We start from the raw sequence: 72,089 nt of genomic DNA on the forward strand, positions 1-72,089 counted from the left end.
CTTTCCTTTCTCGGAGTTACCTCCCCATACCTACATACCATTTACCCGACACAAATATATCCACTGCTACTTCCACTTTCTGGCACCCAAGGGGATGCCGGTTTAACTGAAAAACCCCGTCTTTGCCATGGAGGAAAGAATAACAGGAGGTGGCACGACTAGCGCGTCCGTTGAGAAAGCATGGGAAATCTGGGTTGCTAGATGAAGCCAGTGATCACTCTATTAAAGGGACCAAGTAAGCCTAAACAAACCGTAGATTCCTATGCTTTCATATAAGAAACACATCTCCGTTTTTAAAAAACATTTACAAATTTAGTGTTCAATTTAGGAACTAGATTTTTTTCCCCTCAAATTCTGTGGACATATTTATACAATTAAACGAGAGCTTTTACAATTTTAGTTGTTATTTGTTTTCAAATATTAACTTAAAAACATGGAACCTTTTGCAAAAATAACCAAAATTTACCCATATCTTGTGCCACAAAATTTCTTTTCAGTATTTTACCACTTTAAAAGCAAAGTAATAGGTACAAAATGAAGAGGAAAAAAAAAACAGCCCAAATGATTGTTCTAAATACTATAGGCCAGAGAGATGACTTATCCTGGCTCGTAAAAAAAGTCTTTTATTTTATTTTTTTTTTCTTAATACTACATCCACATAGCGGAAGATTCGGATGGGCGGCATGTATTTCAGTAATACGTATTCAAGAATATGAGAGTGGAACGGAAGAAGGGTGGCGAAATTTGTACATCCTACAGGCAGCAAAACCATAAATACACAGTGGCGGAGGACGCTCGAGCACTTCCAGTACTTTGAGGCACGGGGGCGGCAAAATGCTGTTTGCCCCGGGTGGCAAAAATCCTATCTACGACCTTGTTAGAAGGTGAATGTCCGAAATGTCCCGGATCTATCAAAATGATGAACGAAACAAAAAGGCAAAATAAACAGTTAAAAGAAAAATTATGAAAATTGCATTTTATTCGAGCTTCATATTATTTTAATTAATCATATTCCACATTAATGGGATACATCGAATTTTTAAAATAAATTGAAGACACTGAACTAAAAACTTATGACGAGTTGAGAGTGAAAAATGATCTCTTCCCCTTTCAAAAATAAATTAAAAATATAACAACCCCTCTTATATATAAGGATAAGATTTTATCTTTCCCCATTATCGGATCATGTAGATTACCTGAAGACGCATTAAACAGTCATGGTGCTTAAATTTATTTGGTTATTAATATTTTAAAAGAATTCGATCCGGCAAAACACATGTTAAGTATAGGAAAAGAGCGGTTTGTTTGGGCTTATTTGTCATCCCATAGGGTTACCACAACGGCTTCAATTTTCGCGCCTGATGTTACCTCCTCACGTCTTTCATATGCTCTTTGGAGAATTCCTTCACTTTAGCCACGGGTGCTTTTTGATGTTATCGGCACCTTTCGCAACTGCTTAGGTCTGGTCTGCTTCAACAAAATGGAAAATGAAAAAACAACGAGATTTCTATCGGTTTGAGAAAGGGGTCCCTTCTTCTGTCCCACGGAACCCTTGTGATGGTCCCATATGCATACCCCTTCAAAGAATAATATTTAGTATATACTAAAAAAATGTAAGAAATGTCGACGAGTCCAGGAGAATCAGAAGTATAAATTTAATTTTTAATTGTATTTAAACAGATTTACTAAATTATAACATGATGAGAATCGTTTCCGAAACACGAGGTGCCAACGTGCCTTGACTCCGGCGTGTGTAGACAACAACTGATAAAACTAAAAGGTGCCGTCGTCGAGTTGTACACTTTGTACAAAAAAAAGGGAAAATATGTGCTGAGTATATATATATGGAAGTACACTATATGTGTGTGTGTGTGGTGACGTCATCTGACGAGTGAAATATGAACTGAGGGTGTGGGCACACCACAGGTACTCCCCCCCCCCCAATGTGTACTGGAGGCACAGAGAAATTATATAGGGTAATTACAATGTTTTTTTAGACACAATCACGATATTTCAAGTTCAACCGGACAGTTCGGCTTGACGGAGTCGCGACACCAGGAGTTATTTTTTTATCACAGTCTTTTTTGTTCTTCACAGTTATGTTCGGAAGATTTGACGCTGTTAGGGTTAATAGTTGGTTTTGGTCGGAGTTGGTTTCTGCAATGTCCATGAAACATGGTTTAACTCTGTCCAGGCTAACAGTTGATCTCTTGCCATTTATATCCAGAGTGATTAGTTTGTCAGTCCGAGACAAAACCGGTTACAGGCCATCATAAGGTGGAGTCAGTGGGGGCTTGATGCACTCAACTCTGAGGAAGACATGAATGCAGGTTGACAGTGCTGGATGTTTTAAACATGTAGTAGAACCTGTAGAGCGAGTTAAAGTTGGTACTGGCTGCAACTTAGCCATAGTGTGGCGCAGTTGTTCAACGAAGCAGCTGGGATCCTCAGCTTGGCACAGTGTCGACGGGCACAACAGTTGACCAGGTAGCCTAAGGGTGGTGCCATACACTAGTTCAGCGATACGAAGATCAGTTTTGTAGGCAGAGCGGAGACCTAGTAACACAATTGGTAGTGTTTCGGTCCAACGTTTGTTGGAGTGGCACATTAAAGACTGTTTTAGTGAACGGTGAAACCGTTCCACTAAGCCATTGGATGCCGGATGGTATGGAGTTGCTCTAATGCGCCGGGTACCAAGAAGAGCTGTAAGTGCCCTGTAAAGGTTGGACTCGAACTGTCTGCTCTGGTCTGTGGTGATGTTAGACGGGATGCCAAATCTTGAGACCCATCCTGAGACCAATGTTCGAGCAACTGTGTCAGCAGATATATCTTGAATAGGGTAGGTTTCTGGCCATCTGGTGTATCTGTCGACACACGTTAAGATATATCTGTAACCGTCTAATGGTGAAAGTGGATCTACTAGGTCTATGTGCACATGATCGAATCTTGCAGAGGGCAGGTTAAACATCTGCGGTGAACTGCGAGTGTGTTTGTTCACTTTACATTTTTGACATTGGGCACATGACCTGCTCCATTCTGCAACATCTTTCAGCATAGAAGGCCAGATGAAACGTTTCTACTCGGCCTTTTGGCTAAGATCAAAGTGTAGATGACACGTTCCTGGATCAGTCGTTTTGAAGCACGGATACCAGGATGAGACAGGTTGTGAAGGAATGTGAAGACTTGACGGCGCAGATTATGTGGCACATACGAGCGGACACTTCCAGTGCTAGTGTCGCAGATAACATGAGTAGAGGATGGCAGTTTGAATGATTTCCAGTGCAACTGGGAGTCTGTCTTCTTCACCAGGTTCCGAAGCTCTTTATCTTCTTCCTGAGTTGTAGCAAGTTCCGTGTGGTTCGGGCATTGGAGGTTGATTTCATTGATGCGGGACAGTGTGCCAGCAACTACATTGCTGGAGCCAGAAATGTGTCGGATGTCAGTGCTGAACTGGCCAATGTAGTCCAGATGTCGAAGTTGGCAAGGAAAGCAGGAATTGGAATTCTTCTGAATTCATACACCAGCGGACGGTGGTCCGTGAAGATTATGAAGTTGGTGCCTTTCAGGTAGTGGCGATTATGAAGTTGGTGCCTTTCAGGTAGTGGCGATTATGAAGTTGGTGCCTTCCAGGTTGTAGCGAAAATGTTGAACCGCTGAATAGATATCCAGGAGCTCTCTGTCATAGGTAGAGTAGTTACATTCGGCAGGCTTCAGTTTGCGAGAAAAGAAGGCTAAGGGCTGTAAACCAGAATTTGTGTGTGACTGAAGGACAGCGCCTATAGCAACGTCAGATACGTCGACTGTAACTGACAGCTTATGATCGGGAGAGTGATATGTTTGTGCGGCAGCATTGGCCAAATCTGATTTCGACTTCTCGAATGCTGCGACAGCAGAGTCTGTCCAAGGAATAGGTCGTTTGTCATTCTTCTTGGAATCTTTAAGGAACTCATGTAGTGGTGCTTGAGTGTGTGCAGCTTGCGAAAGGAAACGTCTGTAGAAATTGAGCATTGCCAGAAAACGCCGAAGTTCGTTGACTACCTTGGGTCTTGGGAACTCTCTAATAACCTGGACCTTCTCTGAAAGGAGTTTCACTCCGGTCGAAGTAATAAGGCATCCTAGGAACTTCACTTCACTTCTTCCGAGTACACCCTTTGATGGGTTGAGTTGAAGACCATAGTGCCTCGATCGGGAGAAGACTCGGTGTAGATGTTGAACGTGTCATCTTCACTGGTTGATGCTATCAAGAGATCGTCAAAGTATGGGATGCAGAAGTCGAGTCCAAAAAGGATTTTTTGGTGCATGAATCGTTGGAAGATTTGGCCAGCATTGCGGAGGCGAAACGGCATGCAAGTGTATTCAAACAGCCCAAAAAGTGTAGTGACTGCTGTTTTTGGGATGTTTTCTGGATTCGCTGGGATTTGATGATACGCGCGGGTGATATCCAGAGTTGAGAAGATCGTTTTGCCATGAAATGCTTACGTGCAGTCTTGCAGATGTGGCACCGGTATCATCTGCTGTTGCCAACAGATATCGATATTTTTTTGAGAGTCGTAACAAATCGCGCCATCTATCAGCTATAGATAGTAACAGTTCTATTCGCGTTCTACAGATACAGATAGATTAACGTCCTCTATGCCTGCTTAGGGCTCTAGGACAGCTTTAGTTCATAACGTCAGAGTGCAATCTTGTACAAAAACAGTTGCGAAGATGATCAGGAACAACAGAACTGTGGGGAACAAATTACAATGAAGAAACAATCTTGGCATAAAAAAAACAAACAAACAAACTGGTAAATAATGCAAAGAAAAAAAAAACCACAAAAATCTCAGCTCCTAGAAAAATGAAAGTAGCCAATGTCAAAAACGATTACATTTTCCCATGAAAATTTCAAATTCCTTGATCAAAGTGCTCGGAGTCACTTCAATGAGTGTGTGCCAGTCAGATATCTGATTATTACCAAGGTCTACATTCTGCAGAAAGCATTCCCTGAAAATTGACCATTTAGGACACGTAAATAAGAAATGATTGTTAGATTCACAATTTTTGCCACAGATACAGTTAGGTGAACTTATTTGATGAATTCTGTGAAGGTAACCATTGGTAAGTGCTCTGTTGGTCATGAGACGATAAAAAAGTGATTCAAACTTGCGGCAAGTAAAGTAGGGCGAAAATTTTTTAACAGCATCGAAGAAACGATCTGCAACTGGATAAAGGGGTTGATTACAAAAATATTGATGAATTGATGATTGCCAATTTTTGTGTGAAAGATTAATCACATCCTCGAAGTAAGCATATGTGGGGAAAACTGGATTTTGGGAATCAACTGCTGTACGTGCTAGATAATCTGCAAGCTCATTGTAGAAGACACCCTTGTGACCGGGACACCAAACTAATGAGATTCTTGTCGCCCGCAATGATGCTAAATATAAGGCATAAAAAGTTGCTAAAACCACGGAATGAGATTTTGGGTTGATGTTGGCGATTGCTTGAATAGCTGATTTGCTATCGGATAAAATTATGTAGTTTTCATTGCTGACAATGAATTTTAGTGCTGCGATCATTATTGCAACACATTCTCCAATGAAGACAGGTGAGCAATCATGGAGCGCTACTTGAAATGAATTACGAGTTTTTGCACAGAAAATTCCAATAGAGGTATGAGCTCCTTTTGAGGCATCTGTAGCTATAATAGTAGAACAAGACCAGAATTTTTGTTCATGTTCATAAAATAGTTGCTTTGTGAGGAGATCATTTGATGATGTTTGAAATGGAAGGGAACTGGTTGTGAAATCAATATTGGTGATAAACCAAGGAGGATTCATATAGAGAGAAACGATGTCACTCTCCGCTTTTCATACGAAGTACGAAAGCCTGGATAACCAAGCGGAGATCGAGATGTTGTTCGGAAAGAAAATTCACATTCCTCTGTGGGGAATCGAACCACCAATCTCTCACTGTCCGGGCGAGTGTTCTAAGAAAATTCACATAATGTGAATTTTCTTTCTGAACAACATCTCGATCTCCGCTTTGTTATCCGGGCTTTCGTACTTCGTATGAAAAGTGGAGAGTGACATCGTTTCTCTCTATATGTCGCCATCTGGGGGCTAACGTCGTAAGGGCTATTAGCTGAGCTTGGAGGCTGTCCATGCGCAGTCCCGTTCAGCATTCATACATATGCTCTAAGGATTGAAAATGTCTGTCCTCTGTAGTTCAATGGTTAGGACACTCGCCCGGACAGTGAGAGATTGGTGGTTCGATTCCCCACAGAGGAATGTGAATTTTCTTTCCGAACAACATCTCGATCTCCGCTTGGTTATCCAGGCTTTCGTACTTCGCAAGGAGGATTCACAAAAAACAGAGGTTGAAGAGGAATAAGTAAATTGTCCTGGATGAATTGAATAATAGAAGGATCCAAAATTTTAGTATGTAAAGCCTTGACGGTCAAAACTGAAATTAGAACAGATATGTTTGAACACAGAGCTGTAATGGGAAGCTCTTGCTTTGATAATATGATTAGTGGCGTTTTTTAACAAAAACAGTGAAAATGGAGGTTTTCCACAGATGCTGAGTAACAGAGGAATCAGTGTTGAAATTGGAAGACCAGTAGCAATGCGAAGAAATTGGTGATAGATAGCAGAACACTTTTGAATATTTTTCTTGGAGCTATTATGCCACAAGAATGAACTGTAATTCATGAAGCTTGAAGTAATGTTAGAACAGATAGCCAAAAGTTTATGCCCTTTAGCTCCACGAAGCCTGCCTGCAATCAACTTCATGATATTACAAATGTTAATGGCTTTTTTGGAAATGTGATTCATCTGGGGGCTCCAACTCAGCTTTTGATCCCAAATAACTCCAAGAATCTTGATATTTTCCTCGTAATTTATCTGAGCACCGTTGATTCGGATGTTTGGGAGAAAAGGAATATTTTTTTTCGTAAAAGTGCTGTAACTGCATTTCTCAGTAGACAGAACAAATCCCCACTGATCCATCCAGTTTGAAACAAGGTTTAAGGCAGAATTCAATTCGTCTGTAACATCATTAAAGTCTGATTTACTGATCCAAAGAAAAATCTCATCAGCATAAATGAAGGGATGAATGGAGTTGGGAAGGTGAGAAAGATTGTCAGAAATATATAGATTAAATAGTCATGGAGAAGTAACACATCCTTGAGGCAATCCCCTTTTTAAGTCAATCCAATCTGACTGATGGTTTCTCCAACTAATGATGCATCTTCTGTCCATCAAAAAATTCTCCATCCATTTAACGAAAGTTCCATGAAACCCAAAAGATTTGAGCTTGTATAAAAGTGCAGAATAGATGACAGAGTCATAGGCGCCTTTAATATCAAGAGAAACAATGACGCCAAATTCTTTGAGCCTGAAAGTATTAGAAATAAAGCATTTTAAGTCATTAAGAAGGTTTTGAGATCCAGAACGTGGTTTAAAGGCATAAATGTTCGCTGGGAAGAGTTTGTATTTTAATGAGATCCAGTTGAGTCTGTACAGAATTATTCGTTCCAAAATCTTCAGTTTTACGTTTGTTAATGTCAGTGGATGATAAGACTTAGGACAACTTGGGTTTTTATTAGGTTTGAGTAAAAAAATTATTTTTCCATACTTCCAATCCACTGGAATGGTTCCAGAGAGCCAAATTTTGTTGTATTCAGCACACAAGAGATGAATTTGATAGTCAGGAATTAAAGAGAATGATTTAGCGTTGATACCATCAGGCCCTGGCGATGTGTTTGGAGTACGACGAATTGCAGATTTGAGCTCTCCAATGGTAATTGGAACATTCATCAAATTAGAGAAGTCTTGATGGGGGCCACTGAAACAGTAAAAGACCTTGTGAGTGTAATTATTTATAAGAGATGACTGGAGAAGATTTAGCTGATCCATAGGGTCCATCACTTCTAAATTGTTGACATGGAACACAAGATGACGATCCACTTGGAGTTTAGACTGGATGAGTTTGAGTTTTCTAAGAATTGTAAAAATCTTGGGATGAGTGGCATGAATAAAAATATTTTCTGACATAAATTCTCTTTTTCGGAGGTTGAGCTCCTTCTTCAATTTTGCATTACTTTTCTTAAAGATGATCCAACACGGAGGACAAGGGCATCTCAGATATTGTCTGAATGAACTTTTCTTGCAGATGAGCAATGATCTTAAGGATGAATCAAAATACTCATTATATTGGTGAGGATGTAATTGCACCTTTTTTGTAGCTGATATGCAGGATTTTTCTACATGATCAGAAAAAGAGCAAGTATTGTCGAACAATGTCAACTTTTCTTTGAAGAAATCCCAGTTTGTGGTGGCTATTTTGCGAGAAAATTTATTTACCCGAAGATTGATGTCGAAACAAATAGGCAGATGATCACTGTCGTAAAGGGAGTCACTGCTGTACCAGTTAATTTTACCCATTAAGTTTGAAGAACAAAAACATAAATCTATTGTGTTAGATGAATTGCTTGAAAAATGAGTAGCACACTTGGGTTGGATCAGACAAACAGGGTTTTGTTGAAGCCACAAAAAAAGATTTCTTCCAGCTGTGTCTGTCCGAGGACTGTTCCAAGAAGAATGGGACGAATTAAAATCACCAACAATGATGAATGGAGATGAGATTTTAGAAAGAATGGTATTCATGACTGTAGGGATTTCGGAAGTGTCAGCCAAATAGATGTTTGCTATATGAATGTACTTGTTATTTAAATGAATCTTGATAATGATTACTTCAATGCCTTGAAGACAGAATTTATGAATACGTGTGAAGGGTATGTAGAGCGAACAGCAGTGAGAACACCACCTCTGCCTGAGCTGTTGTCTCGGTCACATCTGTATATTATAAAGTTTGGTAAATGGAAACGGTCATTACATGTAAGGAATGTCTCCTGGAGACAAAGTACATCATAATCTTTTTGAAAACGAAGAAGATGTAATCTCTTGTTATTGATGCTGCGCAAGTTCCATTGAAGCACCTTCAATGATGTAAACATACAGAAAATTGAATAATCTTGACTAAAGTAGAAAGAGCAAAATTATGAAAACTATGAATAGCTTATTCAATGAAGTAAAAGTGAAAATCAACATATCTGCAAATCTAGCAGTTGAACACAAAAAACAGTACTGACTAGTACTGAAATAAGAGAGGGGAAAAGAAAAAAAAAATTATCATTGATTATGATGGTTTGAACAGTTTCGCTTTGGTGTGACTGTAGAGGACTCTAGCAATGGCTGCTGCGCAGGAGTATCCTTTGAAGGAGGAACTTGTAATTTATTTTTCTTATGAGGCAGCTCACTGGTGAATGCAGATGACAACAGTGGTACAACTTCCTTGATGACTTGAGATATCAGATCTGGAACAATTGACTGAATAGCTTCAGTGATCAGTGCATGCATGGAGATTTTCACATCTTCAATTATTTTTTCACGCATTGTTTCGATTTCTTTACGGACCAAATTTTGGATATCGATTTTTAAGTCTGTGATAGTTGATGGCACACAATTTATACTTGCTATGTCGGCAAAAGCCGGCGATTTATCTTGGAAGAATTTGCGAGCTCGGTGAATTGGAATCCGCTTGATTGTTTTGTACTTGATTATTTCTGCCTCTTTAATAAATGGTGGGCCCTTCTTGTCCATGGGATCATGACCTTGAGTGCAGTTTATACATTTAGGAGCATTTGAACATGATTCTGTATCATGATGATCACAACAGGTTCTACAGATAGTGTTGGTAACTGGACAAAATTTAGTACGATGGGTAAATTTGAAGCAACGAGTGCATTGGCTTGGTTTTTCTATAAACTCTTGAGGATGGAAGATTTGGAACCATAATTTGAGATCAGCAGGAATGGAACAGCCCAAGATGGTAATTAACAAAGTATTTGTGGGTATTTTATTTTTCACAAAACGTCTAAAGCACAATGGAACCAAACCATTGTCCATCAGCTCCAAAGCCACATCACTCAGCTTTTCGGAACATGGGATATCTCTCAGAAGCATTTTTGAAGATAATGTATCAGTAAGTAGAGTCGCTCTGACCCGAATATTTCCAATGGAAGACAGCGAGAGGGCTTCCAATACAACTTCAGGTGATGCCGAAGTGAGAAGTAAGTCACCATTTCTTGCGAATCGGATTTCATCGATGAGGTTTGCATTCAGGAATTTTTTTTCAAGGCACATACGTAATTCCTTGGGCTTTGATTTTGGGATGGTCGTATCTCCAACAATCTTGACGGTGAACTGTAAGTTTGATCCAGATAGATTTTGAATAATGTCCTTGGGGCCGATGTCTGAAACCCAGAGATTATTTTCCGCCGATGTAGAAGGTAAGTTATTCAATGTCTCCATGGGGGAAAACATATTAGAGGATAGAGAATTCAATGATTGATGGTATTCATTTGGAGAAAACAACGCAGTATTAGAAGTATCCACACCTACGTCACTGAAGAAACACCCAGATACTAACTAGTTGACCAAAAAGAGCAAAATAAATATTATATATACGTTTGAACACTAAAAAAAACAACGAAAGCAAAGAATTAAGCGAAACAGAAAAAAAAAACCCCCCCCCGAACACTAAGCAAACAGGAAGAAAAAGCCGACCTCAAACGCGTGACGAATAAGCCGCCATTTTTTCTCTCTAGCGATATCTCAATCAATTTCGCGTTCTAATAAAGTTATTCTTCCGCTTTTCTGAGGCTTAGTTCGTCCTGAGCTGGAGTATGCTGTAAGCTTTTGTAGACCATAACTTACAGAGGGACATAGACTTGGTTGAAGGGGTGCAGAGAAGAGCCACGCATGTCCTTATTGGCATATTGGGCGTGAAATATGCAAACACCAAACATGGCCCCCGCTATGTCCCTTGTGGGATATAAGCAGGCTACCTTGCGGCTGGGCCATGCTAGAAAAAGGCGTGAAATATGAAGCGAGACTTTATTTTTGAATATTTTTACATCGGATGAATGCAGGTGTCGGGGAGATATGATCGAAGTGTTCGAAATTTTCAATGAGATGGTTAGGATGGACCATGAATCAATAATACACCATCAATCGACTGCTTTTACAAGGGTAAACTAGTATCGATTGGTAAGGAACAATTCTAGGTTATGGTGTCGCAGGGAGTTTTTTTTTCTCTAATAGGGTTGTTAATAAATGGAATAGCTTACCCCCGGGGGTAGTAAATTCTAACACAATTGACATGTTCGAAAAGAAATAGGATAAACATGTTGGAGTAAGTTGAGAAGCTATCCATACTTAGAATAAGACAGCCATAAATAGGCTACAATTTATGGGCCTTGTATAGTATTTTATCATTTATATCAGTGATTCCCAACATGGGCGACAACAACGCACCCCTGGGGGGTTATGGATGTTCCAGGGGGTGGTAGAAACTACAGGTATAACATAGGATCCTATTGGTTAGATTACGTTGGGGAGAGGCGATTAGAGGGAAAAAAAAATTCTAAAGAAGGGGCGATGGGGCAAAAAAGGTTGGGAAACTCTGATGTATATATATTGCTTGTAATTGAATTTTTAATTGGGTTGCTGTATCTTTAAAATATACAACATCCATATTTGTTGTGGGCATCTTTTTCTCAGCCACCTCGTTGTGCATTTTGCCTATTTCGGCGTTGTATTTGCATATTTACATATCTTTCTCGCGCGAATATGGTCAGCTAAGACATGTCCTATGGTTTTGGTATATTTTCCTCAAACACGGGATGGCCCTCAGGCATAAAACCCTGTATAATTAAAGAACAAGAAGGAGAAGGGAAAGAAGAAAAAGACCGGGAAAACGAGTGTACGTTTCTTTGACTTGCTGTAGGTAGAAACCCTGGGAAACCAGAATCCTTGATTGATTGATTACAATTAAAGAAGAAGTGTGCTTTTTTCGAAGAGGTATGTATAAATCGTTAATACGATTGATTTAGATCTATTTAATAGCATTGAATATTCATGAATTATTAAGGGACTCTGCGACCTCATAACGTTGCTTGTGGAGGTGGGGGCTTATGTGGCTTGAGCCCTCTAGGTTCCAGTGCCATTGAGGTACTGTATTTAATGAACTTTGAATTAAAATTAAATTTTTTAGTGATTACCTTTTTTATTGTACTATGATTGTGTTGTCCTAGGGGGGGGGGTACCCTCCTATGGCAAAGCTGAACATTCATCACTACTGATAAGCTTTCAGCCAATGTTGGCATGTCTGGTTGAAACATAAAAAATGTTTATTTTCTGTAAGCGGGTAGCACCAATGTGCATTTTCTCATGTTAAAATTGGCAACCTTACTGCATTAGTTTTGCTAACCTTGACCACCACATCAGAATTTGCTAGTTTTGGTTGCCTTTTATCAACTACATTAACTGACCGCAACATTTTGTTTATTACATTTTTTCTTATTATTTGTACATATCCCGCCATATTTCTATTGATTTTTGCATGTTACTGCATATTAGGTTGATTCTTGTAGTCAATTGCATTTGTTATGTTGGCCATCTTGAATTGACTGCTGCGTACGCAGTGATTGCATGGCATAGAAAAAGTTGCCACACCTGTGCTGATCATGTTTATAAAAAATTAACCGAAAATATGACAATAAAACGTTTGACATCGCAGAGAGTATCGAATAGAAACTGCCAATTCTTCCACAGAAACATACATGATTTTTAATTCAGACTACTCAAATACATTTTCCCACACACGGTGCATGATAAATTAGCTTAATACTCAAAATATAAATAACTTTTGATTTGGTTAAGCACGTGTGCATGAAAAACATTTGACTGGAAATTTATGAAAATTACATTCGGTACTTGTTGTTTTCATTCGATCATCCACACTATTTTGAAGTACGTCGAGAATTTAACATCAACGATTCTTGTGACATTTTTGACCTCGCTACCGCTTTTTAACAACAACGAAAACAAGCCTTTCGATAGTCATCTTGAAGCGAAAACAAAATATCTTGAATGTATTTGCTTTCATCGCTTGTAGCAGAGTTCCCGTCCTGCTGCGGTTTCGCACCACTATACACAAGCACATTGGAATCAGTGTGTTTGATTTTGCTGCTTGGATCTTTTCTCCCATCGTTGCTTTGCTCTCCGCCTTAGTATGTGTTCAGCCTTATGGCACTTACACATGCAATAATCAACCTTATAAACCTTTTTGACGTCATGAACTTTAATTTGTATATGAAGTTTTCTTCTTCCGCTTCCTGCTAGGCTTTAAATTATGGATGATTCATTTTATGTTACTTATCGGTATAAATCTTTGCGTAATTTTGTTAAAACCATGTGCTCCCCTAATTGTTTTGAGCAGTGTATATTCTAATTGAGAATAATAAGAATTATTCTCTACCTCTCCGGATATTTATAATAGTCCTTCCATTCCGAATGTTCTCCTCTATGAGAATATTCTCAAGTTATTTATAGAGATTATTTATTATAATGCATGCTATTATGATATTCTCATCAAGAAGAATATTCTCTAGAATGACTATTATAAATAACTTGAAAATAATAATTATTTTTCATGAGAATGATATGCTCATTATTTTTAATAATAGTCCTTCCAGAGAATATTCTCAAGGATAATCTCATATTCTCCTATAGATTATTCTCGGGAATTTTACTATCTCAATATATATATATATACAGGGTGATTATAAAAAAACTATCCCGACATATGTGCCCCTAACTATCTACCATTCACAGAAACTGAATGAAATTTTGACATAAGGTATTTTGATGTATGCGCTCAAGAATGATATGGAAAACAACAGTGTCGCTCTAACAGTTACGGTTACAGTGAGAAAATTTCGAAAATATCAAATGGCAACACCAAGTTTTTTGTATTGGAATGTGATCTCCATTGTGAAAAACCCTAAATAGCGTTCAAACGGCAACTGTAGCATGAAAATCACCGGCGGTAGATAGGCTAAAAGTGAGGGCAACCAATAAGGACAGAGAAGCAGCATAAAATAAAGCATTTTATTGTGTTTCACAAATTTTCCACATGACCTTATACATCCACATGACCATCATACAGAATTTACTAATTTTAAATCAAAATATTTTTACGAATAAATTGATATACTGATTGAAGCTATGCTTATTTTCTTACCTTTTATTTAAGTCTTAACTGGATAATGTAATCAGTGACTTTCAACTCTTGAAAACAAAACAACAATAATGTTAGTTTTTAGGTGACTTTTAGAAACCTTTGATTTTTTTAGAAACGCTGAATTTGTAAAAAAAATTGAAACTGTTTCTCTTTTTATTATTCACGTAGAAAGTGGAATAATCATTAATTAAATTATTTGATTGCATTAATCTGAAATGTATTTGTATTTTATATATATAAACTTCTTATTACTTAGCTGTGAAGGAAATTATGGATGAGGTTGAGCTTAAAGAGTTGACTGACGAGAATGATGCTCGACCACTTGAGGTACAAATTTTTTGTTTAACTTACTAGAACCTTCTTTTTCACCCTTGAACTGCTTCCATTGTAAATAAGATGCATGATATGATAATTGGGCTGCTGACTCACAGTCTATGGCCACATGAGCAATGTTTAAAGGTGGATATCATTCCAGTCCACACATGTATGTTATTGTACGTCACACTGTGAGCTCCAATTAGCTGTACCATTACAATGGCACCTCAGAATACATTAAAATAATGTACATTAAAAAAATTAATAGTGACAAAATTTCATATTAATGGCTTCATCGATTTTGGCTCGGTGATTATTGATACATATATTCTTTGAACATCCCCCCCCCACCACCTTTAGTGGGTCGAATTTTAGAAAATCCCTTGCTAGTGAGTTTCTGTATTGCAAAAAAAAATACTCACTAAATTTCATATTTATAGCATCAGTGATGTTGGCTCAGCGTGCTTTCTCCATATGGCATCCCCCAAGGGGTCGACTTTCAGAAAACCCTTCTTAGTTAGTTTCTACATCATGAAATAAAACTGCTGATAAATGACTGGTTTCGCCTGTAGGCTATTTTAAAATAGGGCCTTTTGATTATGGGGGGCGCCCTGTATATAGATATCTAGTTGCATCCCTGAATAAGGGGTTGTATTCAGAAATTTTAAAATTTCTGAGTTTATATTCCCATGCCAGTTTTTTCCCTTCCGGTAACATATTAAAAATTACGGTACTTTCGCTGCTATCTGCCAGTGTCAATTCACCTCTTTCCTACAAGATAGTGAGTGAACATTAAAAAAAAGTCTTAGAGGATTGGAAGGGCCATTCGAATTGTAAAACATTTTCTAAGATTGTTGAGAGAAAAACCGAATCTGTAAAAACTCTACCTTGAATATCACAATTTCGTTTCCCTTGTATATTCATTTTAAACTGTGAATTCCTCGAATTCAGTTTTTACATTTGTAGCTGCTATGCTGTAATCACTGTTTTGCATCGCAAAAACCCCAGGCGTGTACACAGAATCAGCTGTTGGAGGGCATCTGATGCTTCATAGAATGTTTGGGTCACTAACACTCAAAAACAATTTTAAATTAACAGATAGTACAAGAATGTATGTTTTTCCAATATTTTAATTTTTGATCTCCTTGGGGGTTGGAGACATGGGCCCCATATACCCAGATTTTGCCTTTGCTGAAAATTGGGGTTTGGATCCTGCAATTGTGCAGTGGTAATCGGCTAAAAATATGATTTTCTAAGGTTTTCCAACTTTGAGTTGGCTATTCCTTTGAAAAAAAAGCTCATACAACTTAGAGTTGGGACCACGAAAATAAGTCTTACTGAAACGTTCTAAATGGGAACGGGGTGTAAGCGGTATTGACTATATTGGTTTTAGATTTATTACATTTGTTAAATTCTCAGTGTTAATAGGCTTCTTTGCAAGCTTTTCTATTAGTTAGCAATGAAAGTAAAAACCTAGTTATAAGCTAGTGAATTAATCTTGTTTTTCAATGAACCTTTGGATAGAACATGTTTTTAGAAATGAATTATTTATTTGATTCACACAGAGATACCTTCCCCTTCTACCCAGAACATGGCCTGCCGCTCTGTGTCAATGAAGAGATACAATCAGGTGATCAAAGACGTGGGCCATGCTGGAAAAAATTCACAGAGATACCAGTGAATGATGGGAGAGGGGGAGACTATAATTTTTTTTGAGAAGGACCCATTTTCACTCAAAAAAGACCCAGGTAAATTTGAGTACAGCAGCATCTCTGCTAACGAATTGGTACATGTTGAAATGTATGTGTAGTGAACCTGATGTGAAGTTTGTTTATGTGTAGTGCTGCCACCTGCCATCAATTTTTCTAACTATGAGGGAAGTGTAATAATTGTATAGTTGTAGGCCTGTTGCTCTCTGTGGCAAGACTTTTTATTGGGGAAACTGGCTCACACTTGTGCCTCGCAGTTAAAACCACAGAAAACCAATTTCAGTTGGCCACCAATATGGTGCTAGTGGGGTTTGAACCTGGGTTTTCATGATGCTAGCAGGGACGCCGGAACATATTTGCTCGTGTTGCTAAAGCAATACCAATCACCATTTGAACATAGCTCAAATATTGCACTGAAAGAGCTTTTTTTTTTTAAATTAAAATTTTTTAAGAAATACCTTTCTTTGTGAGGAATTGCATAACTGTAGCTCCTTTTGTTTGCTAGTCATTTCACGTCCAAGGGACTTTCCCATACACCCTGTATATACATTAAGCATGAGAATAAAATGAGCATCATAGAATCTGAATACCACAACGGTAGTCGCAGCAATAGACTTGAGACAGTACGTTTCATCGCTGATTTCAGACGAATCTCAACCCTTTGAGTGGCATTGACAAGCTATATCTCACCTTCTTATTTTAGCATTGACAAGGCCAAATACTTTGTAAAGTTAATCCCTCTCTCAGTGGAACACTTTTCCCTATACCAATGGTTCACAAACTTGAGTCGACCACTGCTCCCTTGCCTCAATATCTCAAGCTTGCTGTGACACCTCACATAAAGGTTGGCAATGCCCCTAGAAACAGCGCGCACACTTTAAAAAAGCTGCTCTATACCATAGGCGGTGATAAACTTGGAAGACTGGGGAGGCACGATAATTATGATGTCGGGGGGGGGGGGGGTTACGTTTTTCCCTGCAAAATAACACTACAATTTTAGCTCAAGGGGGGTTAGAACCCCAACCCCCCCCCCCCTTGCGTACGCCAATGACCATGAAGTTATTGTCGAAAATACCAGGAAACCCCTCCGCTACTACTTCCACAATGCATGTGAATAATCATTTCAGCATTCTATATTTACAGAAGACAAATCTCAATGATGAGTCTTGTGCATGAAAGAAAAAATGATTTGATAAACGAGATCAAACACTGATTGCATGCACCATGAAAATTGAGACAAAAATGCCTGGACATTTTCTGGACATACACGCATACACTAATTATACATCATATTGTACAATGGAAAAGTGAAGGAAATTTTTTTAAGTAATTGAAAAAAAGTATTTTAATTAAATCACTATATTTATTTTAATTTGCGTGTTTTTTTTTTCATTTCTTTTCCACACTGCCAACGGTAAAAGCCACCAACCGTCCCACCCCACTCACGGAGAATCTATGAATTCATTGAACCAGAATCAGAATTTTATGGTGATGCCTACCCCTATTTCGGGCCATAAGTCACCAATGAGTTCATGTTTGAGAAGTCTGCACACTTTTCCAGACGTCTGGCTTGCACATTATCCCCTAGGGTTGACAAAATAGAATTTTGCTTAAGAAAAGGACACCGTTAACCAAATGTCGTCATTTTCTTCCCACATTTCTTGTATTCATATACCCGTGTGATTTGCGTTGTGTTGTTCAAAATCAAAGCTCATTTTAGCTCAACCCCACAAGGGAAGGGCTGACATGGGAATGGGCTTGGAACAATTATAATTTTTTGGGGGTTTTCAAGCTGTAAATTAACTACACAAGAGCCTGTGAAAAGTTTTGCTTGTGGGGGAGGGCAGATGCGGCAAAAGTAAATACTGGACCCCTTAAATTAGAGAAAAGTGTAATGTTTGGATGGATTTTACGCGGCCCAGGGTGTGCGCCCGTCCTTAAATCCACCTCCTACTTGGCTTGGGCCTGCCAGAATTCTCAGCCTACGGTGTGTGAGGGCATAGCCCAGCCAACAAAACTTAAACAACAGATTCAGCTAAACAACGTTCAGACCTTAGTCTCACCCCCCCCCCCACCCCACCCCCCCCGCTCCCCAATTCTTGCTTTGCCCTCAGTAGAGAAAATGGTTGATGCTGCCAAAGAGAAATGAGAAAAAGTGATTTCGCTGTGAAAGTGAGAGTCGCTCTTAGGAGTGTGCGTCAGGAGCGGTCGCACTGAGCACCGTGCTTTGTAGGTCCCCGCACTCACGGTAAACTATTGGAGATTTTCATGTGAATTCTGAAATTACTTGCATTAATTCAGAAGTTTCAACAATTCTTGAAATCCCGCCCCCCCCCCGATAAATTCTGAATTATTTTAATTGATGCTGGAATTATTTCTTTCAATTATTTTTGATTCATCAAGTCCAAAATTTTTAGTGTTAATTTATTGAATTGTGTATCTAACATTTTCTGTATGGATATTTTTTGTATAGTTGAAATAATGGATGCCGATTCCTCCCTCCCCACCCCCACCAAATATATAAAATCTGGCAAATATTTTTCGTGTCTGAAACAGACGCACCGGGCCCCTTAGGTAAGGGCGGGAGTGTCGTCAAAAAGAATGGGCCCACGCAGACACGGCTCAGGGTCCAAAAGAATAGGAGTCTCACAAAAATTAGATGTGGTTGAAACTTTCGATAATTTGCCTAATAGGGCCTCAGAAAAATCACTTGGGCTGGGGCCTATCAAAGATCCTAGAGCAGGCAGCGTATACACTTATATAGGGATTCTCAAACTTTTCCCACCCGCAGCACCTCTTTCTCTAATCAACGCTTATCCGCGGCTCCCCATATAGCAGTTTAACAAAGAGTCTCTTCGAAAAACCTTTGCAGGGTGCCACGGCACACAGTTCGAGAACCTCTGCGTTATGTATTTGTATCACTTTTGTTTTTTGATGTAAGCTTCCCCAATATTCTGATACACTATACTCAAATGTTCCGCAACTTTACTCTGTGGTGATGGTTGTCAATTTAAATTATCGGAGAACTTGGAACACGAATCCAACTAAATCATCGACAATCCAATCCAAAAAACTGTAAAATACACAGGATAGAATTATTCGATTTGAGAATACGCATTAGCACGTAGTGCTGTCTTAACGCATGGGTGAACCCGGGCACCTCAAGAGATGAGGGGCCTCACAAAAATGAGATTTGGTTGAAATTTTCTTACCTTATAGGGCCTCAGAAAAATCACTTATCCCGGGGGCCCATGGTGTTCTTAAGACAGCCCTGTTAGCATGGTTTTTTAAAGAGCTTATGATCGAAACCATCATTGATTGATGATTTTGCCCATTTTCCACCACTTTATCGGTTTATAATAGAATTTCAGTTTTTTGTGAATATTATGGGGGGGGGGGGCACAGACAGTTCCATCTTAAGGCATGGGCCCAACCGGGCGCGGCCTGGTGGCCTCAGGAGGGAAAAAAGCCTCACAAAAATGAGATATGGTTGAAATTTTCGAAAATTTGTTTGGTATGGCCTCAGAAAAATCACTTGCTCCGGGAGCACAGGGGACAGGGCATCTGTCCCAGAGACATTTTAAATTAACAGAAATTGAAAAATATAGCACATAAAGGTATTTTCTTTCAATATTTTAATTTATTGAAAAAATAATTTTAATTTTTGGTTGTCTTGGATATGGCCGTCTCTAGAGCATCATGGGCCCCCGGAGCAAGTAATTTTTCTGAGATCCCACCTGGCAAATTCTTGAAAATTTTAACTGGGTCTCATTTTTGTGAGGCCCGCATTCTCTTGAGGTCCCCGGGCTGTGCCCGGGTGGGCCCATGCGTTAAGACTGCACTGGTCTTGGGGCAGACATGGTACCCTATACCCCTTCCTGCATAGGTTTGTTACATTTTACTGTGGTAAAAATCTTACCACTACTGCAAAAGTAGTTTGAAGAACGGACCATCGCTGAAATCAAATAGATTCGAAACAAAAATACAGGATACTCTACTTCAAAAAAGGACGTATGGTCAGTAAAAAAATGTATGTAAATATCGTGGGCCTGTACAGAGAAATGACTTCTTATACTTTGCACCAACACCAATCATTTTTGACTTCCGGCGTCCCTGGATGCTAGTCTGTCACTATGACCACCACACCGGCAAGGCTAGAATCTGGTGAACGTAACAAGCAAGGTATCACATGAGTATATTATGGGCTTGTTTATACTACAAAGGTATCCTCACATGTGGAAGTGCATTATTCTATTGAAACAATGCGCCATGTTGCTGGATGAATGGTCCCGCTTGTAGTTGTAAAATGCTGGTAACAAATCACTAGGTGTCAATGTTTTGAAAAGAATTAGTTCTGACATCTCGATTTGTAAAACTTATGGCACTATCCACTATGCCAGTGGGTATCAATCTTTGGAAGCCTGTGACCCCTTAAATCTCTTTTTTTGTAAATGTGAAAGGCCCTTAATCTTACACACAATTAACAAGACATTAATGGGGAAAAAAGAAACTGAAGCACTCGTAGCCTGGTCTTGGGCTGAGGCCCGGCAGTTGAGAAACACTGCTTAATGCAGCCATGTGTTATGTTAGTGACTGATTTGCATTGCGATGACCCATGTTCGAACCCCACTGGCAGAACAGTGGTGGTCTGCTGAAGTTGGTTTACTGTGGTTCCCCAATTTTAAGGCATGATTGGTGCATTTCTTTTTCCCAGAAGGCATCGTACAGGTTGTTTAACATCATTTTGGCCAAGGCAAAAGAAATATTAGTTACTCAAAGTAATACCTCTTTATTATTAAATGCTTCAGTTTGCATTAGCTCTGTACTAATTGAGACAATACCATATATGGATCAATCTCAGAAGCAAAGGATGTGTTGAATCATAATATTGTCATATGAGAACTGCAGAAGTCAATTGCATACAGTTTGGGTCATAATAGGTGATAGTGTATTACACTGTCAGCTGAAATGCATAAGCAAATCTGTCACTGAGTTCCATTCATCGGAATTAACAATCTATCCATTCCATGAATTGGCAATCAGCTTGTTCATTTGTCACCTGTGATAAGCCACAACTTTCTTGGTGGGAACTTGTGTCCGAGTGAACATAGTGCTGCCATTATCTGAGTTGTGCTCTCAATTTGGTCACACAAGCAGTCAATTTCTCTAATATATAATAATTTCTCTATAAATCACTAATTAATGATGAAAAGAAATAGAAGCAAATATTAAATACAAAGGCCTACGCGTGCGTGCGCCTCGAAAAAAGCTACATCAATTGTATCTTTCTACCTTACAATTCTTTGAAAATTTAGATCAAAAGCATTACTCCATCAAGGTGTTGCATTTTTAATTTGCTGTAGTGTATACAAAGGGTTCCTAGCAACCTGGAAAGTCAGGGAAATGTAAAATATTTGGCAAAAGTCAGGGAAATTAAGGTTTAATTAACACATAAAGGCAAATACAGACGACAGATACACAAACACATATTACATTCCAATATTAATCTAAGGGATCATACAATCTGTCCAGTGTTCATTAAAAATGCACAAAGTATGACATATTTGTTGGCCCCTAATAAGCATTTTCTTATTTTTTAAGAGCAAAATGTTGTGTTCAAACACACAAAAAATTTCTCCAGGATCTTAGACTGAACGAAGATAATAATGTAAGTTTGACCTGCACTATGAAATGAAACATTATCAGTTGAAGTTGAATTTCATTTTAAGTATTGCCTTTTTTGAAAGTTGATTATTCAAAATCTTTATGGAATAGATTTTCTTTATCATCTCCCTCTTTCTTTCTCTAATCCGTCAATGTGTCTCACCCTTGTTAACTGCACTGCAAAGATTTCATCACCATAAGAATTTTCAAATTTCAAATGCATGGCTACCTGAAGTATTTATAATGAATACCATGCTCTGCATGCATAAGTTTCCATCCTGATGTTTCTTCCTACCACCCAACTACTCCCTAACTGAATGAATGAATGCCAGGGTTTCTGCCACCGGACTTATCCCGTTGCCGAGATCTCTTCCAGCCCAGCTTCGTGGCAGAGTCTGGAAAACAAAGTGAGTGCACCTAACAGTCTGAGTGTGTAGCTAGTGTTGTGTCTGGTATTTCAGTGCTGCCATCTATACTTCAAATTGTGAGTGAAGTGTAATGATTGAATATTTGTAACGTTGTAGGCCTGTTGCTCTCTGTGGCAAGACTTTTTAACGGGGAGATCTGCTCGCATTCGCGCCTTGAAGTTGGGAACCACAGAAAACCAACTTCAGCCGACCACCACTGTGGGGTTCGAACCCGGATCCTCGCATCGCGAGTCCGTCACTATAACCACTCGACCACCACAGCGGCAACTGCTCCCTAACTGTACATCTGTGGTAGAAAATCTGCTACAATTTCCAACGTCCGCTACATTTGTTACAATTTCCAGCCGTTTGCTACGAAAACGCTGAAACTTTTCAATTCTGCACCATCTTACTAAAAAACAAAATTTTCTCTTAAGAAACACTCATTTTCAAATTAATTTTGAAATCTGAAATACCATGTGCTTTGTCTCTACTGGTTTCCCCTTGTCGAACAGTTGATTGGTGTCTATTAATAACACATGGTTCATCCTATATATTCTGTTTAAAATTTTGAACATATCGATCATATAGACACCTGCGCTCTTCCAATGTAAACATATTCAAGAAATCGGGTCTTTCATAACTCAAGCCTTGTGTTGTCAACAAGAGTATGTGTAGCTCTTCTCTGCACCATTTAAGCAAGTCTATGTCTCTCTGTAGGTGTGGTCTCCGAAACCTTGCAGATGAATTAAGTCAAGGAAAAGCAAAAGAATGACTTTCTTAAAAAGTCTTATCACTTTACTTTCTCTTAATGAAATTCTGAGCATTCTATTTGCTTTTCCGACCACAGCTGAACAAAGTTCAGTAAACCTAAGCCACTTGTCAATGAAAATTCCAAAATCGATGACTATAGTTACATCTGGGATAGTGATGCCATTCAACCCATAAAGTGAAACATGGGTTGTTCGAACCAAAATGAGTGACCATGCACTTGTCAATGCTAAACATCATGCTCTATTCAACTGCCAATGCTGCAATCCTTGAGTTGGTCTGGAGCAACTCCATATCACTGATTCCCGGCTATGTCCATTAGCTTCACGTTATCTTTGAATTTGCTAACAATCCCATCGATACCCTGATCAAGTTTATCAATAAGAAGTGAAAACCAACTCTTTTTTTTTTTTTTTTTTTTTGCGAAATTCTTTTTTAATATTCATTATAACTGCAAGATGCTCTCCATCATACAGGCCATATATTAAAATTCACTTGATAAGAGAGATAAGGCGTATACAAAAACTTGGTGCCCTGCTATTTGATTCATAATCACAGCATATTTTATATTAGCATATTTTGATATTCATATTTTTTTTTGGTACAGGAAAAGCAGTCTCTTGTTGCCCTAGATGTTCATTCTTCCTTCAAATCTGAAGAAACAGAACATGGAAATCCCAAGGAAACTGTATCAGACATGAAAGTTTCCACTCTTCCTTCAGACAAAGATGATGAAAGTGATGAATGCCTTGATGATGATCATAGAGACCATTTCAGGTCAGAGCACAGCAATATAATCGCTCTTGAACAGCAACCCAAAAGTGGCATCCCTGATTCTCTGGGTAAATTTTCCTTCAGTGTCAAAAATTTAATTTAATAGCTGTTTGTTCAACTTATATTTTTCACCTTATTTTTCATATAGTCGTATACAGTTGGCCCCGTATTCGCGGGTGTCGCATTCTGGGGGTGGCTGCAAATACGGAAATCTGTGAATAACCGAAACCATAGGGTTTTTTTTGTATATCTTGTTTATTGAACATCAGGAGAAGAGCAGGGTGAGACAGGGATAGAAGGATATGTAAAAGAGGGTGATGTTTTCTGAAAGAACATTCTGATTTCTGTTTGCCGTTTCTTATTCATATCAAAGTATTTTGGAGTATGTTGATAATGTTTCCTCTAATTTTTATACATGTGAAGAACGTACCATAGAAGGATCTATGTCATGAAAATAATCTATTGCTGATTTGAACTTGCGAAGCCCTTCCGCTATGTTATTCATCACGTGAATTTGTCTTCTACATCTTGATCTTCATCTGATACAGCTTCAGTTTCAGGAGCGGTCAGTCCGCTGCATTAATTCCTCTTCGGTTAATGCCTCTGAATTGCTATTAATTTGCTGTTCAATTTCTTCTATATCCATATCCTTCTCCCCTCACCTGTTTCGCTAACGTGACAATGTCTTTTATAATGGAATGGCGTGACAATGTCTTATCTATGGAAATTTTCTAGTTGCATCCTGGTCGGCAGAGGCTTGATCGTCAATGATTTTTTTACATCGTGTAATCGAAACCGTTACTTAAACCTATGAAATCAACTTTTACTTGCATAAAGTTCTGATGAAATAGACGTTTCACCAGCTTTTTCCTTTATAGAAGAGTAAAATTTTTTTGCCTTTTCTTTTATAATACAATCAATTGGAATGCCTTTTCTGTGGCAGTCTTGACTCATAAAAAAATAGCATTTTCTGTACGAGAAACACATGGGTCCCATAGGCAATGCAGTTTTCGCTGCCATAGGTGCATCTACAGCCTCGGCTGATTGAATTTCAGATTCTTTTTCCTTGATATATCTCACCGTAGATTCGTTGATTCCATAATAGCGGGCAACAGCAGCAATTGATTTACTTTCTCCAAGGATATATAGTCAATATATATCAAATTTTTTTGTTAAGTTTTCACTTTTTTTTTGTCTTTCCGAAACATTGTCAGTAGCACTAGAAAAATGACCCATCCTATAGCCACTAGAATAAAGGCTTATAATCCTTATCAAGTCGCCTTAAGCCATCTTAAAATACTCAAATTTTATAAACAAAACGTGAATGACGATTGTTGAGTGTTGGCCAAAAATCCAATGATAAAAAACCGTGAATATGGGGGGTCGACTGTATTTACATTACCGTAAATTGGCACAACTTTGTGCCACTTTTTAAGGTTTTTAAAGAGTATCTCCTTCACTTATTTGTCTGAATGCTTTACTCATTATTCCTACATACCTCATCTATTGAATTATGTGTCTGCAAAAATCTATATTTGATAGGAGATGGAGAATTTGTTTCATGTGGCACAATCTTGTACCCCTATGGGTTACAACTTTCGGCCACCTTTTTTTCTGCTTTTAAAATGCATTATAAACTCTATCTGGCACTGCTTTTATTGTTTCTGCATATCATCTTTAATTAAAACCCTCGAAACATTATTTTGCCTATTTTTTTCATATTTTTTATAAATTGAAAAATAAATGATAGAAAACAATGAAAACAAGTTCAATTGAAATTCTCTTATTGAGGAACTGTTGGTAGGTTAGATACTCATCTACCTTTAACAATTTGAACCCCTTTAAGAAGAAAACTTGTGGTCAGGGTTGTCGTGATTTAAATCAACTGATTTTTTTTAAAAAAATCACTGATTTAAATCCATTTTTTTTAGATATGGAAAATTATCTGTTGTAATTGAATAAAATTATTTATGCAGCTCTAAACTGATTTAAATTTTTATTAAATTATTTTAAATATCAATTAATTTAAATATATTTTCAAATTTTTTTATGGTATTATAATATATATATTAATATGTATATCAAATATCAGACATGCCATAGTCATACCAAGTTAGCTGATAAATGGTTACCCAAGATTTACAATGATGAAGTTAGAGGATGTAAAGTTGACTTAGAAAATCAAATTACATGGCAATGGATGGATATACATAATAAATAAATTCTGTGTATTATCAAACAGTGTGGTAAAGCCATTCATGTTGATACTATTGACACATCCGGCTTATCACATGCTGGAAATTATTTAGCAAATGTGGTTCTTAGTTCAGTGAAGTCAACAGAAGAGAAAACTTCTAATGTAACATATCAAGTTTTGTTACTGCAAGTATGGTTTCTTCCAGAAAAATTCTGGATAAAAAGCCTGGCTTTTCGGGACTTACATATTGGTGCAGTGCCCACATTTTAAACTTGTTAGCCGATGGTTAGGTTAAAATTGATGTAACAAAGTATGTGTCAAGTATATTTAGATACTTCCACAATCATTTTTCAAAAGCATGGTATCATGTGTAAGGTGTAAGTGCATTGGTCTTCCTGCAGAGGTATGATGGAATACTTATTTTGATCCTCCGAATCTTTTGAATCTTATGTTAAAAATTTGTCAGTTGTTACCAGAATTTGTGAAGACCACAGATCTCAGATAGTAACATCTCTAGTGAAATCTTAAATATTGATTCAAAAAGAAATGTCAAGGACATAATTGCAATTCTGAAGCCAATAGCTATAAAATTAACGATTTTGTACAAAGGAACACACACAACTGCTCCATAGCTGAATGTGTATTGGCATGGAAAAAGCTGCAATTGAAGATGAAAGCATCAACATCAAACAATAAAAAGGTTTTGTCATCAGAGTATAAAAATAGATATGAACAATCATTAACAGATGCACACTTTGCTGCATTTATTCTAAGCTCATCAGTGTTAACTTCTAATAGGGAATTAATGTCACAAGAGAGAAATAAGGGTCTTGAATTAATCAAACAAAAATGTGACTGGTTTTTGGAAAAGTTGGAACCATTTACATGCTAAAATTTTTTTTTCACCCTAAGGTTGTTGATACAATGTCTGATTTTGAGTGGTGGAATAGTTTTTATAATGTTTTGGGTAAAGATACAGTTACAGAGAGCAATATGTAATTTGTAAATGCACTAACTACAGCCAAATCATTAATGCCTGTGTTGAAAGGATTTTTTCAAGGTGCAGTTCATTCCAAATAGCGAAACAGATTAAGAGTAGACAAAGCATTCAAACTAGTGTTTCTAATTAAACAAATGGACAATTATTCACTCAGGGTAAAATTATTTAATACTTGATGTAAAATATCTATTCAAGAAGTGTTTTCCTCTGTTTTCTTAATAAAATGTTCTGAAATATTTCACAAGAGTATGATTCTTTATCTTTAGTTTAAAAATATTTTTTAAATAGTCATTATTTTTGTAAGTTAAAATTTCTTTAATTTTATATTCTTTAAAGAAAGCATAGATTAATGACTAGTCTGTAAGTAATATATATATTATATATTTTGTTTAAAAAAAATCAATAAAATCAAAAAATCATGATTTAAATCAAATAAATTGATTTTTTTTTCAAAAAATCAACAACCCTGCTTGTAGTTTCATGTCAACTGGGTACATGCTTTTGCGCTCATGCTTTGGTGGACTTATTTCCCTTACAAATGAATTTTTGCTATACCAGACAATGTCAGCAGGATCTGACCATGTCCACCATACTTTCCTTTCTTCACCATAGCCGAAACTAGCACATCTTTTTGTTGTCTGGCTTGGAAACCCTTAGTCCTGGATAAAACTTTCCACGAAATTCAAAATAATGTAAATATTTTCATCCTTTTGTTGTGCATCACCTTGTATACTCTCCTCTACATCATCAAATAAGTGGACATTCTCTGCTTTCAAACCGATTAGCGAAAAAAACAGATAAAAATTATGGAAATTGGGAAAAAATTGGTGGCACAAAGTTCTGATTATTGATAACAAGTGATACTTAGGGTAAACAAAAACATTTTAGAAACACCCAATGCACCAATTTATAGTAGTAAATAACATAGAAATAAACATATACACTTATCAGACGTTAATGGTCGAACCAAAGGAGACTCTCTTCAATTTTTCATGAACACCAAAAACTTGCAAATCACCAATGATTTTCTGATAAACGCATGGGATAACTGGGAAGGTTATTCTTACCCACCATTGCTTCTACATACGTGTACCTTCCTACCAGTATTTTTTTCAGGATTTCTACTTTCGCAACCATTCATCGCTAGAATGCCTTCACGTTTGGAAATCGTGTCTGGCACAATGCAGGGCTCCCACTCGTTCTACTTTTCCTACTTTTTGGTAAAATGTCCTACTTTTGTCCTACTTTCTCGGTTTTGTATTACTTTCTAGTTTTTGTTTTACTTTTCCTACTTTTTTATCAAATCCTATTGACAAAATTTGTGTAATTCATATATTGCCAAATATTACAAATGTTGAAGAATGCAATTAATGATTCTGCCAAAGCAGAAATTTTATCATTTTTAAGGTTATTGGGGGGGGGGGGAATGTATGTGGACCATTTGGTTGATTAATTTTTCATTTGCTTAGTTTGAGGGTTCAACAAGTATAGTAGTCGTTAAAAACTTCTGTCTGGATGGGAAAAATAATATTGGATTTACTACTTCATGGTCTTGTACAGTGACTAACATTCATCATTCAAAATTATGGTGCAAATAGGTGAAACAACGGTTTGCATTTCAATAAAGTTGTCTTCTGTATTTTTAAGGCATGAAGAGGCATTAACAATATTTAAAATGCTCAGCAAAGAGCTAGAAATGGAAGTGCTTCATTTGTCAAAAATGATTACACTGGCATTGAACAGTAAAATGTGAACAAATCCCTTTAAAAGTTATGGACAACACAGTAAAACTATCTGGTTCACCTTGCCTTATTTATATCGGATCTTGTAATCTACACATTTTGCACACTGTGCTTTTGAAAGTGGTCTCGAAGGAGCGTCATTCTTAAAAAACGCACGTCTTCAAAATTTGCTGTGCATTGTCGAAGAGAGTCAACAAGCTCTGCACTTTGGAAGACTCCAAAAAAGAATGTAATATAATTATATGAGGAGAGACAGCAAAGAATTATCTGTGGTTGCTAGTACACTGTTTTGGCCAAAAATTGGTTTTTTAACTAAGTCATTTCTCATTTTGCTTTGGCTTGAGTCAATCTTATAGGAAACTGAAATAGTGCAATGAAAAAAAAAGTTAATTGAAAAGTCAATTTTTTTTTTAATTTGAATTTTTTTTTTTTTTCAAAAAAAAATTTTTTTATTGATTTTTTTCCATTATGCTATGATTATGTTGTCTAAGGGGGTTACCCTCCCCCATCCTACTTTTTAGTCCTGCGTTTTCCTACTTTTTATCATTTTTTGAGTGGGAGCCCTGACAATGTTGTAACCTTCGCATCAACATCAAACAATAAAAAGGTTTTGTCATCAGAGTATAAAATTAGATATGAACAATCATTAACAGATTCACACTTTGCTGCATTTATTCTAAGCTCATCAGTGTTAACTTCTAATAGGGAATTAATGTCACAAGAGAGAAATAAGAGTCTTGAATTAATCAAACAAAAATGTGACTGGTTTTTGGAAAAGTTGGAACCATTTACACGCTAAAATTTTTTTTTCACCCTAAGGTTGTTGATACAATGTCTGATTTTGAGTGGTGGAATAAGAATTATAAATAAATAAAGAATTATCTGTGGTTGCTAGTACACTGTATTGGCGAAAAATTGGTTTTGTAACTAAGTCATTTCTCATTTTGCTTTGCCTTGAGTCAATCTTATAGGAAACTGAAATAGTGCGATGAAAAAAAAGTTAATTGAAAAGTCTTTTTTTTTTTTTTTTTTTAATTTGAAATTTTTTTTTTCAAAAAAAATAATTTTTTTTAGGGATTTTTTTCCATTATGCTATGATTATGTTGTCTAAGGGGGTTGGTTACCCTACCCCATCCTACTTTTTAGTCCTGCGTTTTCCTACTTTTTCCCATTTTTTGAGTGGGAGCCCTGACAATGTTGTAACCTTGGCGCAAAGTTGTACCATTTTATGGCATTTTTCCAAACTAATGTGTCGCAACTCTTATTTCTTGTGGATTTCTATGATCCTACTGAAAAATCATGCTTTTTTCTTTATAATGTACAGTAATTATTCATTCTAGGTATTCTCAGGGTTGATAAAAATCATGATTAAAAAAATTGGATTTTTTTTATTTAAATCAGATTTTAAAGTTTTTTAAATTTTCTCCTTAAAATATTAACTTATGCAGAACAAAAAGCAATCTAATTTTTATTTTATTAACAGTTAGTAGTTTAAATATTGTCTTTAGAATTTAATATTGCTTAGTCATATTTTTAAAGATACGTTTAAGGATTAAATCAGACCAACACTAATTTTTCAGATAACATTGAACATGATGGATAAAACAATAATTGCATTGTCTCATATATGGAACAGATATTTCTTTATAGGGTTCTGTATCTTTCAGATATTCAATTTCATGAGAGAAGTGTAGGTGTTAATTTTATTAGCCATGTTTTGATTGATTGATCTATCAATTTTTCAAGTATTCTATGTGTAGGTGTGTCAGTTTCTTCAGTTTTCATTTTTGCAAATTGATATATATTCATTCTAGCCTGATCTCAATAGTCTACAGTTACGACCAAATCAATAGCAATAATTTAAGATTCCAAGTATTTTTGTTAATAACAAACACTGTTATAAGAAACATGAAACATGATGTTATAAGAAACACAAATGTTATAAGCAGATGAAATGAACACAACATCTACATGTGTGTGTTGCTTGTCACATCAAACAAAAATGGGTTATTTTGATAATTATGAGGTATTGTACATATAGTTAAAAACATATGTTATATTATTAAAATACAAATTTTATTAGTGTTTCTTGTATTTTCTGATGATGACTCTTCAACTTGTTTTTACTGTTTGAATTAAACCACTTTCCATATTAACTAGATTCTAATGGTGTTTTTAATCATATTAGAATGTTAACTGAATATATTTATATGAATAATAAAGAGTAAAATACACTTTGATTTTATGAGCATGAAATATAACAAAAATTTCTTTGTTTTTCTACCTTCATGCACAAACATTTTGGTTGATTCAGCTCATTTCTAGAAAAACAAACTCTACTGTTTGCTTTTAAATTCTGTGTGAAGAATTCTATACCTAATTTTTTTAACAGATCCTTGTAGAGAATCTTATCTACCTACTTCCAAAGCTGTGGATTTAAATTTCATGAATGTTGAAACGTCAGTTGCTCAATCCGATGGTGGATCAAACATTCAGTCTCTTCCTCAGGTATGGCAGTACTTCTTTGACTGAAATTTAGTTTTAAAATAATGTGTTAAGTAGCAGTGTTTCTATTCTAATATATAGCCCAATTTGCTTGTACCTTGGTGCCCAGGTTGTTGGCAAAACTTGGGTTCTTTGAGAGTAAAAATTGGTCCCTATAAAGAAGAAAATCAAAATTGTTTTTCCCCCATCATTCACTAGTACCCTTGTCAATCAAGCTGAAATAAATTCTAAACCACATTCATTCCAAAGTTTTATTTCAAGAAGCCTAATTTCCAGTTTAATTAGGTTTAGTTGATTACATTGCTAAATACAGTCTATGCTCGTTTATACAAACTCGAGCAAACTTGAACAATTAGCAAAATCAGAAGTTTGTAAATGGGAAAACATTTATTAAATAGTATTCTATATCAGTGGTTCTCAACCTTTTTTTGTCCATGGGCCCCCTTTCAACCATTTCTCATTCAAAAATTGTCTGAAGTATAAATATTTTTGAATTTAATTTGATTAATTTTTAATTTATGAAAATAACGAAAAAGCAAAATAAACATAATAGAATACAGTAAAAATAGAATAAATCCCTTGGGGTCACAAAGTGTCTGTATCATCGTAATGTTACTTTTTGTGAAGTTTATTGTTTTGTGTTTTTGACAGTTTGATTTGTATGTTTTATGTGTTGTGTCAGTCCAATTAAAAAAACTATTTTTAATCAATGTAAACTCTGTGCTTTGAAGACGGCACAATGTCTTCAGTCGTGTTACAATGTCAAGTTACTGTACTGTATAAAATTTTTATTATTTACAAATTAGTTAGCTTTTGTGTGTAAATGATCATGGTTTCATTGAGAAATGTTAGTTGTAGCTTCCAAAATACGCATTCTTATAATGATAAAAATCGCAAAAAGTGGTAGCAAGCAGTTTTATTAATTTTATTCTCTTGATGTGGATAAAAGTAGCAATGAGGGAGTAGCCACACAAATGAATCCCAATTGAAAAGTTCAACCTTCCACATCGTTTTCAACAATAATACATGTATCAAGGATATAGGGTCATGTTGTAGCCTTACTATGAATTTAAAAAGAAATAAAATACATGTGAAAATTTTTTAAATATTTGTTTGAACGATTCATTCCAGAGAAATCATGTATGCAGTGACAAAACTGTTCGTGTGAACATAATAATGATTCATTAACAGGATTTCAAGCCCATCGGATAATATAAATCAGATTTTCAAATAAGAAAATTATCAGTTTGTTGACTTCAATTTCGATACGGTCAAAATCTGATATTTCATTGGATGACAAGCTACCTTCAAGTGGCTTTTTGGTTCATAATGTGACCGCTCTCTAGCAGGCGAACGAAGCAACGTGCGTGTTGGCTTAAACACAACAAAATATTTCATATACAGGGCGCATAGGTAACGGGGCATATGGCATTTTACTGGCGAACCATTGGTCCTAGAGGCATACTTCCAGTTGGAAAAAGTACCCGAATAATGTGTATTACTCAGATATTTGATTCATGTTGCCAGGGGTTACATAGTTATTAAAATAAAAATGTTAACTTTTTATGCGGACACCCTGTGCCCCAAAACCCAATTGGAAAGTTGTTTCCTGGTCTCCGACAAAAAAATTCAACCTGTCTAAGTTCAAATTTTCACTGAGATATTGGAAGAAAGTTGAACAGAAACAGCATTGAATGAGGGGAAACCATTTTACCCGCATTTAATGCGGTTTTTTCCCAAATTTCCTCAATTTTTCGAATTTGCATATCTTTGTGAATATTGCACTTGGAAACGTGAAATTATTTTAGTTGGCATCAAGAAAGACAGAGCAACAACTTCTTAATTGGGTTCTTTGGCACACGGGGACGGTATAAAAAGTTAACTATACAACCCCTTACAAAATGAATTACATATCTTAGTTGGACATGTGATTTGGATACTTTTTCTACTTGGGTATGTCTCTAAGACTAACCAGCTGCCAGTAAAGTGTCATACGCCGTGTTACCCATGCAGCCTGCATATACACGTAAAAAAATAACTTGAGACGAAATACAGTCAACTCTCATTTTAACAAATACCATTATAACGGGAAAAATATCGTTTTAACGAAAACTTTTCTAATCCCTTGGATAGGTTTACATAGGAACAATATAAAAATCTGAAATTCCTTTCTAACGAAATTTCGTTATTGCAAAGTGATTTCTCGGGTCTCTTGGAGTTCCGGTCTAATGGGGTTTGACCAAAGCGTAGTAATAAAGGGTCTTAAATACGCTTTGGGTTTCATTGTATTTCCCCCAAAAAAAATCTGACATTTTTGCAGGGAAGTAATTGAACTTCGGCAATTTGATCTGAAAACAGTCCTTTTTATAATGATCATGTCCTTTTTACTTTTATAAATTTAGGAAGGAAACAAAAGGAAGAAAGGGTGAGGAGAAAGAAAAATGGCCAAGACGGGCTCGGTTGTGCGTAAATGCCTCGAAATTCCACTTGTGCGCAAGGGGATTCGTTCCTCACTCTCAGTTTTATGACAAAATTTCACATTTATGAGACGTTTGACTACGGGCACGATTAATCTCTATATATATATAGCTTTCAATATTAAAATATTTCATTTATACGAAGCACAATTTCAATTATTTGACACATTTTCATTTTGATTCCAACTCCAAATCTTTGGCATTTAGACATCATTTCCAACTATCAAATCCAAGCAATTTTTGCAGATTGTGAAAACGCGTCGCTGAATTGGTTTTGCATGCGTATTATCAACACTAAAAACCATAAATTTTAAGTTGACAGATACAAAGAGACGCATTGAGCGGGTTACGGACATTTCAAAGTGAAGACTTACGTGTGAATTTATTGCACTTTTTTTAGAAATCAGCAGATGCAGTGAGTCTCTAATAAACAGATTTAAATTGCTTTAAATGTAGCAGGGGTGGGAACTCTGCGCCAATTGTGCCGCACAGCGCCAAAACTAATATGTTGCGCCATCCTGCTCCAATAGCGTATTTTCGTATTTTTCTGCGCCAAATTTCGAATTTTGCTTCAGTATGCCTGGAATTTAGGAAAGGACGCCAAAATGTTTTTTGTTCCTGTTAGCCACGAAATGATTCTTTCCGAGAAGAGCGTGTTTTATTCCACTATACCTAAACTATCGGCCCCTCATCGGGCTTTCCATAGTGAAACCCTGATATTGTCTGTGATCGTGAAGATGGTTTGCAATGTTTTTCAGCTTCAAATTGCAAATGCGAGTGTTTCCGTTTAAAAAAAAAAGTCGCCACTGGAAGCAGCAAAAATTACTGTGGTCGATCGTCATTGAAATCCTGATGTTTCGTGACAAAAATTTTCATTCCAGGAGTAAAAACCGCATATCTGCCGAATTACGAATGTTAGTTTAGAAACTTTGCCGGATAACGAGCGTTAAACCGCCAATTTTGCCGAATAACGAGCGTTAAATCGTCAATCTCACCAAATAGCGAGTATCAGATCGCCAATCTCGCCAGATAATGAGTGCTGAATCGCCAAACATCGAGTTGATTCTTCCAAAATTCTCTCCCATTTCGCAACAATTTCTTTCCAAGTATAAAAAAATTTAAAACTTATAAAATTTTTTTAGCTCTTCAAAAGTGCTGCTGTTCAAGGCAGCAAATAGTGCCCTCAGTAAGCAAAAATCATCTTAAATAGACGGGTGCAAAAAATTTTATGACAGCTGCTCTTTCAAACAAGGTGTCAAAAACCTAAAACACCAAAAACAAAAATCAAGCTGACGAAAAGATGTTTGATAACAAAAGACAGTGCAGTTTTATTTTGAAAAGGGTTGAGGGTTAACGAAAATATTCTTGTTAATTTCACTGCTCCAATTTATAAATATCTGCTCCGAATACCATATATTGCTGCTCCGAATCATGAATTTTGCTGCTCCGAAATGGACTTAGTCACTTCCCACCCCTGTTAACGCAATAAAAACACATGTAACATGAAAGTTCAAGCATCTGCCATTTTCACTTCAAAACGTGGAACAGAGATGGCAGCATGGGTACAACAGAACAAGAATAACTCTGACAGCATAAATATGTTACGGCCATGCATTAGTACAACACATTCCTGCATGCAAATAATTTATTATAAATTCCCTAAAGAAAGGTGGTTATGAGGTGCATGCCTGATCAAGTAGCAGTATTTATAAAACTGTATACAGTTTTCTATGAATAGTTTGTAGCCATTACCCACTTTGTTTTAAATGTAACAAAAAATATAATTTATGCCTAGTTTTTTAATTATTTTCATTGGTTTTTATTATAATGAAATACTGGCTCATATGTTTGTAATGTATGCTGAGTAGCATCATCGTACTCGTCTTTCAAATGTTTGTCATCAAATGTTGCAATGAAAAAATGTTTAAATATGTTTTAGTGTTTTCCTTGGTCTTTAGGCTAATCAATAGACATGTGGTTATTTCATGAAATCAAATATCTACTACCTTTCAAGCAACCGTAAGTTTTGTAACCTAATGTAATTTTTCTTCATAGAACAAAATGAAGGATGGACACCATCATCTGAACAACCTTGATGAGGAGTTGGACAATATGGCACCTATTGGTCGTGACATTGATACAGTGAACAGACAGATTGATGAAATCACGGTAATTTTACTTGTATTTTGTTATTTTTTCACAAATTCAAATTTTCTGAGGAATAATGCATTGTTTTAGTGATGTTTGAGTGTCAGGGTTGAAACTTTTCTGCTTGATATTTCACCTGCACATCTGGCAAACATCTTCAAGATGCATTACCATGATGATTATGGAGCATGTATCTGCTTACAGTCAACACTCATTATAATGACTTCCCCCCCCCCCTCTTCATTCCATCGAAAAACTGATGTTATATTGAAAGTAAAACCATAAAAGGTACTCATTATATGTAAAAATTTGGGTCTTATCCTACCAGTCATTGTAATGGAATGGTCGCTCTGATGTGGGGTTGTTGTAACAACTATTGACTGTATTCATACTTTTTACTGTCTGAATGAATGAATGCCAGAACTTTGCCACTGGACTTATCCCATTGCTGAGATCTCTTCCAGCCCAGCTTCATGGCAGAGTTCAGAACACTTTATTTTATGTCAAAAAAAAGGAAGGAAAAACACGATTTTTACAACATATTTTCCCTGGACAATTGGGTACTGTCGTGTTCAACAAATTTTGTGGTGATTATGGACAAGATGGGTTGGGAGTTGGAGAAAATTTCTGGGTTTCGTCAAGATGAATGTACATAACATTTCGCTGGCTGGGCTTACAATATTCTATCAGGCTGTTAAGGTTGAGGCTGAACCAGGGAAAAGTTAAAATATGAGCTCTATCCCTGTGTGTGTAGAAATAATGGTGATAAGTCTTGAAGGTGTTTGACACATGAACAAGTGATACATCAAGGAAGAAAAATATTCAGCTATGATGGTCAAATGATTCTAAATAATGGTGATGGTTTAAAGTCTCATATGATCCATCAAAATCTGTTTCATTATGATAAGGCTTCATTAATGTGTAATGTTCAGAGTTAACTGAATAATTTTCATTAATTTAGAGCTACCTGAGGAAACTGAAAAAATCCAGAGAGGAGTTTGAAGACCTAGAGCACAACTGCCAGGATATCATAAGCCATGGATATTCTCCTGATCCGAAAGGATGCCGCAATCAAGTAACAAAGGCAGAAATTGATAAATCTACTAATAAAGTTTTTTTTTTTAGTATTTGAACTCAAATAATTTTTTGCAAAAATATATATTTGTCAATATCTTTCATTGAAGCTGGATGTATTCCATCGTCAATTGGTGCGCCTTGAAGAACGAGCTAAGACCAGGGATTCAAACCTAGAAAACATGTTGCAGAGACTTGAAAAATTCTACCAGGACTTTAATGAAATATCAGGAGAGTTGAATGACACTGCTCGGGAAGAACACTCTTTCAAACCCATCAGCGGTGAAGTTGATACAATCAGATCTCAACAAGACCAGTTCAAGGTAAGAGAAGAACATATGAAGTGAACCTAGTTGGTAGTTTCTGTACTCTAGTAACCTTTTAGAATTGTATGTCTTGCTTAAATAACACTTCTCAACAATTTTTTTTTAGGTTCCTCAAGGAAATTTGAATGCTTTTAGGGGTATATTGGGGCTGCTGATAATTTTTTGTTTCCTATTATATTCAACATTTTATTATATTTATATAATCAGACATTGGTGGTCTTAATATTTATGGATATTCAGTTTATTATTGATTTACATTTCATTCACTTGGAATGTGATTTGTATGCTGCTTATATATTACCCCATTGTAATTTAATTTCCACTTTATCTCAAAACTAGAGCGAGTCTGTCAAAAACAATGCCATATTCAGAATCAGCACATTTATTTTTAGTTTGTATATAACATTGTGATTGGTCTAATCTCAAATGATCATTTCATACTTTGCTGAAAACCATTGTACTTAGTTGTTAACATGCACAGGTATTAAAGAAAATATTTGCCTGTATTTCTTCATGAAAGCCAAATTTTGTTTATTTCAGCATTATCGCAGGGAACGTCTAGAACCTCTTGCCAAACACATTGAATCCATCAACAAGGTTGGACAAGGTCTCATCCAGTCTGCAGCATCAGGAGTAAATACTAGCATTCTAGAACAAGATTTGGATGCTTTGAATGACAAGTGGAATAATCTTAAGCAAAAGGTTAGTTCAATTTAAGTATAACAATAGCAAAATATAGCAATATTAGTCAGAATAAAATGTTTGTTTTGAAATCTGTCTCTTCCCATAAGGTGAATTATTATATAAATTATTTTCAAATAATCGTCATTTGAATTAGTTACATTCTTGATCTTGCTAGCTGATAAAAAAGAAGATATTTTATTGTCAAAAATCAAATCAAAGCAACAATATAATATTTAGATAAGCGAAAATTGTGTCTCAAAATATTTTTAATATCTTAGCATTGATTAGAAAAAAAACTTTCTAATATTTCTTATCTTTCATCTGAAAATACTTCAGCAGAAATTATATTAAATCAGTTATCTTGGTGTTAAATTCAGTGGCTTCAAAAAAAGCGTATTCTGATATAATCAATATAGGAAAAATTGTGAATCATGGAATTATTTTTGAATTAGGATTTCGTTCGTGGAATCAGAGTTGTTCAAAATGAATTACTTTTTATTTCTGTATCAAAATCAGGAAAATTTTGTTGTACAATCAGACTTCTGTAAGTGGATAATTTCTTTTTGTCCTGTTTCCATATGCTTATGTAAGAAAATAAATTTTTTGCTTTAAAGAATAAAACTCCTTAAATTAATTCTTATTCTCAGTGTGAAATCTCCAAAAAATGTAAATCAACTTCAATTCCTAAACTGGTACTGAATTTTTCTATTTAAATTTTTTTCCTGCCCTAGCGTATGTAGAAAGCATGTTTGGTTTAAATAGTATGCAAAAAAAAATCTATATTGCTACATAATTTGCTCTTTCTGTGCAGAACTTGACCACTCCTGATATAGGCTTTGCTTCTTTTTTTTTTTTCCTGGATAAATGATGTTAATAAAATTTTTCAAGTTAACAATTACATTTTTTCTGCATATGTACTATCTTATTGAAATTTGATTATTTTGTAGATGAATGAAAGAGAGAGGCATTTAGATACAGCATTCCTTCAATCTGGAAAATTCCAAGAAGCCCTTGACGGAGTACAAAAATGGCTTGAAGATACAGAAGAACTTGTAGCCAACCAGAAACCACCATCAGCTGATTACAAGGTTGTAAAAGCCCAACTTCAAGAACAAAAGGTATGTCCATGTATTTCTCGTAACTTGGGGGGGGGGGGGAGAATCAGAAAACTAAGTTCAATTTATTTGTCCCATATAGAATGAAAAAATCATTTAAATATCATACGTTTCATAGGTAAAATCATTGACAAAATTTGTTCGTTTTTGCTTTGTAATCCTGTTTGCATTGATATGTTATTTAATATATATCCTTTAAACTTTTATCCTTTTCAGTTCCTTAACAAGTTATTGATGGACAGACAGTCCAATATGGAATCACTCATGGCGATGGGTCAGGAAATCATGAGTAACATGGAACCTATAGAGCGAAATGAAATCAGTGCTCAGTTGAATGATTTGATGCAAAGGTATGAAGAACTGAAAAGCGCTGCCCAGGACAGAACAGAAGCTTTGGAACATACCATTCCAGTTGCTAAAGATTTCCAGGACAAGATGGCACCGCTTGTGGAGTGGCTGGAGCAAGTTGAAAAGAAATTGACTGTAATGGCTATTATCCCAAGTGATCAAGAAAAGATCAGGCATCGCATGGTTGAGCATGATGTAAGTCTGTTGCATTGAACTTCCCAAGTGTAAAAAAAAAATCTTTTCTCTATCATTCAATCTTTTATCAAACCTTTTTTTTTTTAAAGTTTTTAATTTTTTACCCTTCACAAAATTATGGACTTGTATGTGTGTGGTTGATTATATTCTAGTTATAAATAATTTGTTCTGGTTCTTTCAGACTCTACATGAAGACATAATGGATCACAAGGAAGCATTTGAAGAACTAACAGAAATCGCACAAACACTTATGAGTCTCGTGGGTGATGATGAAGCCCAGGTGGTTGTTGACAAGTTGCAAGAGGTGACCAACCATTATGCCAAAGTAGTCGAAGACAGTGAGCACATCGGTCAAGTGCTTGCAGAGGCTTTCCAGGGTGTTGGGTCTTTTACTGTGAACTATGAAGATCTCATGGCTTGGTTCAATGAAATGGCTTTTCGTCTTTATCGTTTCCATACCCTCAGTGTCTATGTTGAAAAATTACAGGAACAACTGGATGAGCTTGTGGTAAGAATTTCAATTAAGAAGTTTCAATTACATTCATATTTTTGATGATTCATCTTATTAATAAATACTTGAGTTAGTTATTTACAGGTTAGGCCAAAAGTTTGTAAAAACTTTAAAAATTTATTTTAAAAAAATGGGAAACAATTGCATTGAGATGCAGTTTGGCTAACGAGCCTGGAATACTAAGCGGACTCATAGTTCTCCATCTTAGAGCAGCAAAACCAGTTTTTTTGTTTAAAGTGATATCTAATCGTTAGAAAAAAGTGGCATTAAAACAGCTGTTGCTTGTAGCAATAATACTGGCGTCACACATTGCACAAATATGGTGGAAGAGCTCTATGTTTAGCTGTATTCACGGGAGATTTTTATTTTTTTGTTAAAAGAAAAGCTCTAGAAATGACCAATAGGTAATAACTAGAAATGACAAATACCAAAAATATAGACTGGAGGATGCAAATAAGATGGTTATTAAATGTTGAGTGCCGAATAAATTTGAAATTTATCTGAACAATGTTTTCTGGAAAAGAAAAAGTTTTGTTGGGCATAAGCACTTTTGGCATGATGATGTAACGTGAACTTCAGGCTATCGGCCCAGCTAGCTGCTGCTATATTGAATAAATATGGTGAATATTTTCATTGTCTGCTGCATACTTTTTTCCTTTTCTTCGCCTACATCATCTATTGATAATTTTCATAACTTTTTTTTCCTGTCAAAGAAATCCCTGATACAGTCAACCTGTTCAGCCAACTATCTCAATTCAATTTTTTTTTTTTTTTTCATTTCATACAAGTGTTTAGACTTTTCGCTCACCCCTGTATGGCTATTCAGAAATAATATTGTCTTTCAGAATTCCGAGACATCATAATTAATATAATTTTTACTAGGTTATGTAATAAAACTTTCATTTGATAGGAATTGAGTGAAGCAATCTCCGATCACCAGAAACAGGTTGATGATGTTACTGCAGCAGGACAAGAAATCATGAAACATGCTTCAGGTAAAACTGATTCTTCCGTTTAATTTATGCTTTATTAAGTATGTTTTTTTTAAATAAGCAACATGCTAGCAAGATTAATGTAAAACAGTTTATACCTTACCTGAGGGTTATTTCCATTATAAATGGGACTTTTCTATAAGCTAGTAGAAAATATTGGTCTGTCAAGGATAGTGTGATTTATGTAGTGTTATTTTTTCAGGCGATGACGTAATCTGGATGAAAGAGAAATTGGACACCCTAAGTGTCAGATTCACTGATCTCACAAGTCATGTTGCTGTTAGATTGAGGCAAGCACAAGATTCACTGCCTCTTGCTCAAAATTTCCACTCTTCTCACAAACAAATCTGTGTGTGGATGGAGTCAGCTGAGAGGCAACTTAAAGGTTTGGAAACAGTAGGACTGACCAGTCAAGAAACTGTCATTCAGGTAAATCCATCAATGAGCCTTAAAATTTTATATTCTTATGCTCAGTATACTTACTAGTTCTAGGAACATTTTCTGTCAAATCCTAAAAGCATGTTTTACCATCAAAATTTTATTTTCAGAGGCTAGAAGCGGAAATTCAAGAGAACCGCACAATTGTGGATACATTGAATCACTTAGGTCCTCATCTATGCCAAATGTCATCAGGAGAAGGCGCAGCTGTTATTGAGTCTGAAGTAACAAAAGTTAATAGAAGATTCGACACCATCTGCGAACAAGTGCAAAGGAAAGCAGAGAGAATTGATCCATCAAAGCAGAGAAATGTCGAGGTAAAAGCCTTTAAAAGCAATACTCATGTTTCCCTTACAAGCAGTGTTTGAAATCATTGGTGGTTTGCTGGTCCAAGGCTGCTGATTAAACAATTGGGCCGCCAAGAAAAAAATTGTGGTGCTCCACAGGACCAGTAGCGAAAAACTTTTGTGTCCCTCCCCACCCCTCGTATCGATACATTGATTGTGGAAGAATCTCTTACAGGAGATTCTTCAATCGGCAGTAGATTTTTTATGTCTTTTTGGCACCCCCTTGGTGGTATATCACTCTTGTAAATGCCAATATATTTTGGAAAATTAATTATTATTTAGAACAGATTTCGTTTAGCAGACCAGTTATGATGTCTGCTGACCAGCAAGTTCTCGTAACCATTATTTTTCAATTCTAACTCTGTTGACAAGTTATATAAAACAATATTTTTGACTGCTGAGAGTTTTCTATGTTGGGTCTTAAAAGAATCATCGTCTGTTTGGCAATATTTCAATTGAAATACGTTATTTGAAACTAAAATTTTTTGCTGAAATCAATTGGATTAAGATTTGTAAGCGCTGATAACAAAATTAAAAAGTAATTTGGCATTTGTTTTTGTTAAAAAAATATGAAGTTTGATCAGGCTTTTTATCTGTTTACGTTAGTGTACAATGTTTTTTTACCACTCATTCATATAACGAGATTCTTAGTTAATCGAGACAATTCTTAAAAATGTAAAATGAATGAATATATAACATTTTGTTCAGAAATTATACCTTTTAACTTTGGCATACTTTTTTTGTATAGGTTGTTGGTGATATTGAAGATCTGCTAGATTGGTTCCAAGACATTGAAAAACAGTTACGCCAAGTTGAACCGCTAACTGCTGACCCAGAAGCTTTGGCTGTCTTGTTAAAGAGACAAAAAGTAAGACTGATAGCATTCCTTATCTTTCAAAAATATTATCATTGAAATTATATTGTGATTGTGGCTAAAAATATTTTTCCATGTGAAATCTTTTTAAAAAAAATGTTTTTTATATATACAATTGAATCTCAATATAACAATGCTCTGCTGATCATGAAAAGATACTTGTTTGAAGGGATTATGGTTATATATCAAGAGGCAGCAGTTCAACAAAAGACTATGGGCATGAAAAAATATTGTTGAGGGATTTATATATATAGTGTTTTTCAACCTATGGTCCGCTGACTCCTCCCCCTCTCCTCTCTCATTACTCTCTCATTTACTACCATTGCATAATAATGCATTTAGAGCTGTGAAATTTCAACTTATTATCTCAGTTTTTTGTGATATGCAAATTGTAAATAACAATTCCTTTTGGATTTTATGGGGGGGGGGGGAGGGGCTTCTAATCAACCTTCACTACAGGGAGTTTGTAGAGCATTGACCTCCACTTAAAGGGTGTTAGCAACATCAGAAAGGTTGGTTAACACTGGATATAGAGTATCGTTGTACTGAGGTTTCACTGTAGTTTGAAGAGAAAATGTGTGAATTATAATTTACTGGTGGGGAATGAGGTTATTAAGTGCACCATAATTGGGTACTTACACAGTTGACACTTGCTTTCGTGAATTCCAACACACTTGAACAATCAGTTCTTGAAATTTAAAATTTTTAAATATAGGAAAGATTTTTAAAGAAATTATATATTTTTTGGTGACTGGAGGAATAGAGTTGAAAGTTTGTAAAATTCAGTGGCAAATGTACATACAATATATACTTGTGGAATGAAATTTTGAAATTAAGTACCAATAAAAAAAAATTAGGGTCTCACAAATTCAAACAGTAAAATTTTTTGCTTGGTAGTTTTTAAACTTTTTTAATATCTGTAAATTTTATTTTTCAATTTAATAAAAACTTTGTTACAGGCTCTTAATGATGAAGTGAGTAGCCAGAAGGGTCGTGTGAGGGACATATTGTCTGCCGCCAAGAAGCTAATGAGGGAATCATCAGGCGAAGACCTTGCCGAAGTGCGAATAAAGGCAGATGAACTGAAAGACATTACTAACACTGTGTCATCTCTGTGCTCTGATAGACTTTCAGCTCTCGAACAAGCTCTTACTTTGGCTGAGCATTTCTTCGAGACTCATTTAGATTTGTGTCAGTGGCTCGATGAGATGGAAACTGAAGCTGCTCTGCAAGGTGCACCTGCTCTTAATGCACATCAAATCAAGAAGCAGCAAGATTGTAACAAGGTTAGTGGGCAAAAAAATATTTCATTCAATATTTGATAGTATATTAAGGTAAAGTAAAAAAAAATCTTAGTTTTCAAGATAATGAAAATTTATATGCACAATATTTTCTTGGATTAAACTTTTTTTCTCATTCAGGCTCTCATGCAATCAGTTAATGAGCACAAACCTCTACTTGACAAACTGAACAAGACTGGTGCTGCCCTGAAAAAACTCTGTTCAGTGGAAGGAAACAAAGTGCAAAAGATGGTTGATTCTGATAACAGTAGATACAACACCCTTAAAGACACTCTGAAGGACATGCAAAATGTTCTTGAAGAAGCCATGCAAGCTACTTCTCAGGTATATTCATATTAGATTCTCTGTTAGTAAATTTTTACGTACAGTTTTATTTTGATAGTCACACTTAGGGCTGTAACTAAGTTTTTTTGTGGGCGGGTGAGAAATATGATTTTTCCACCTTCCACTGTGTGTAAAATTCAAAATTCAATGATTTTAGAGGTGTTTTTGTTCTCACCTAGAATTTGAGGCCCCTCTAAATTTTTCTGCTCTGAGCCATTGCCTCCTTTCCTTCTATTTTCCACCCTGTTCATGCTTAACATATCTAAAAAAAGTAATGTACTGCCACTCCCAGATATATAAATGTTTGATTTACTGATGCTTTGTCAGATCAACTTGATTACAACAAATTTATGGCGTTATTAGAGTATATAAAGCGAGTTATGTGAATATGTAAAATAATAGTTAATTCGAACATATTGAGAAAAACTTATGACTATGATAAAAGAGTTCGGTTTAATAAGTGGAAAATGGATGCGGTCAAACTCATTGAAGCTAGTGTGGAGGAATAAACCAATACAGATAGATTGGCTAACTATATTTACCCCCTCAAGCCTGGAGGAGATTAAAAGGAATCCCCCCCCCCATCTTGTAAGTTGGAGGAGATTAAAATGGAATCGCCAGTTTTCACAGATGTTTAGTAGAAAAATTATAGCTTTTAAACTAATCATTGAATTAATTTGAAATTTTTTATGTTTATAAAATAATATCTTGTTTACAATATTGTATAGTATCATTTGTATTGCCTTAAATAAAATTTATGCAATTTTCTTTAGTGAATTTTTTTTTTCTTCTACCACTGCCAAAAATCAGATTTTTACCTCATGGCTGTAACAAAGAGCTACTTAGTTATACAGGGTGTTTTAGCTTGAAGGGCTAAAGCATACTCTCTTTACAATAACATCTCAAATTTCCACATGTTAAGCAGCAAACATTCATCACTCACAATAAAATATGATGAATGAAAATAATATAATAGTTATGATTGTACAACAGCACATTATTCTTTTTTCAAATGATACCAAACATGTAGTGATCATGAAATAATATAAGGGATTAAAAAATTAAGATATACAGTTGGCCGCTGCAACACGTCGCTCCATAGTATGTGAAGTCCTGACCTCTACATTGAAGGGTTAATAACTAAACTAATAAAAAACCTGATAGAATTGTCATCAGTTTGACTTCAATCATTGACAATACTTGGAGAGGATTCTGTAATTCAAGCCTGTGGCTACACATTGGAATTTTGCACTCTAACTTAAGATTTAAACTTTGCCATTTCACACAAATTTTCTATCTTCTTTTTTAAAATTTGTTTTCAGAGTCATTTTGTTAGATTCATTCATAGACAGTTTGGCTGTTGTAAGGTCAAAGAACATGTAAAAAGCATTGAATAGAAATAAGAAAAGTCAATTGCAGTAAATGCATAAAGATTATTTTTAAGTAGCTTGAACATTTTTCTTTTGAAGTAAAATTTATTTTTCTCTAATCAAAAATGGAAAAAAAATTGTTTAATAGAACATTCATTGTATAGGTTTTGTCATCATGATTCACATTGTTTCAAACATTTCATTCCAGAATGGAAATAGTTCATACATATACGAATTGAAATTTGAATGAATTATTTAAAGGATCACTTTTGAAACAATTCAAGCGCATTGATCATTGCGATAGTAATTTAAACTGCCATTTATAGGCCTATATATTTTTTATAACCTCTTCAGCTTATTCTGCTCATTGAGTCGGGGTTGCTTCTTAAATTTTTTTAGCACCTTCCCTTATACAATGCAGCTACTGGAGCTTTTATGTCCTCCCTATTGTTAAAAGTAATACACACCCAATATGAGATAAACCTGTTTTTTTTCCTACTCTTCTTCTTTGAGATTCAATCAACTTTGTTCTTAGCAAAATGCTAATGCTTAGTTTAAAGCGTGGGAGTAAGGAAAAACAAGTGAAGATAACCTCTACCCACTATGACCCTCTAGTAGGTGTTGATCCTTTCTTGAATAGGCCTGGTTATAGGAAATGTGTAGGCTGAAAATGGGAAGAGTGTTGAGATGATTCATTCATCGATGTTTCTAGGTCTACCTTGCACCTGTTCAGTTAGTGTGTTTGAAACTGCTGAAACAACTTAAATTGAGTTATGTTGTATCTAAATTTAACATCTGTTCATACAGTTTTACATGTTCTTATAATTTTTACACTTTTAATAAAAATCAGTATGAAGTTTAGTAGTTTTCAATAACAAATGATTCCTGTAAATTAGTGTAGTAAAGATATTGCATCTATAGAAACTTTTGACGAGTTCATCTTTACATCATTAAGGAAAAGATCTTTCTCCAGTCATTAAAAATAGTTATTTCACCATTAAATCAATTTTTTCATCACAATTTTTTCTCTCTGAATTATCCGACATTCTGAAAATATTTTTGTTTAATATTCAAATTTCTTCTCAGATACTATTATCATAAATTAATACTAATAAATATGATAAATATTTTTTTTTTCCTCTCAAGTTGGCTTGCTTTTATATTTATAAATATTTAACCAATTGCAGTTTATATCCCCTTCCCCTCCAAATGATATTCATTGTATCGAGCATTTATTATTTAGAGTTCCCATTTTAAATTTTATTCTCACCTTTTTTGCTAACATTTAATTTCACTATTTTTATTAAATATATATATTTTTTCATAATATTATCAATCACATTTGATTAAACATGCATTTATGCCATATTTTCAGCTTTTCTTTAAATTCAATCTATAAAACTCATGAATTTTATTTGTAATCAGTTTTCAGACAAGCTCGATGGAATGCTCAATTTTCTCAGCAATACTGCTGATCAGTTGAACAATGCTGAACCTATATCCGCTCATCCAGAGAAGATACAGGAACAGCTTGGAGAAAATAAGGCGGTACTCAAAGACCTTGACAAACGATCAAATGCACTAGAAGCTGTGAAACGGGCTGCTGATGATGTAATCATCAAGGCTGGTAATACACGAGATCCTGCTGTGAAAGGTATGATAAAATTTTGCATGTTTTAAGGCAAGTTTTTACTGCCACTTTTGATCATTTTTGTCGCACCACAGTCATTTTCTGCACACGAGGGCTAATTAGACCGGGACCTACAATTTATTGCAGATTCCAAACGGCAGGCTTGTTTTTTTTATACTCAAGAGGTTGGTGCGCTAACCCCTCGACTCCCTGCGGTAGCAAGTTTTTCTGTAGTCATGTTGCTGTTTTTGTTGTACCCCTGTGTCAGGAAAGTTTTCTGACAAGGACGAACCGAGTATCGAACTCGCGACACCTCTAAACATCCTTTGATGCTTTAGGCGAGTATCTTATCGACCTGGACTACCACTCCCTTTTACTGCCACTTGATGTGCTTTTGCATCTTTAGAGGATTTTACAGAGTTTAAGGGCAATCGTCAGACATTTCATTATTTTATTTATCATAACTGACCATTGTCCAAAGCAGAATTGCTTTAAACTTTCCAGTATTAAGAGCCGTATTAAAACTTTCCATGAATCCTGAGGGCACAACAAATCATTCTACAGTGTTTGAAATTGTAAGAAGGTATCTGGGTCTTATCCAAATGCACAATGTTACTTGTGAATCAAAAATGTCCTAACATTTTTGCTACAGTAATATAGCTCCAAGTAGCCTGCAAGCTTCATTGGAAATAATTTTGAATTTATCACCTTGATCCTTTAGTAGCTGTTTTTTGTGAAATTGTTAGCAATTTCAATGATGGAGACCTCAGAAGGCTACGCATTTAAGATGTATTGAAAGTTCTTAAAAAAATTTTTAAAGCATACATGATTTTATAATGTTCTAACTTTTTGGCAATTTTTAGTCCAGCCTAATTTAACGACTTTTTCTTGTTTTTCCAGACATAAAACAGAAATTGGACAAATTAAATGACTTATGGGAAAATATTCAGAAACTTGCTCATAAAAGAGGTCGATCACTTGAAGATGCACTTGCCGCTGCTGAAAGGTTCTGGGATGAGCTTACGATGGTCATGAAGACTCTCAATGAACTTCAAGAAAGTTTGAATGCACAAGAACCACCTGCAGTTGAACCGAATGCCATTCAGCATCAGCAAGATGTACTACAAGTAAGCTGAGAGGCATTTGAAGTTTTTTTTCCCCTCATCAACATTAAAAAATGTGTAAAGTAGATGATTAAAAGGAAACTCTTTATAAATGTGCTGTTTCATGTATCACTCAGGAAATAAGACAAGAAGTTGACCAGTGCAGACAAGCTGGACAAGATCTGATGCAGCTCTGCGGAGAACCTGACAAACCTGAAGTCAAGAAGCACATCGAGGACCTTGATTCTGCTTGGGAAAATGTAACCACCTTGTATGCCAAGCGTGAACAAAACCTGATAGATGCCATGGAAAGGGCTATGAACTTCCATGATGTATTGCAGGTCAGCTAAATGGCTTCTTTCTTTTCTTTATTGTGTAAAATAAGAAAATTTTTTTGTTGTCTGAGGTATTTCAAATACCACAAATTTAATTTCAATTAAAATTTTATCAGTTTTAGTTACTTAAAATTTTACTAACTTTAGTAAATTAAAATAACTTGTAGAATCATTTTTACTCTGTGTAGATTGCTTTGATATACTGTAGGTTTGGCTAAAAATTAGTAATAAGGCCAAGATTTAAATTTCTTGCAAATAATTCACACAAAATGCAAAAAAGACTAGCAGTTAGTGTACAAATCTTAGCATTGTTGGTTATTGTAGCTAGTTTTTTGGTCTCAGCTTTTGAGGGATTGTTTGAAAATTTTTCAATTAAGGTTTTGAATCAGGATTTGTAAATTGCATCTAGTTAGTAAAACTTTTATTGGTCAAGATTCTCTAAAAGACTCAAAACACAAAAAGAATACAAATAAATTACCTTTCTGCATGAACTTTTGTTAGTTCACTCTACTAAATAACACCACAGCATCCACGTGATTTGATATTAGGGCATTAATAAAACATTAAATGACAAAAAAATAATTCCTTGGTCATAAAACATTTATATACTTCGTATATTTCGCAGAGCTTGCTCGAATTCTTGGATTATGCAGAGGACACTTATGCTGGCCTTGGTCCTGTTGGGTCTGATATTGAAGCAGTCAAAGGACAGATTCTTCAGCTAAAGGCAAGTATCTCAGAATATTGACTTGCTCTATAAGGTTGCAGAAAATATGTCAAAATTTCTATTTATTTTTGAGCAAAAGAAATGTTTCAGTCTATTGCCGGGATTACACTGTAAAAGTTTCATAAAAGTTAATTTATAAAACTGAAAAAATGCAGCCAGTAAGGGCATCAGTTGCATTTTCTCGGATGCAACTCGTAACCTTATTGGTTAAATTTTTCAAGTTTTATAAATGAATTTTATGAAACTTTTGTAGTGTAATCCTGACCTATGATAAGTATCATGCATGCATATAGAATTCTTCTTTTGAACACAAGTTTTATATTCTCATTTATGTAATTTTTACTATACAGTAAAGCTGGTTTGTGAGCATAACTCATTTCACGAGTGTGTTTGTAATCAAAAACACTTAAATTTATCAAATCAAACTTCCCCACAGAAAATAATAAAACCTCAAATGATATGTTCCATGATATTTTTGCCCCCTTACACCAACAAGAGGTTGAGATCATCTTCCATGGGCTTGCGCTATGAATGTCACTTCCATAGTTGGTGAGGTCTTAATGAGCTGAAATCAAACAAGGTCTCTTAAACTATTGAACGGCTCCATTTATACACCATGTGCATACAATATATTTTTTAATTTGGTGTTACTTCTATTATATAAAATATTAAAAAAAGCCCAGTAAAGTGCTTGAGCCTGGTCTCTTAACTTGCAAGGTAGCCTGACTTGCATTGAAAGAAAAACACGTGGGAAATACTCTTAGGCTGTGTTTATACTATAAAAGTTTGATAAAGGAACTTTTACAAAACTTGAAAAATAACTGGGCTGCTCAAATGTAACCATTACACTCATTGGTTGAATTTTTCAAGTTTTATGAAAGGACTTTTCCAAAACTTTTACCGTGTAATCTCGGCCTTAAACAGAGTGATCCAAAGTTTTTACCGTAAATGAATTTATCCAGTTTTTATTTTAATTTCTGCTTGTTATTTCTAGAACTTCAAGAATGAAGTTGATCCGCATATGGTGGAAGTAGAGTCAATAAATCGGCAGGCACATGAGCTGATGGAGCGAACATCACCAACTCAAGCTAAGTCTATAAGAGAACCACTTGCTGATATCAACAAGAGATGGGATGATCTATTGAAAGGAATGGTTGATCGACAGGTATGAAGATGAATTTTCTTTTGAAATTATTTTAATTGAAATAACTTTGTCTTTGTTAAATTGAAATATATTTTCTTTTGCTTTGATTCATAGACTGAGCTTGAAAACGCACTGTTGAGACTTGGCCAGTTCCAACACGCTCTTGATGAATTCATGGTCTGGATCTCGAAAACAGAGAAAACACTCGGTGACATGAAACCTGTGTTTGGTGATCCACAGGTCATTGAAGTAGAACTCGCTAAACATAAGGTGAGATACTAATGTTAGAATGTGGCTGCAAATGTTTGCTGTATATCAATGTTATCTATGAATAACATTATATACATATCTTTCGAACATTTATATTTTCTGAGATTAATATTTTATAATATTATACACATACAGGTTCTAATGAATGATATCCAAGCACATCAAACCAGTGTTGATACTTTGAATAGTGCTGGTCGCCAGTTAATTGAGGCAAATCGTGGCAGCGAGGATGCCAGTGTTACTCAAAATAAACTGAACGTGAACAAAAGGTGGCAACATTTGCAAGATAAAGCTTCAGAAAGACAGACAGAATTGGAGGAAGCTCTTAAAGAGGTATATTACTGATTTTTACATACCCCATTTTTGTGAATGCAAAGTACAGTACATGATATCGATCATTATTTTTTATGTTCGCAAAAAAAAACAAAATTTTTATTCAAAATGTTTTTATTCCCCATTCACCCCGGATTTAGCATCCTCTTAAGCGGTGCCCCGCGTGGCCGCAATTGGTCGCATTGCCAAGCGCCACCCCTGTACTCTATTACAAAAGCCATGTGTGCATTTTGGTTCCCTCACCCATGGCCCCCACAAGAGCCCGGGATAATTCTCATAATTTTTTGGCTTTTTCAGGCTATAAATTAACTATAGAAGGGGCCGTGAGAAATCTGACTGGGAGGGGGCCTGCGAAAGATCCCAACTTAGGGGCCCATACCCTCACTCAGAATTTGATCTACAATAGTCAAATGAAGGCAAAGGAAAAATTTGGTTTTTCACTTTTCTGGCCCCTGGAATACCGGAAACGCCTTTGAAAAAATAAAAGCCTTACCAGCCAATAACCCTGGATAGTTGGATTTAAAGCAAGTTTTTTCTCATTATTCTTAAGCCGGGTTTTCGTAGGAGCAAGTTCTCTGTGCCACGTGCAAAGTGAATCGCCCAGCGTGACACGCCATCCACTCACCAATAATACAAGTTCGACTGTTTTTCTAGAGAGCGCAACAAGCCTCGCGGCAGTATTTTACGTCGGGTGTGATTGGCCGACTGCTTCTGGAGGAGTCAAATGCGTTGTGCGCCACTCGTTTTACCGATCTTCTCTTCATTTTTGTTTTCTTTCACTTCCCTTCATCGAGCTCGATGCTTCCCTTCAAGCCGGAGTATGCAAATGACAGAGTAGCCGATGCACCACGGTAGAAATACACAAACGCGTAGTGTGATTATGTAACACGTTTCTGTCGACGGGAAATGATCCAGTTCGGTTCCCGCTGTGCCAAAAACCTATGTTGGAATGTTTTTTCCCTTTTTATTCTCTGTGCACGTGGAACCGCTGGGCCCGACGCAATATGTAAATCGCGGGCGGCGTGCTCTCATCCTCGCGGGAGCTCGGCTTTATACTGTAGGCTGGTTTTTTTCCGCGTGTATGTCGGGATTGTTTTTTTTCTCCCTGAGATTGCCAGTTGTTATTTGTCGGCCGTTTTATTTATTTTTTTTATGATCGTAAATGATCTTATTTTTTTTCCTTGCAACTTTTATGCAATAAAAGCTAGTGTTCAAAATGAACTTCCGATCGTTGTTTTTTTTTTCTTCAGCTCAGTCGGCACGCTCTGGCCCCCAACAACCCACTTCTGGGAAAACCAGGCTTTATGGTAGCATGTATCCTGCGATCGTATGTAGACGTATTTGGAGTCGTTGGAAGTCATTAAACTTTTGTACTAGGTATTTTTTCTGGAGGACTTGAGAAATCAATATCTTAGAAAAAAAAGTTTCCTAATTTTTGCCGGAATAACTTCAGCCTTTCGGTCCGTAAGTGAGCAAAGCTTCCTCTGATTACTGTCAATCATAGGCGGAGATTGACTTGGAAGTCTGGGGGAGGGCACGATGATGATGATGTCAATTCATATATGCATATATACATTAGATCAGTCAACTTCACCTTTCACGCTAGGCCCCCCCCCCCACCGTATCTCCACCCATGCTGTCAAGAAAATATTTATTTAGGGGTGATGTGAAGCGCTTGTACAAGGTTCTTTAAAGAAAGAAAACACAAAATGAGTAGCAAGTGTGTGTACTTTTAATTACTTGTGGCTGAAAAATCCCTTCTATCAAGATTGGTTGCTGAGTGTGCCAAGTGTGTGTGCAGGGCCATAACTAGGATTTTTGTATTGTCTTGCCGCTCCCACCAATTCGCAATTCGATAATTTTATAACGGTGTTCACCTAAAAATTCCCACCCTGGGCAGTTGCCCCCGCGCCCTGTAGTAGAACTCCTTAATACACGTTGATGTCGTCTTACCCTGTAATACCGGTGCTGGTATGACATCAGTGGCCTACATCATTCCTTGGAAGATCACGTGACGCGTTGAATGTCGGTGCATCTCCGTTGTTTTCTAATGGCATCCATAGTTGTTTAAAACAATAAATTAAAGAAATAATTTCAGTATCGATGATATGATTCCAAAATTAATGAGATGTAATTCCAAAATTAATGAAAGATAATTCCAAAATTGATGAAAGACAACTTCAGCATTGATAAAAGAGATAATTCCAAAATTGATAAAGCAATAATTCCAGAATTAATGAAATAATTTTAGAATTAATGAAATAATTTTAGAATTAATGAAATAATTTTAGAATTAATGAAATAATAAAAGAAAGAATTTCAGCATTAGCGAAAGAAACAAATCCAGAATCGATGAAAGAAATAATTCCAGAATTGATGAAAGAAAGAATTCCAGAATTGATGAAATAGATTCAGAATTAATGAAAGAAATAATTTTTCTTTTTCTATCTTTAGACGAGTTCTTTTTTTTAGTCTTTAAAAGAAAATTAATTGCAATATTTAGAGACTAAACTATGTTTCAATGGGGAAATTGACAGGCACAAACTGTGTTATTCAATGTGTCATATGTTTTTGTATGTTATATATGTGTATGTAGCCTCCTTTATTCATTACGGATAATGCGAAATAAAGTAGGTAGAAATGTAATCTCTGAAAGTTTTAATCAAAATTAAATATGCGCCTATTCATGTGAAAAATATGCGTTTGTAAAAAAGTCCTTGAATTTTTAAGTTTTACCTTGAAAAGTGCTTGAATATTCGTTGAATTTTTTTCATTGGAAGAGTACGAACCATGTCTTGTTTCCGGTATTACGATCAGAGGTCTTGTCTATTTTCTCAACGTTTCTGTTGTCGAGGTATAGTATGACTCAAAAGCTTGATGTCGTGAATTTTTACTGTGTTAAATTTTGTCTTAAGTAAAGTCTATGCTGCCGCCCGGGCGCGCCGCACCCTTTGCACCCTCGCTTAAGACGCCCCTGTCCCAATACATTATCACAGCAATGTAGTTTTAAAAAATTTTAAATTTCGCGGGTATTTTTCCCCATGTATGATTTGATCTCTTGGAGTTCGTTATAACTGAATTCGACTTTATTTCTTTTCAGCAGAGGCAATGGATTGGCACCCCCTTTCAATATTCATAAAAAATACCCCAGAGCAATCATTCTCTATTCGATTTTTATAAATATATTCCCCATCAGACCACTCAGTGCTGGCTGAAGATAGCTTTGTGCTAAACTAAATGGCTATCCGTCTGTAATTGCATGAAAACGATGGGTTTTTTACAAGCTTTCATTTTTCACCCATCTACTTCTTGGATTATATTTACTACCAGCACTCAAAAGAATGTCAATGAATGGTCAACAAATCTTTGTTTTCTTTATGACAGCCCTCTTTGAATGAAAAGTCTGTACACACACAATTTTGTCTTTACAGTTATTCCATTTTGCTTAAACCTCTTCTATAGTTTGTGTCAGGGCCTACTGTCACCCCTAAGTTGTAAAACCACAGAGATTAGATGAACAACTTTTTTTATTTCCTTCCTCATGTTAATGTCACTTGAATAGGGGAAAAATTGCGAAAAAGATATTCTATGCATTTTGTTTGAAATTAAATTTTTTTAGTTAGAGTGACTAAAAAAAGTTTAATGTCACAAATTTCTTTGTGGCCTCCGTATCAGTAGCCGTGGCTCCCCTTTTGCAAGATTTTCATCCATGGCCCCCCCTGGAATATCCTAGGGCCCCGGTTGAGAACCACTATATTGTTGTTTGCATGTGTTTGGGTGCTGCCATCTGCCTTCTAAAGTTAAGTACATTAAAAGAAATTTTGTAACTGAAAATTAAAGAAATTTCTAATCATAGAAACATTAGTAAGGACTGAGTGATGTTACAACTCTTATTGAAATACTTACTCGCTCTTACTTCCCTATTCCCCACCTCCTCTAATGAACCTAACTACTTGTCAAATCTTCTTTAATTCGTCAAGCAAAATATTCCTCAGGCACTGCAAATGCCTGAAAAATAGTCATTCAATTGCCAGTTTCCCATTCTGATTTTGATAAGCAATGCACCGCCATCATAAATACACAATGCACCACAATACATAATACATATGTGAAGCACCACTATATGGCAATACAGCACAATAAGTAATACATCTCTATATGCAATGCAACACAATAAGTAATACAGCAAATGTGCAATGCAAAAAAATAAGCTATAAATCAAAATAAGGAATGCACCACCATTTGCGGTACATCACAATATGCAAAGCACCACCATTGACAATAAAGCACAATAATCAAGGCACCATTATCAGCAGTGCACCACAATCAGAAACAGCACAAAACAATGGGTGTCCAACACTGGTGTGTCCATCGGTATGGATTTATAGGATCCCTTAATGGATTTTTCTTATGTTTGTTTGTTTTTGTAACAATAATGAGACAATTGAAAATGAAATTAATAAAATAAAATTTGCCATGTTTATCGTCAAAGAGATTTGACAGGCTAGACTATGGTATATTCCCAAAAAAGAATGTAATATATACAGTAAAACCTTGTTAAGTCGTCATTTTTCTTCAGACACTTCCAGCTCTCATAGACCACAATGTTATTAAACCCTCGTTTATTCGTCGCTAATTTCGGTTAAGTCGTCACTATGAAAAAGTTTGAGAAAGAGGAACAGACTATTTTTATGACTCCCATTAAAAAAAAGAGCTTGTTGACAGCATTGCCATATGCTTAAAAGTCACCATAAAATAGTATATACCCAAACGGAACAGTTTAAGTAACGGAAGTTACGCTGGGGAAGTTCATTTGCCGACTAAGGTCTTTGGAACGTTGGGGACTGTTCAAGCTAGATCTCATTTCTGCATGGGCTCTACTGGAGAAACCGTGAGACACCCAGGCTCTGTCGCAAGAAGCAATGTAAGTACTTCGCCCCCCCCCTAGGGGTGGGGGGCCAGGGCATCTCCAGCAAAACCAAAATTTATTGATATGTCAAAAATTGCATATAGTGCAAGGAAATCAAAAATTATGTAAATCGAAGAATCAAATTAATCAAGTTAAAGTCAAAGTGCAACGGGACAGATAATAAATTATCATAGAAAGCATGGACTCAACTAATTTAGGGCTTGAAATTTAAACAAAATATCTTTGTTGAAAAAAATCATTCTTTCCCCAAGTTGAGGTCTTCTGTTTATTTTTCCCTGCCCTGGTCTCCTCCACCAAGTCAAAAGTGTTCGAGATTACTTTGTAGTTGCATCATGAACTACTGATGAAGAATTGAAACACTAAAATTAAATTTGATGTATATGTAAAATTAATGTGCAATAGAGAGTTCTGTTATGAAGAAAAGCTACTTATTCAAACAGTTGCTCTGTTAGTCTATAAATTAAAAATTACTAGTATAAATCAAAGTGTACAGTACATTTCACCACAATAATTTAAGTGATAAAAGAGATAAAAAATTGCTATTATATTTATTCTTTCGCGATCTATAATTTTTATTAATATTGTTATTTTGATTCATACTTTAATAAATGTCATATTACTTTAAATTTATACGATTTTCATAATATTGCACATTAAAACTGATGGAACTCAGCTAAGCCGTCATAATTTTTCGATAACTTGAGGTGACGACTTATCGAGGTTTTACTGTATATATATATATATATTGTAAGGAGAGCACAAAATGCTTTTCTGTGGTTGCTGAGACCCTATATTGGCCCAAATTTTTATAAACAAGTCATTTCTGTCATTTTGCTTTGGCTTGAGTCAATCTTACAGGACACTGAAATAAAGTGCTGCGAAAAAAAAATTCTAGGGATATTTTTTTAAAGGCCATAATTAAGTTGTCTAGGGGGAGGTAACTTCCCCATCCTACTTTTTTGTAATTTTTTGAGTGGGGGGCCTTGCGAATGAGAAAAGTCACCAAAAGTATAAGTCCCAGAAAAGTCACCAAATTTTGCTTTTGGTATTTGGTAGACACCCTGTATAGTTTAAATGAAAAATAATTCAATTCTATGGTTTAAATTACTATATTTTGTTTAAAATAATTTGAGTTTATAGTTTTAAATCACTGTATTAAATTTCTTAGAATGTCTAATAAATATTCTAAGAATGACCCAGCAAACGAAGTATGATGAATCAAACAGGTAATGATCAAGAGTAAACTCAAAAAGAAACCGGGGATGGGGGGGGGGGCGGCTTTTGAAAATACATTAAAAATGGTATATATACATACATATACATTGAGTACATGTGCTTTGCCCCCCCCCCCCCGGAAAAAGTTGAAATGACGGTCCTGTACTATAGGGCATCAGAAGTATTTCTGTATACTGATCTTTGCAAAATTGTTTTAAATGAAAACTTATCAGGGCCGTAACTAGGCTTTTTGCCGCTAGGGACAAACATTATTTTGCTGCCCCCACAACTTTAAAATTTGATAATTTTTTAACGGTATTCTTTGTTCCCACCTAGAATTGCCCCTACCCCAGTAAATGCAAGTGATATAGTAATATGAATTCTATAGTGTCCTACCTCCTCCTCTCACAGAACAAGATTTCATGCAGCATTTATGCCCTACTAAATTATCTTACCTATAAAAATGTGAGACAAATAATATGTTCTCTTTAACAACACTAATAATCAAAGAATAATATTTTTTTCTTTGAAACAGGTGAACACAATTGATGCTAAAGATGTCCAAATGGAGGAAAAGGAGGTCGGTATCCAAAAAGAACAAGAAACCCAGATTGACTCTGGAGATAATGAAATTACCATTCAAAAAGAGACCGATGCGTATGATACTGATAGTGAGCAGAAAAAAGCTCAAAACAAGGATGATGATCCTGCTGATACTTTGGTGCAGCCTCCACATAACTGGAGGGAGTGGGTGAAAGACTATGTTGCACCTCTGATCGAACTAATTGCACATGCTGTCATTATTAGGGTTACAATGTACGTCATATACTGGCTAGGTCTAAGTCTTATTAGCTTGTACAATGACTGGTCATGGCAGATACATGGCCCATTGGTAATTGATAGTGTGCTGCATACGCTCTTCTGTATTGTTGTAACTTTCTTCATTAACTGGTTTTTTCAGTGGTTTAATGACATTTAAAGATGCCTTTTGAATATTCACACATTGTTTATTGGATTAATAGATAAGTTTGAATGTTTCAATTTGAGAATTCACAGAAGGGGGTGAAAAAAATATTATTTTTCTGTTTTATTTTTAAATCACATGTGGAAGCTATTTCTTGAAATTTTGGTTAATTAAGAAAACAGTGGTAATTAAGTTTAATTCATGAATATCTCCCACTGAAAATAAGAGCAATGGCAAAAAAATCATAATCGTAACCTCTTTGGGTTGCCAATCTAATATTGCAGTTCAAAAAAAAAGAAATTTTTCTGTCAAATTGGAATGTTGAATATTTAAATTTTTTCAATTAATTTCAGTAATATGTAATTTTGCCATTGCTGAAATATGTACTTGCAGACATTGACTTTTATTTCTTATTAAATAGGCTCTTCAACAATATTTTAGTAAAAGTTTCAGTATCGAGGGTAAAAAAAATTCATATATTGCTTATTGTGTAACTTTGTCACTTTCTCTTTTATCAATTAAGTATTTACTTTGTAGGTTCTTGTAGTGTTTTTTACCATCTTTTGTCAAATTTTATGTCATAAAAGTTACCTTATAAGCTGTAGGTTTGAGGTTTTCAAACTTTGTTATGTTTTTAGTAATTATATTATATAATTGTTATACTGGAGTAGTATACTATTTTTTATTTGACCTATATTCAGTTTGCTGTAATGTGTTTTTATGTATTTTGTTTTCTTTCATCTTCATAGTAATTTTGCATAAATTTCTAAAAATTTCCACTTCTGATAGTTTTTGAGGTTTATTTTTCACTGTGCTGTATTTGTTTTGTCATCATGTGGTCAAGAAATGTTATGCTTTTCATTCAAAAAGGCATCACCTAAACTTCAGATACCTTGTTTCTGATGTATTGATATATTCGTATTATAATTGTAAAAAAAATGTTCAGAAAAAGTTTTATAGCACCTAATGTAGGTCATTAAATTGATGTGATACAGTTTTCTTCTCATAAAATGGGATTAAAGTCATTTTTAATTTCTAGTCACATTGTTTATTTATGAAGTTAGTTTGAGAAAATTCAATTTATTCCTTACATACAGGGTGGGCAAAAAGTCTGTAAAAATATAAAAACCAGAAAAATAAACGGTTTGCAGGGTTAGCATTACTAGGTCACTGGAATTTTTTTAAGACAAGGAAAAAACAACTGATTGGTAGTGCGACATCAAGTCAAAGAAAAGATATGCAAATAATGAACAGAATGCCTCCAAATCGTTTATTACAACAGTATATGTGTTCCACATGACCACTACTACAGGGGATAACATATTGCAGGCGGTCACAAATCCAGCAACGGCAGAGTGCAGCAGGTCCACGTACACGGTTTGCAATGGTGAACTGGTTGTGGGCTAGGAGCGAAAGTTCTTATTGCACGTCTCATTTTCATATTTCCACCCAAGTTGTTCATACCAGCGCCATCTATCGGCTGGTTTTTTCCTGTCTTAAAAAAATTCCCACAACCTAGCAATGCTAACCCTGCAAACTGTTTTTTATTTCAGTTATTCCGGTTTTTATTCATTTTTAAAGTTTCTACAGACTTTTTGCCCACCCTGTGTATATATAATCAATAGAACATGTTTCAACCAGCCCTTCCTGCACCAGCCTTGAAAAATCCTGTTCTTTGATTTTGTAAGTGATCCTATCATATTACTACTACAGTCAACGCTTGATTTTACAAAGATCCAATTTGTGAACTGTACGTTTTTATGAAATATAAACCTCTGATTCCAAACAATATATTATTCCTTTAAACGTCTTTCCCATTTATGAACCATTTTCTGCGTCTGCATGGGTCCGTCGAAACTGTTATTTGCGCTGTTCAAGTCTTTATTGTCTCTATGAAGCATAATATTCCAATTTTTAATTGTAATTTATTTATCTTAATATTTTTCTATATATAGTGCATAACAAATTCAATTTATACGTTATAAATTTTGCATTATTTTCAATTGCCTTCCCTTAAGTGTTAATTCTGTAACTCAGACTAGTTAAGAGAGGTTCTATTGTATATGTGGAAAGTAGCATATTTATATTTTACTTTCATTTATATATATATACAGTAGAACCTCAATTATCCGAACACATTGGGACTGAAGAGTGTTTGAAAAATCAATTTAGAAATTAATTTGATAATTCAAAGGAAAAAAATTGAAATTCAGTAACAGATGATAACTTCTTTCCCCCACCAGCAAAACAGTGATATGAACTGTTTTGTTGTGAAGAAGACTCACCCATGGAATTAAGATGAATTCGTCAGTCAAAAAGAAAAGATGTGCCCAAAAACACCTGCCATGACGTGTGTGGCTTTCTAGGAAGAGAAATCCTTTTTTCGGAAAAAAAATCTTTATTATTTATACTGAGCGTGTATTTCTTTTTTCTCGCTCCTTCTCTTATCTAACTTTGCACAAGAGCTGACTGCTCACTAGCAGTCGATTGATTATGGGGGGGGGGGGGGTGGAAAACACGTTTTACAGTGAAAACAACTTTAACGTGTTTTTAGAAGAGATGTTTCGGCTTGGCTGAAATAAAGCAGATCAAGTTTGACGAGATGTCTCGGGATTGTCGCTGAAAGGGTTAACACACACTCCCCTTCAGTTGACATCTCCCGATAACGGACACTTTTTTTTTTACAAATTACATCAATGGGCCTCCATGTAATTTGTTGTCCATTAACAGACAGACTTCGTTAGCAGACAAATTTTTCGGTCCCATGGGTGTCCGTTATCGAGAGGTGTATACACGTCACGGGAAGGGCATAAGTAGGGCCTACTTTTTTTCGGGGTGGGGGAGAAGCACACATACTAGTTTGAGGGGAGCACAGAGAACCCTGCAAGGGAGTTTTTATTCTTCGAAGAGTTTTTCAAATTCGGAGAAATTGATTGCAACCACATTTAAAGAATTTTTCTTCGATGCTCGATCTCCCCAACCGTGGATCTTGTGGGGAGGGGGCATGGCATAAAAAAGGTTTGAACCACTGCTTAACACCCGTCAATTTATACATAAACATTATTTTTTCCCATAATTTTAAATTTAAAGTTGTTGGGACTTCTTTTGTAGCTTAACCCAATTTATAATATGACCTTGTGTGTGATTATATATGCATCCAGGGCGGGGGGATGCGAAAGATGCGGTCGTAGCGGGCCGTGAAATTTCAGGGTCGCAATTTTTCCAAAAGGGACTCTTTACTTTCTCAGCAGATGTTGTGGAAACTTTTGATTAAAATTTAATTTTTTCCCATTAAACTATTATTATTCATTTTGAAAGGAGGCTTTCAGTTTAAAGCCCCTATAATATCATATTTAGTGTTGTTAGGTATGGCACTGTTTTATTTCAGAGGAAAAGAGTGTATATATAATATGCAGGTGATCACACATTCTCTACCCCTGGAAAAAGTCCGGCTTTTCTTTCTGCCATTAAAGAATAATGGCTATATTAACCACACACAAGGGGGAAAAACGCTTTTGGGCATCAAATGAAAAGGACCACCAGAAAAGAAATCTAGTAATTTTTCCCCCTTGAAAACCTACCCTCTCATTGGAGTCACCATCTGGTCTGGAGGTACCAAAAGTGTGGAGAAGTAGTTTCCTCCGGCGGTGCTTCCATTATTTATGTTCCATGGTAGCCTGTAGCATGGACATCTCCAGATGATGACTGCCCCGGAGTAAGGTAACTTCGACTGCCCTTTGAAGTGATAATTGCATGCCTTCCTGCGAACCTGAACTGTCATGATGTTTCCCTAAGGAGGCTTTAGAACTTCGAAATTTTCAAACACCATCTGAATAATTCTCATTTATATTCCGGAAAACGGATATTTAATGTATAAATCCTAAATTTTGACAATTTTTTACTACTGAACTTCAGAAAAAAAAAGGTAAGACTCCCTGATTTTTTTTCTCAATCTAATCACTGATAATGACTTTACAGGGGCTCAGAGGCTCATTTATGATTTTAACTCTTACAGGCTACTCGAATTTTGCGGCGTTTCCCCACAATTCTAGTCTTTCTTCAACTTTCTTGACTACTCTTTCAACCCTGTGCAATAACCCGCTTGTCCTCCTGCAAGTACACCTGTGATTTTTAGACACTCTCTTTTGGTCACTCTCATACTCACACTCTCTTTAAGTCACTCATTTAGTCATTCATATTCTTTCACACTGCTTTGGTCACTTACATGCTTGCACACGTTCTAAGTCACTTTTTTCATTGCTCACTGACATCGTTCTTTGCTGAGTTACTCTTTCGATCATTTACACATGTTCTAGGTTATTCTAATGGTCATTCACAAGCTTGCACACTTCCAGATCACTCTTTTAGTCATTGACATGCTGTCAAGCTATCTAAGTCACTCTTTTGGGGATTCATATTCTTTCCCACTCTCTAGGTCACTGTTTTGGTCATTCTCAAGCTTGCACACGCTCTAGATCACTGTTTTGGTCACTGACATTCCACACTCTCTAGGTCACGCTTTTAATCGTTCACATGCTTGCACACACTCTAGGTATCTATTTTGTTCACTCACGAGCTTACAAATTCTCTAGATCACTTTTTGGTCATTCACTGACTTAACCATCTAGGCAGAGGCAGATTTATTGAGGGTTACACAAATTTTGCCGCCGTTCTCCCAATTTTCTTGGTCAATCATTTTTCAAATTTGACGCCCCTCTGAACTTGCTGCTCTGGGCTATGGCCTGCTAAGCAACCTATAATTACACCATCGCATGGGCCCTCACATGGTGAGGCTAACAGTGCTCAGGATGATTCTCATCGTTTTTCGATTTTTAAGTCTACAAATTCACTGTAGTAGGGTCTAAAAATATGAAAAGTCTGAGCAAAGCCCCCCCCCCCTAAAAAAAAACCTATCTCAAGAACCCTTCTTCAGAGGGTGGGCTTTTGAACACGGCCTCTCTATAACATCTGAAAATATAGGCCTCGGCCTCATCCAACAATTTGAGGTGGTTATAATTTGAAATCTTTCAGGCGCGAATAAATAAATACCTGGATTAAACTTTACAAGGGGATCCTGCTTATAGCATTTCTCCAAAAACCGTCATAAAAAAAACGTTGTAGGTGGAAAAACGCTTTATACGGGAAACATCAATGAAAATTAGTGAAAAAGACGATTACGAAAATGAATCGTTCTAAGTCTTGTTGGGATTGAGCACCCTTGCCACTCTCAGGATTTCCTTGGGATGGCGGCTCTGACAAGGCTTTCTACAGGTAACATATAATTGCCAAAGAACATGGTATCGCAAACCATGTTTAGTCGGTGAAAATCGCTAAAATACTTATGACGGGTGTTACGCCGAGTCAAACAAAGCCAATAATAAGTAGGAAAAGCATTTATTTGGCAGCGTGTGTGTGATTACAACGCAGCTTGTGGTGTACAAAATAAAGTACAATAATAAGTGCACAATAAGAACAAAAAGGTAAAGTAAATAGGTACAAGAACCATTTACTTGACATTATGACTACAATACAGCCTCAGCAGCACAGTTCAATGTCAGAAAGTGAAAGAAGATAAATTATTACAGGAGTTATTCAAGGTTGTGGCAATGAAGGTTTTGTAATCGTGCTGCGGAATAAATGGTTTTTTTTTACTTCTTATTGGCTTTTTTGTTCCACTCGACGTCACACACTTTATAAGCATTTCTGCGATTTTCACAGACTCAACTTCGTTTGCCATACCATATTCAAAGGCAATTTTTGTTCCCTCTTGATGCCTAATATCTAGGGTGACCGTATTTCCCGGGACAGTCCTGGTTTTCGCTGTTTTTCTGGCTGTCCCACTTTTTTTGTGAAAAACGTCCCGGTTTTTAACGTATTTTCAACGATGCTAATTTGACATTTTATTCTTGAAATAAACGATTAAAAATTATCTACCCAACCCAGATATTACATTACGATAATTTCTACAACAAATAGGAATATTCATCTCACATATGTCTTTTTTTTTTTTTTTTTAATTCACTGCAGTTTGCAGTAGCAAGGCCGTCTTAAGAGCATCATGGGCCCCCGGGCCAAGTGGTTTTTCTGAGGCCCTACCAGGTGAATTCTAGAAAATTTCAATCGAATCTCATTTTTGTGAGGCCCCCGGGCCGTGCCAGGGTGGGCCCATACGTTAAGACGGCACTGTGCAGTAGCACTTCATTACCCCCGATTGACAACTTTTAAGTGGTTTTAGCATAAGTTGGCAACTTTGCTTATTTTTGGCATCAATTTTGGCATTTTTCGTATTTCGAACTCCAATATCCCGTATTTTTCTCGAATAAATATGGTTAGCCTACTAATATCACCCCCCAATGAGTTTATCGTCTCTTCAAGGCAACCCCCTGTATATTCTCGTGTCGCGCGAGCACGATTTTTTTACTTTTTTCTTGTCATGAGGGCGCTAGCGTTCCCTTTATTAAACAATGAGGAATTGGTGTCAATATTATCTAGCTTATATTACTGAAAATGGATTGACGTCAGTAGTCTCCGCCTCGGCAATGCTCAGAATGCTGCTCCAAACATGATTCGTCGGAAGATCACGTGACTTATTTACTGTCTCTCAGCGCAATTAAGGCGACTTGATAAGGTATTCTAATGGCTATAAGCGCAATCGCCATTATTTTCTTTTCTTATGATATACATAGGAGTTTGGACGATCGGGATCGTTTTTATTTGTTGCTTCCTTTTTTTTTATTAATTACTCTCATTATTATAGTTTTATAAAATGGCAATAGTGAGTCGAATTCTAATCATCGGGGTGATGAGTCGCACATGTTTCTGCTCGCGTATTTTTGCAAAAACGATTTTTCAAATAAACGATTAAAATTATCTTCCCAATCCAGAAATTACATTGACACAATTACACACACATGATTACAAATGAGAAAGTATTTATTTCACATATTTGTCTTTTTTTTTAATTCGCTACAAAGTGACGTTTCATTTTCCTCGATTAGCGACTTTTCTGTGATTTTAGCACGAGTTGGCGACTTTGCTTACTTTTGGCCTCATTTTTGGCAATTATGGACAATTTTCCGTATTTCGAAGCACGATTTCACGTATTTTTTTTCAGCAAATATGGTCAGCCGCGTAATATTACGCTATATTATAAGGATGACTACGTCTCTTATGAGGCTTTGCGAATAGACTTCATAATCATCATCACTCTGAGGGACAAACACTAGATGATTCCCCATAGAGATCAACGCTAAAATTACCGATTTTAGCGCAGAAATGTGGAAATTTAGTGGGGTTTTCCGCCATATCAATAATTTTTAAAATTGAACTGAATTTTTGATTTTCGAAATATTGAGTTCGCTTAGAGATACGAATAGGCTGACCATATTTCCTCGAGAGAAATACGGGAAATTGGGATTCCAAATACGGGAAAATACGGGACATTGCCAATTATCGCCGAAAACAACGCCAAAACCAAACAAAGTTGCCAAATATTATTGAAATTACGGAAAAATCACAATGGCGGGAAATGATGCATCGCTGCAAATTGCAGTGGATTAAAATGTATTCCACGAAAAACAAACGTTCAAGACAAATGTGGGAGATTAATATTCTCATATATAGTTGTAATTATCGTAAAATAATTTATGAGTTGAAAAATAATGCCAATCTTTGACTTCAATAAAGAATAAAAATTCAAGTAGGCTTCGTGTAAAATACGGTAAAAACCGGGACACTTTCGCCAAAAAGTCGGGACGGCCAAAAAAACAGAAAATACCGGGACTGTCCCGGGAAATACGGGACGTATGGTCACCCTAGATACGAAGCCCAGAAAATTAAATATAAAATAATGAGCTAGACCCACTTTTGAGGTGGATATCCATGCAATAACATTGATTCCAACTTTTTATTTATATCTTCTCAAGCGCGAAAATGAGAATTAATGTCTCCGTATTGTCTTATATTATCCAGTTGCATTAATACATATAGTTTAGGATGTTTCGAAATCAATTAGGTAGGCCTATATAAATTACATTGAAGAAATTCGCCAGCTTTAAGCAAAGCATTTTTTTGAAGGAAAAACAGGCAGATCGATAACTTGAAGTTAAAAAATTTTTGGAAACATCTATCTCCCATTAAAAAGAAAAAAAAACCGATTCATTTCTGTTTCTTTAATTTATATTTCTTTCATGAGTCGCCATATTGGTTACCTTGTATGTCCCTCAAGAAAAAGGGAAATATCACGTGATCCAAAAAACATAATTTCCCGAGACAAAACAGGTTTTTTCTGTTTCTGTCCCGCCTTTTTTGCAAATATATCCTGGTTTATCACGTATTTTTTACGAAGACAATTCGACATTTATATTCTTGAAATTAACAATTAAAATTTCCTTCTCAACTCAAAAATTACATTATAGTAAGTTAATCACGACTACAAATAACAATACAGTCGGCTACCCGTATTCATCTCTGACATATTTATCATGTTTTTTCTAATTCACTGCAATTTGAAGTGGCGTTTCATTTCCCGCTTTGGCAACTTTTCTAAGATTTTTGCATGAGTTGGCAATTTTGCTTTCTTTTGTTGTTATTTTTGGCGATAATTGACATTGTCCCGTATTTTCGAAGCCCAGTTTTTCGTATTTGTTTTAAAAATATATGGTCAGCTTTATTTTGGGTGCTTTTGATGATTTTGGACTGTTGGCAACTCTGTGGCAACCAATCATATCATTTGAAATTCTGTTTGTTCGAAGTCATTATCGCTGTGGCTTGTGGTGTGATGGCGCCTATTAATTGTTGTCAAAGTAATGATTGTCGTTGTTTGATTCTAATTCAATCCTTGTAAATGACAAACACGCAATGATGCGTTTATAAAATATTTGCGAATGCTAACTTGATGTCAATAGAATGGTGAGCCACGCTCGTGTTATTATTGAGTACCCAAGTAGCACAAAGATATAGATCTATATCGTAAAATTTCAGTTTCCAATATAAATCTATATCGGGCCACGATATCGTTCTGGCTAAAAAAGGCATAGTCAGAGATAAATAGATCTATATCGTGAATGTGATATATTCAAATACTTCAAATTTTGGAAGATAGATGGCGCCCTTTCAGAAGAAAAATAAATAAGTGGAATTTGAACTCATGCACCCTGAACACTTTTCATTTCTAAGTCCGTATGTTACCAACCCACCACTTCATCACTGGTTGCCGGTTGTTATTATAACATTAATTTACAAGTAATATTTTTTTTTACTTGTATTTTCAATCAAATTTATTCATTTTCATGTATGCATAGGCTGACCATATTTCCTCGAGGGAAATACGGGAAAATACGGGACATCGCCAATTATCGCCAAAAACAACGCCAAAACCAAACAAAGTTGCCAAATATTGTTGAAATTAAGGAAAAATCACAATGGCGGGAAATGATGCATCGCTGCAAATTGCAGTGGATTAAAATGTATTCCACGAAAAACAAACGTTCAAGACAAATGTGGGAGATTAATATTCTCATATATAGTTGTAATTATCGTAAAATAATTTATGAGTTGAAAAATAATGTCAATCTTTGACTTCAATAAAGAATAAAAATTCAAGTTGGCTTCGTGTAAAATACGGGAAAAACCAGGACACTTTTGCCAAAAAGTCGGGACGGCCAAAAAAAACAGAAAATACCGGGACTGTCCCGGGAAATACGGGACGTATGGTCACCCTATGTGCATACAGTATGCACAAAAATTACAAAATAGAAATTGTGAGACTTATTTATCATTTTGAGGCAGATAATTGAAAAATTTTATTATATGATTAAAAAAACACAAGAAACAAATTAATGTACTGTGTAGTATATTAATTATTTATTTAAAATTATTAATTTATGCTAATAAAACAAAAAATACAGAATAAAAAATATGCAACACAAAAGAGTTAAAACTCTCAAAGTATGGTAAAAAATGAAAACATCAAAGGAAAAAAATAAATAATTTTAAGAAAACACACATACAACAAAAACAAGAGTAAATTAAAAAATATGTGCAATTATAAAGTGGCAATTAAAGTTATGGTGAATAAGTTCTCGCTCCTCCTAAAATACCAACATCTACGATGTAAAACATATACAGTAAAGATTCAACTATAACTGACGAAATGATTTTGATATATCAACATAGTTAATCCTATTAAAATAAAAATTTCATACGAAGAATTATTCATTAAAACTTTTTTAATTTCCATTCGAACAAAAAATTGTACGCTCGACTTTAAATTTTCTTCAAATTTTTATTTGAAGGCAATATTTTTAAGGCAAATGAAGGCTTGATCAATTAATATCATAAATAATTTGCACCATATAAGACGAGATCGTTCTATATCATAGTTATGACATCTGATATTCCTCTGACATTTCGATATATAACGATATGGCCCAAATATTGTACTATATCGTTGTGCTACTGGGGTAAATAAAAAGAATGGCGATATCTAGTGATGTTTTGTGTGTGTGTAAGATTTTTTATTTTTACTAACCATTGGATAAATAATTATTTATTTCCATAATAACGATAGAGATAGTATTACGGTACTACTTATAAAATACGCAGTGGCGTTGGAGAGCACCCGGAAAACTGATTTAGAAATTTAATTTTTCCTACATCGAGGGTGCTCAACTTTGGGGAAAAGAGGGCCACTTTATTGATTTGAAAACGTGTCGCGAACCACTTAATCAAGTGACCTGATATTTGCCGTGGGGAAATCAAATGATCTGAAGTGTGCAGCGTACTGTTCAAGTTATCTGAGAATGTGCCGCAAGCCATTTAAATGATGTGGAACTGCACTGCGGGGTTACATCAGTGATTTGTAGATGTATCTCGGGGCCACTTGAGTGATCTGGAAATATGCCACGGCCCACTCGAGTGATCCGAGAACGTGTTGCCACGTGAATAAGCCACGTCAGATGACACCGATGGCCACATTTCGCCCGCGGGCCAAGGGTCGAGCATTTATGTTCTAGGGAGTGCGGGATACTTCATGGGTTCGGAAACGTCACTGGCCACTTGAGTTATTGGGATATGTGTCGTGAGTCATTCAGATGGCCTACAACTTTACCGCACACCAGCACCGGTCATATATCGCCGTACGGCAATTTCCGAGCAGTAGAGTTGGGTGGGAAACGAAAGCGCCAGGCCCGGTAGGTAAAGAAATTGTTTCTAATGATTTTGCCAGAATTCGAACCCGTGGAGCTCGACGGTAACCTTCATAGAGGAAGACGAGCATCTTGCCACTCTAGCGCCCAACTCAGATGAACTGAAAATATAGTACCGCGGGTCAATTTAAATGATCAGTTCCAGAAAACTTCAGCGTCCCGCGGGACATTTGCAGATCACTTAATTAAGTGGCACGCGCTCTCCTAAAGTTTGAACACCCTTGACTTTAATGAACTGGAAATGGTCACTCAAGTGATTCGATAATCTTTCATGGGCCACTTGAGTGGTTTGGTTATTTCCCACATGCGGCATCAGATGACTCTGAGGGGCACATTTGACCCTCTCGTGATGGAAATTCACCAACTGACATTTCACTTGCTCTGACTGTATGAGCGACCCAGTGAGTGATCAAAAAAGTGAGTTGGACATTTACCCCGACATTTCACTTTTCCTGACCGTATGAGTGATCATATGAATGAGAGGTTTTTCAGGAGAATTTCAGGGAAGGCGAAATGTAGCGGGGAAGAAACGTTCGAAGGCGAAATTTTCTGATCCCCTTTTGTTATGGGAAACTTCTCCGCCAGCTCGTTAGGCATTTTGCCTGTTGTATTTGTATAAGCAAACGGGGCCCGTTCGGATGCTAAAATAGGCATCTTTCGATATTTTTTTACAAAAATATTAAATATTTTAAATTTTTTGTTGGGGGAGGCGTATTTACGGTTTTGTGCTGCCCTTGTTTCATTCTATTCCGATATTCTTGACCACTTATTCGTCGAATTTACTACCCTGGGCAATATCTAGCTTGCGTTTCTGCGAATACATCTACGTCTGAAAGAAAAGTCACTCTTTGGGTCACTCACATGCTCTCTCCCTGCATCAGCCGTTTGGTCATTCACATGCTTGCACCCGCTCTAGGTCAAGCTTTTGATCGCTCACTGACCAGGTCCCTCGCTCTCTAGGTTTCTCTTTTGGTCATTCACGCGCTTGGTCAAGGCTTGACCAATACCAGGTGCAAGAACGCCATAGTGACTAAAACATTGGCGTTGGTGCCTAAAATTTTTGTATGTTCGATTATACTAAACTAGGGTGTTAGGACACGACATTATTGGAAATTATGTCAGTGCTCTAGGTCACTCACTCTCTAGGCAGAGGTTGATTTATGATTTTGCGCTCTTCTCCCATTTTATTGATTTTCTTGGTGACTCATTCCTCAAATTTGCCGCCCGGGGCTATTGCCCGTTAAGCCCTCCCGTAAATATGCCATTGAGTGCATGGGCTCTCCGAATAAGGGTATGGCTGGCAGGGCCCGAGAACGATTCCCATCATTTTTTTGTTTTGTTTTATCACACAAGAGGTTCACGCTTGTCGAATGCAAGTCAAGTCATTTAAAGCCAAAACGTTCGTCAAACAAAGTTGCAATTTAGCGCCTTAAAAATTAGGTGAGTAAAGTTGCCATTTATAGATGAAAAAAAATTGTCGAAGCCAAGTAAAGTTTTCATTTAAAGGCAAAAATTGTCAAGCGAAGTTCAATTCCGAGTCAAAGATGAGTGAATTTGCTATTTACAGCCGAAAATTTTTTTCAGAGATTAGTAAAGTTGTCATTTACAGACAAACATTTTGTCAAGTTGCGATTTACAGTCGAAAAAGTGTCAAAAGCAAGTAGTTGCCATTTACAGAGAAAAAAAATTTTGTCAAGTAAATTTGCAACATAGGGACAAAAAAATTGTCAAAGTCAAGTAAACGTTTTATTCACAGCCAAAAAAAAATGTCAAAAGTATAGTTGCCAGGTAGATTTGTAGACGTCCGAGTGGCGCAGTAGTAAGATACCGTCAAGGTCCGTCGGGTTCGAATTCGGGCAAATAAAGTTGGAGAAAGAAACAAGGGTTCTTTACCTACCAAGCCTGAGACGACCACCGATAGATGACGCCTTCTTTTCCCGCCCAATTCCACTGGTTGGAAATTGCTGTGCGACTATATATGACCGGAATTGGTATGCAGTAAAGTAGTAGTAGTAGGTCGTGAGTGACATATCTAGATGGCCCTCGACGTTTCCGAACCCATGAAGTTGCCCGCACTCCCTAGAACATACATGCTCAACACTTAGCTCGCGGGCGAAATGTGGCGATCGGTGTCATCTGATGTGGCCCACGATATATTCTCAGGTCACTCGAATGGCCCGCGGCACACATTTCCAGATCGCTGAAGTGGCCCGCAGTGCAGTTCCACATCATTTAAATAGCGTGCGGCACATTCGTAGAACACTTGAATAACACGTGGTAAAATTCAGATTACTTTAGCTGCCCGTGTAAGTTTTAGATCACTTAATTGTGTCACACGGCCAATATAGTGACCCGCGACACGTTTTCAAATCGGTGAAGTGGCCCTCTTTGAGTCATTTGTGCCACTCGTAGTCATCTGGTGTGGCCCGTGAGAAACAACCAAACCACTCACGTATCCCATTTCCAGTTCATTTAAGTCAAGGTTTTAAC

General features: G+C 36.0%; 1 protein-coding gene across 1 annotated transcript; it reads left to right on the plus strand.

The window, feature by feature from the left end:
- The first annotated feature begins 11,813 nt into the window (after positions 1-11,813).
- Positions 11,814-58,824, plus strand: LOC149072562 (dystonin-like). The gene is made up of 25 exons (XM_089247238.1): positions 11,814-11,909; positions 14,390-14,460; positions 23,607-23,841; positions 31,105-31,220; positions 35,750-35,863; positions 36,804-36,917; positions 37,027-37,239; positions 37,783-37,944; positions 38,874-39,044; positions 39,258-39,584; positions 39,766-40,092; positions 41,006-41,090; positions 41,290-41,516; positions 41,636-41,842; positions 42,621-42,740; positions 43,706-44,032; positions 44,168-44,371; positions 47,167-47,395; positions 48,272-48,498; positions 48,612-48,815; positions 49,435-49,536; positions 50,531-50,701; positions 50,795-50,950; positions 51,086-51,283; positions 57,964-58,824. The coding sequence occupies exons 2-25, from the start codon at positions 14,404-14,406 to the stop codon at positions 58,405-58,407; spliced, it is 4,737 nt and encodes a 1,578-aa protein (XP_089103364.1). The 5' UTR covers positions 11,814-11,909; positions 14,390-14,403; the 3' UTR covers positions 58,408-58,824.
- Positions 58,825-72,089: the final 13,265 nt, after the last annotated feature.

The sequence above is a fragment of the Pholcus phalangioides genome, unplaced genomic scaffold (assembly GCF_987345545.1).
Source record: "Pholcus phalangioides strain wild (caught in Gottingen) unplaced genomic scaffold, Ppha-v1.0 ptg000017l_1, whole genome shotgun sequence".
Lineage (NCBI taxonomy): Eukaryota > Metazoa > Arthropoda > Arachnida > Araneae > Pholcidae > Pholcus > Pholcus phalangioides.

Bases quoted from the DNA above. Each gene is read 5' to 3' on its own strand.
- LOC149072562 (XM_089247238.1), top strand. From the start codon at position 14,404: ATGGATGAGGTTGAGCTTAAAGAGTTGACTGACGAGAATGATGCTCGA. The intron at 36,918-37,026 runs GTAACAAAGGCA...CTTTCATTGAAG, and splicing joins CGAAAGGATGCCGCAATCAA to CTGGATGTATTCCATCGTCA. The intron at 44,033-44,167 runs GTTAGTGGGCAA...TTTCTCATTCAG, and splicing joins AGCAGCAAGATTGTAACAAG to GCTCTCATGCAATCAGTTAA.